This window comes from Furipterus horrens, unplaced genomic scaffold (assembly GCF_987537825.1).
Source record: "Furipterus horrens unplaced genomic scaffold, mFurHor1.1.pri manual_scaffold_2, whole genome shotgun sequence".
In the NCBI taxonomy this organism is placed as follows: domain Eukaryota; kingdom Metazoa; phylum Chordata; class Mammalia; order Chiroptera; family Furipteridae; genus Furipterus; species Furipterus horrens.
The window spans coordinates 42191972-42263592 of record NW_028327172.1 but is presented as its reverse complement, the minus strand read 5'-3'; the positions used below and the strand labels follow the sequence as shown (position 1 = coordinate 42263592).

General features: G+C 43.4%; 3 protein-coding genes and 2 pseudogenes across 5 annotated transcripts; 4 read left to right on the top strand and 1 right to left on the bottom strand.

The window, feature by feature from the left end:
- Positions 1 to 8423: 8423 nt before the first annotated feature.
- Positions 8424 to 9345, top strand: LOC150018277 (olfactory receptor 56B34-like; annotated as a pseudogene).
- A 10516-nt stretch (positions 9346 to 19861) lies between these two features.
- Positions 19862 to 20793, top strand: OR52W1 (olfactory receptor family 52 subfamily W member 1; annotated as a pseudogene).
- Positions 20794 to 25697: 4904 nt separating this feature from the next.
- CUNH11orf42 (chromosome unknown C11orf42 homolog) lies at positions 25698 to 31053 on the top strand. The gene is made up of 3 exons (XM_090267689.1): positions 25698 to 25769; positions 29872 to 30667; positions 30923 to 31053. The coding sequence occupies exons 1-3, from the start codon at positions 25698 to 25700 to the stop codon at positions 31051 to 31053; spliced, it is 999 nt and encodes a 332-aa protein (XP_090123815.1).
- Positions 31054 to 31386: 333 nt separating this feature from the next.
- FHIP1B (FHF complex subunit HOOK interacting protein 1B) lies at positions 31387 to 58446 on the bottom strand. Of its 3 annotated transcripts, none has more exons than XM_090264512.1 (12): positions 58347 to 58446; positions 46634 to 46962; positions 45864 to 46502; positions 45350 to 45508; positions 45082 to 45168; positions 44706 to 44873; positions 38788 to 38867; positions 38431 to 38594; positions 37260 to 38039; positions 34592 to 34770; positions 34271 to 34433; positions 31387 to 31920 (listed from the first exon to the last, which is right to left on the bottom strand). In XM_090264512.1, the coding sequence occupies exons 2-12, from the start codon at positions 46769 to 46771 to the stop codon at positions 31559 to 31561; spliced, it is 2919 nt and encodes a 972-aa protein (XP_090120638.1). In that variant the 5' UTR covers positions 46772 to 46962; positions 58347 to 58446; the 3' UTR covers positions 31387 to 31558. The 3 variants fall into 3 exon arrangements, with proteins under 3 accessions (XP_090120638.1, XP_090120645.1, XP_090120651.1); XM_090264519.1 differs by lacking the exon at positions 58347 to 58446 and adding an exon at positions 52011 to 52076; XM_090264525.1 differs by lacking the exon at positions 31387 to 31920 and having other exon boundaries at positions 34359 to 34433; positions 34569 to 34770.
- Positions 58447 to 62389: 3943 nt separating this feature from the next.
- On the top strand, positions 62390 to 67484 carry CNGA4 (cyclic nucleotide gated channel subunit alpha 4). The gene is made up of 6 exons (XM_090267688.1): positions 62390 to 62451; positions 62586 to 62687; positions 62891 to 62997; positions 63315 to 63960; positions 64722 to 65071; positions 66887 to 67484. The coding sequence occupies exons 1-6, from the start codon at positions 62390 to 62392 to the stop codon at positions 67345 to 67347; spliced, it is 1728 nt and encodes a 575-aa protein (XP_090123814.1). The 3' UTR covers positions 67348 to 67484.
- The last annotated feature ends 4137 nt before the right edge of the window (positions 67485 to 71621 follow it).

Here is a 71621-nt window from a genome sequence, read left to right as displayed (position 1 = left end):
ACAATCCAGATGAATGAAAAAAAAAAAAAAAAAAAGAGCCAGAATAGTAGAGAAAGGGCAAGGAGCAATGCTAAGTGGGAGAGGACACACACAGTTGGTCAGGACACAGTTCTGAAGCAGATTTCCTGGGTTAATTCTGCAGTTCATCCCTGACTAGTTGGATAATCTTGGGCAAGTTACTCTGCTCCTGCATGCACCTGTCTTTTAATTTGTAAGATGTGCATAACAACAAAGTTTACAAGGTAATTAAGAGGACTAAATGAGTCTATTCATATAAATTTCTATTTTTAAAAGAGTAGGTTATTATTTTTGCTATTATTATTATTTATAAACCTGTTTGACCATCATCCTATTGTATTTTTTCCCATAGGAAAAAACACCTCAATGAATATTTAGCAACATTTAAATCTTACTCTTCATACAAATATGACCAAAGGGAATTATTTTCCTAAAAATAAAGAAGAGGGAAATGGATGAGAGAAGTGCCCAAAATGACAAAAATAACTTAGTAACAAATATCTCAGATGGACCTTGTGTCTCAGACCCAAGACCTAAGAACTTTGGGTGGTGCATCAGGCAGGTCCACCAATAATGAACTTAGCTTGGATCAGAACTACCTTAAAGCCTTCTCTCAGATGCTTTGAAAACACCCGTCTGTCAGCAGTAACAAGGAGAGAGTATCTCCATATTTACAGACTCCCCAGGGAATGGTGAAGCAATGGGAGTCATAGCTTCAGCTCTAGAACCAAGGAGAGCTGGGAATCATAGGGAAGATTTGGTCCAGGCTAAGGAGAAATGGAGTCACTTCTTCAATTCTTCTGCTTCTTCTTTTTCTTCCTAGTGTTTTTTCTGCTTGTGAATGCCATCCCTATGTTTTGGTTATGGCCATTCCCTCTTTAGGGTAATGCCCTTTATGTCTTTATACAACCTTAATTTTGGAAGATTCTCCTGATATCATAACAACATATTAAAGTATCCACAACCCATATCAAATGTAATTGTTAGGTAACTACATAGGAGTGGAATCAATTAGTTTTCTGTGTGTAGTTGTATTTTTAGACATTTATTTAAACAAGTATTATTATCATTTTGCCATTTTCCTTAGGTGTGTGCCTGTGATCTCATGTTTTTCACCACTTTTAGGTTCTACAAATGCACAGGCTCTGTGTACTGAAGCCATTTTCCTAATGGGTAAAATATACCCCCGCCCCAAGCTTTAAGGGTGGCCTCTGTTTGCAACACAATATATGGAAGGATTTGTTGTGAAATGTAACATAAAAAATAGCAAATTTTGTAAATGGTTAACCTCTTAATAAATTGGAGGAAATTCATATTTGTATCTCTAATAACCTTACTCTTGCTTACATGTATTTAAGGCCAGCATGTAAAATGGTTTCATAATCTAAAACCAGGCTTTTCTACACTGCGGAGGCACTGAGATACCCTTAATTTGCTGACACACCTTTAATAGATTCACTTTTTTAATGAATAACGTTTCAAGAAAAATTTTCACTTACCCATTTGTTTCACCCCCTCTAAACATTTCGGGGATTTTGTCAAAATTTGAGTAAGCATATGGTGGTGTGTCATGTGGAAATATCATTTGTATATTTTTATAATCCGATGGCAGAACATGATAGAGAACCTCAGCTTCAAGGCACAACCACTCTTTCTCCCAATCTTTATACCAGCTCTACAAAATGGAAGACAAAAAAAGGAGAGTTTTTCCAGTTTAGGCACACCTGATATTCAGATTACCAAGAGAAAGTTTTCTCAAGAGTCCCGTTTTGGGACTCGGGAGTTCACAGCACTAAACACAGTCTGTCCCATTGTAGGTACTTAAGAAATATTTGAACAAATAAACCATGAACTTAGTAAAGTAACCTTTTACTGGTAGATTTGTTTGTTGCATGAAGGTGGTGATCAAAACCTGAGCTATTTTCATGAATAGCCCCCACTGATAGCTCCTGTCTTGGTAGAGTCAGATTCTGACTGCTCTTTTAACTGTGTTCAAACATTTTACTTAGAAGTCTCTCTTCCCCCACATTCTCCTGGTGCTTTTCCTGACCCATCTCTGCATCTTTATCTCTATCTCTAGCCAGTGTCATCCCCCTAGCATCACTGGTCTCTCCCCCTGTGTCCATCCTCCTCACCCTGTTCTCTGTTATGCTGCAATTCCTCTCTCATCCTTTGTCTCACTGTCCCCTAGTCTTTCTCCCTCATATCCATTACCTCTCTCCCAGCTTTAATCTTTGCCCTTTACACAGACTTCTAAATACACACACACACACTCCTGCCAACCCCTCCCCCAGCCACCATCAATGCTCAAACTCACCTACTACATCACAGAATCAGCTGAAGGATTCAGGAAGTGGTGGAGAAAGGCTAAAAACTTTTGCTTATTCTGAGAGAAGAGGAATGAGAAGAAAAAAGACTGGACTGATCATGTTGGCATGGGGCATGTCACTATTCTTCCCCATACATGGAGCTTATATTTAGAGACAGAGAAGCTAACATGCTTTCTTCTCCTGGAAGGAGGTGCCAGAGTTACCCCTGGGATGACTGAGCACTGAACCAAAGGAGAAATGAAAACCCTTCCTCTAATGCCAAGAGGGAGCATGAACTCTAGAGGTAATTAGTAGCTTCAGATAAAATGCACATAAAGCATTTGAAAACACAGCATAAGAGGGGTGACAGAAATTCTAGCAATAAAATTATGGCATAATAATAGCTAACATTTGTTGAGCCTTTACATCTCTGTCACTGTGTAAGGTTTTAACATAAACTTTCTCATTTAATTCTCAGAACTACCCAATGAGGTAAGGCACTATTAATCTTTTTAGGTGAGAAAATAGAAGTCTAGAGAGACTAAGTAGCTAATAAGGACAGAAGACAAAAACCCTCAGGTGAACATGTAAAAGTGTTCAAACTCAATCCAGAAACACTGATTAAGGGAGATGGGAAGGATCATTTCAAAGCAACTCCGAAGGCTCAATCATTCAACATAACTTCAAGAATAAAAAAGGGATTGAGTAAATGAAAGGTTGATTAAAATTTTTATACCATTAAAAACAAATTTTACTTTGTATGAGCACTTAATTAAAGTACTCTAACAATGTTGGAAGGAGAGTAATTCTTCCCAACTCACTTGTAACTTTTAAAGCAAAGTTTCCCCATTCATAAAATACACTTATTCTTTCTCCATCTTGATCAATCTGTGCCTATTGAGTATGATATAGTGGTAGTTGTGTCATTCCTGCAACTTTATTCATAAATCTTCACTATTTTGATATTTCAAATCTCAAATCTTATAATCCCCTTCTACTATTCCATTTGTACCTTCCTCCAGCCTTTTCCTTCTTGAATTTTAAAATTTGAATTTTTCCCTGTCCTAGCCTGGTTTTCATTCCTCACTCTTAGTATTCTTTCTCCCTCTATCATCTCAAAATCACTTTCTTTCCTCCAGACATCTCTTAAGTTTCTCTTTCTTTGCTTTTACCTCTTACTCCTTTCCCACTTATATTAATCTTAGCTCATAGGTTGTTGACAATGCTTTGGTGAAACTATTCTCTAATTTGGTTTCAATCTCTTCTTATTCATCTTCCTTATTTGTGTATGTGTTTGTATATGTAAATTTCTGCCTTCTTCCCTCCCTTTTTTATATATGATATGAATTTTACTTTCTTTCTGTCATTACGTTGTCCCTACTCACTACTGTTATTGCTCCTCTTGCTCCCTCTTTTATTTTTTCAGTTATTCAGCTCTTGTTTTTCCTTTCATAAAATAGTCTTAAAATCTTTACATATTTATTAAAACTGGCTCATTTGCAGTTGATACTATCCTAATTCCAAAACCAAGTCAAGACATAACAATAAAGGAAACTACAGGCCAATATTGCTGATGAATATAGATGCTGAAATCCTCAAGAAAATATTGGCAAACCAGATCCAGCAGCATACACCACAATCAAATGGGATTCATCCCAGGGATGCAAAGGTGGTTTAATATTCACAAATCAATAAACATAATACACCACATAAACAAAATAAAATACAAAACCACATGATCATATAAATAGATGCTGAAAAACCATTTGATAAAGTACAACACCCATTTATGATGAAGACACTCAGCAAACTGAGAATAGAGGGAGCATACTTCAACATAATGAAGGCTGTATACAAGAAACTTGCAACCAACATCATACTCAGTGGGCTAAAACTGAAAGCTTTCCCCCTAAGATCAGGAACAAGATGAGAATGTTCACTCTCTCCATTTCTATTCAACATAGTTTTGGAAGTTCTAGGCACAGAAATCAAACAAGAAAAAGAAATAAAAGGCATCCAAATTGGAAAAGAGGAAGTAAAACTGTCATTATTTGTAGATGACATGATAGTGTACATAGAAAACCCTATAGACTACACAAAAAAACTACTTGACCTAATATGTTAATTTGGCAAAATAGTAGGGTACAAAGTCAATATTCAGAAATCAAAGACATTTCTGTACACCAACAATAAAATATCAGAGACAGAAACTAGAAAAAAATCCCACTTACTATAGCAACAAGAAAAATAAAGTACTTAGGAACAAACTTAACCAAGGATGTAAAAGCCCTGTACTTGGAAAACTACAGGATGCTGAAGAAAGAAATTAAGGAAGATACAAATAAATGGAAGCATATACCATGTTCATGGGTGGGAAGAATTAACATCATTAAAATGTTCATATTTTCCAAAGCAATTTATAGATTCAATGTAATCCTTATTAAAATACCAGTGACATATTTCACAGACCTAGGACAAATACTTCAAAAATTTATATGGAACCAAAAAAGACCCTGAATAGCCTTGACAATCTTGAGAAAGAGGAACAAAGTAGAAGGAATCACAATACCTGATATCAAACTATATACTACAAGTCCACTGTAATCAGAACACTCTGGTCCTGGCACAAGAACAAACATATAGATCAATGGAACAGAATAGAGAGCCCAGAAATAAACCCAAGTCTATATGGTCAATTAATATTTGACAAAGGGGGAAGGAGCATAAAATGGAGTGAAAATAGCCTCTTCACAAATGGTGTTGGGAGAACTGGACAGGGACATGCAAAAGAATTAAACTAGACCACCAACTTACACCATACACCAGAATAAACTCAAGATGGATCAAAGACTTAAATGTAAGCCATGACACCATAAAAGTCCTAAAGGAAAACATAGGCAGTAAAATTTTTAAATATTCCATGTAGCAATATTTTTACCTGAGGCAGTCTGCCTCTAACACCCTGGCTCAGTGTAAACTTTCTGTCTAGCAGAGGTTTCAGGATCGTGGATGAGAAAGAACAAAATTACCCAGACACTGTCTTTTGTCTGGGAAGAGGAGAGGTGGAAAATCTCTCAAGAGAAGAGCCCTGAATATTCTCTCCTAGTCTCTTTTATTGAGGAGGATATTCAGGAGATACAAGGTCAGGAATCATAACTCACTAATCAGCTTCAAATTTTGGGGTTACAGTTAATAATTACTGATTACAGATAACAATGTAAGGAACACAGTGAGCATTCTGGTTCAGGGTCTGTTAGACATCCTGGCATCATACTGACACTAGGTGCAAGGCTTCATACATTATTTCAATCATTTGATGCTATGCACTGTCTGTAGTTAACTAAGAGATAAGAAAAACATAGCAAGCTTTAAAGTATAATATGCATTTTTTTAAATCTAATTCTCACAGGAACTCTCTGAGTAGCCTTCCAGTCATACCTGCCTCTGGCCTTCCCAGTTTTCCGGTCAAGTCTTACACATCTCTTAAGGGCCTGGCTCACAGCTGGGCAACAGTTCCCAAAACCACACAAAGCAGTCCCCTACAGTTGCCAATATATCTCCTAAGTAAAGGGACATAAAAGAAAGAATAAACAAATGAGACTACATCAAACTAAGGAATTTCTGCTCAGTAAAAGAGAACATCAGCAAGATGTAAAGAGAACCAACCATAGGGTAAAACATACCTCCAAATGATACTTCAGACAAGGGCTTGGTCTCCAAAATATATATGACTGAACACCAAAAAGACAGACGATCCAATTAAAAATGGGCAAAAGACATGAACAGACATTTCTCCAAGGAGGACATACAGAGGGTCCATAGGCACATGAAAGAATGCTCAACATCACTAGCCATCAGAGAGATGCAAATTAAAACCACAATGAGATACCACCTCACACCAGTCAGAATGGCCATCATCAACAAATCAACAAATAACAAGTACTGGTAAGGATGTGGAGAAAAGGGAACCCTAGTAAACTGTTGGGGGGAATGCAAACTGGTGCAGCCACTAAGGAAAATAGTATGAAATTTCCTCAAAAAACCAAAAATGGAACTGCCTTTTGATCCAGCAATTCCATTGCTAGGATTATACCTGAAGAATCCTGAAACACTAAGTCAGAAGAACCTATGCACCCCTATTTTCATAGTAGCTCTATTTACAATAGCCAAGTGCTGGAAACAGCCTAAATGTCCATCAACAGATGAATGGATCAAAAAAATGGTACCTTTCCACAATGGAATACTATGCAGCAGAAAGAAAAAGGAACTCCTACCTTTTGCAACAACATGGATGGAACTGGAGAGTATTATGCTTAGTGAAATAAGCCAGGCCATGAAAGACAAATACCATATGATCTCACCTAATACAGGAGACTAATGAACAAAATAAACAAAGGAACAAAACAGAACCAGAGGCATGTAAACAAGGAACAGACTTACAGTGACCAGAGGGGAGGGAAGAGGGGGTAAAGGGGGAAAAGAAGGGGTTTAGTCAAGGAACTAGTATGAATGACCCATGGACATGGACAAGGTGGGGATTAACTGTAGGAGAGGGAGGAGGTGGGAAGGGTGGAAGAGAGCAATGGGGGGGAAATGGGAAAACTTTAATAGAAAAACAAACTTTTTTAAGTTCTTAAAATAAAAAAAAATTAATTAAAAGAGAATTCCACTGATCCAGAAATATTTGGCAGAGTAAAGTATTATTCACAAATAAAGGTAACAAAAAGAATTCTCAGATATAGAAGGGTTCCAAACATAAAATGTCCACTCACACTTCTTTGCCCATATACACTTTTTGATTCAAATACTTGAAAATATTCTATAACAACTTAAGAATGAACAAAATCGAGAATGTATGAGTGAAAAAAACCATGTCAATGGGCCAAGAATGAGTGAAGAAATTACCTAAGTGGAAAGAGCTAACTGTATGATAAATGCCTGCTATATTTTCAACCTATACTACACGAAAATCTGAAAGTGGTTCAAAGTTTGTTGGTAATTTTTTCTTATATATTTTATTAATAAAATTGATTATTATAATTTAGTTCCAAGTATATCTTTATGATTATTTTTATAATCAGAAGAGGGAGCAAATGATATTCCTAAAGGGAACTAACTGATTTTTTGGCTATTTTATGGAAAGAGTACTGATATTAATGCAAAAGATTAAAATTTTCCTGTAGCTTTCTAACTTTTTAGTGTTTTCACTATGATTCTTACCTAGACAAAACATTCAACCTCTGTAACCTTAGATGTCAATAACAACACCTGTTTGGTGAAGGTTAAATGAGATATTTTTTGTCAGAAACGAGTTGCCAACCACAGGCACTGATTAAAAGAAAAGAAAAGCATGCTCAGGGTTGTTACTGTGGCTATTTATTGTCTTCCTGAAGATAGCCATTAGTGAAAACAGTTTCTCTGCCCTCTAACTTTACCTCCTAAAAATTTGGATTCTTCATAAGATATATGTTTTCTGCTTTGTGTTTGTGTCCCCCACATATAAAAAAGAAAAAGCCAGTAAATCTTCGATTTTATTCTGCTAAAATTTTTATCATAGTAACTACTTTGCCTTTTCTGTTGTTCTTTTTTAATGAATTTATTGGAGTGACATTGGTTAATAAAATTATACAGGTTTCAGGGGTACAATTGTACAATCTGTATATTGTATTGTGTGTTCACCACCCAAAGTCAGGTTTCCTTCCATCACCATATATCCCCCCTTTATCTTATTTTACTCTCCCCCATCCCCCTTTCCCTCTGGTAATCACCATACTGTGATCTGTGTCCAAGAGTTTGTCTGTTGGTTTGGTTGTTTTGGTTGGGCGGGGGGGGGGGGGGGGGGGGCAGGGGAGACTTGTTTTGTTTTGTTTTGTTTTGTTGGTTGCTTAATCCCTTCACCTTTTTCTGTTCTTCTCATCTGAACTTTTCTTAAGGGTTTCACGTAGGTTGCGGTTACATTGTGTTAAAAGGACTGAGTTATTATGGATGAATATTATACCTCCATCACAAATGTTGACCCTCAGCTGAGCAAATCAAAGCCTATTTTTGTTTCCCCTTAATTTTCAGGTAGATGATGAGAAGAAAACATCCCATGCAATGGATACCACCCTGGATATAATCAATAGTTTAAGGTTTCAAGTGGCTGAGTTCATCCCAATGGGGCTCCCAGGCATTCATGAGTGGAAGCACTGGTTTATCTGCCCCTGGTTCTGATCTACCTCTCAACTCTGGAGCCAACCTTCTCATCTTAATCACCATTCAATAGGATTTGTCCCCACACCAGCCCATGTACTGTTTCCTTGGTATCCTGGCTGTGGTGGGCATTAGCCTGGCCACCACCATCAGGCCCAAGATCCTGGCCATCTTCTGGCTTGATGCCAAAGTCATCAGCCTCCCATAGTGTTTTGTTCAGTTTTATGCTATCAACTCTTTTATGTGCATGGAGTCAAGCATTTTTCTCTGCATGACTGTGGATAGATATGTAGCTATTTACTATCCCCTTCAGTACCCTCCCATAGTCACTGAGACTTTTGTGATCAAAGTCACAATGTCTATGATACTCAGAAGTGTTCTGTTGACTGTTCCACTGTCTCTACTGGCTTCCCAACAATACTCTGCTCCAGAAATGAGATTGACCATTGCCTGTGCTCTAACCTGGGTTTTACCAGTTGGCCTTGGCCTGGGTTATTATTGGGAGTGACATGAGTTTGGTCTTTACTTCCTATGCTTTGATTATTCACTCAGTGATGAGGCTGGACTCTGCTAAAGAAATATCTAAGGCCCTGAACACCTGCAGCTCCCATCTTATCCTCATTCTCTTTTTCTACACAGCCCTTGTTGCAGTATCTGTCACCCACTGGCTAGAAGAAGTTTTCCCTTTATCTCTGTTCTCCTCAATGTGCTGCACAGTGTCATTCCCCCAGCCTTGAACCATATGATGTATGCCCTTAGGATCTAGGAGCTGAGAGTGGGCTTCCAGAGGCTGCTGGGTTTGGATGAGAATGTATCCAGGAAGTGAGCCAACTTTAAATGATAGAATTTTATAATTTGTATTATAGAAAAAGCACAGGGTTTGGAGCACAATGGTCCAGGGCAGTGACTCACATGGCTATAAACAACCATGACCCATTAGGCATGGCAAACAAACTTCGACCATAAATCAAGTTATTAGCACACCCCACATCTCCCTTACCACAGATTGCATCAAACAAATCCAACAGCATCCCAAGAGTGCCTACCAAAAAGAAATCAACCAACCAATGACCAAGATGGCTTGATCTAAGACTGGTTTCTTGCTGACTATAGGTCCCTGGGCTCTTTTACTTATACAATTGGCTTCAGAAAACTTGTAATTGTAAATTCTTTCTCTGCCCCTTTGTGGTGCATATGAATTACCTTCTAACCTTTTGCAAGTTGCACAACCCAAGAAATGTTTTTCTCACGGACCTGGGAACTATCTCCTGAAATGCAAACATTGAAGGAGATACCCCATCTCTCAGTCTCTGTGGAGAGTAGGAACCTAACTTCCTTGAGCGCCAATTACCAAACACAGATGGCCTCATCGCAGAAAAAAACATGTGCAATCTCAGGAATAACTCAATGCGCTTGACACATCTCATTGATCAGCCTCCCATTAAAGTCCTTCAGTACTTTTCCACTAGCTCACCCCAGGGCTTAAACCCATTGCACCTGACACCTTACCTCAGCCCAGGCCAGACTTTTATTTTAGCAAACTTGGGTATCAAGACTTGGTCTGTGTTCTCTTCCCCATTTCTGGCAATGATGTCAGAATAAAATCAACTTCCATTTGCTCATCCTGTTTAATGCAGTTTTTCATTAACACTATATACAACCATCTATGTGAGCAAAACCAACACACAAGTGGCACTAAAGTTAATATGCACAACTCACACCCAAATAGATAGAATAAATTCTAAAAGTTCTTCTCAAGGTAACCTTCTCTATGCCAACTCTCTACTTCAGGATTTCAAAGTCACTCATTCTTTCAGGTCTAGAGATGATGACAAGTACTATTATTAGCCCTAGGTAACTGCGTTATCACTTTAGATCTTTTACTGATCACATCCTTATAAATAGGCCCTTTGTAAATATTTTCTTCTCAGATTACTATAATTTGAGAAATAACCAGTGTTGGCAAGGATGTAGAGAAAGGGAACTCTTGTTCACTTTTGGTGGGAATGTAACTTGATGCAGCCACTATGAAAAACAGTATGAAGGTTCCTAAAAAATTAAAAATAGAACTACCATATGACTAAGAGATTCCACTTCTGGGTATTTATCCAAAGAAAATAAAACACTAATTTAAAGAGATATAGGCACCTCCATGTTCACTGCAGTATTATTTATAATGGCCAAGAAATGAAAACAACCTAAGTGTCCATCAATAGAAAAACAGAAAAAGAAAATGTGAGACATATATATATACATATATATATATATATATATATATATATATATATATATATATATATATATAAATTGGCTCAGTGGATTGAGCGTCGGCCTGCGAGCTAAGTGTCGCTGGTTCGATCTTCCAGTCAGGGCACATCAGAGAAGGAAAACTCTGACTCCAAAAAACCTCCGCTGCCTTGCGGCATACCTCTTCAGGGGAAAGGCTAAGGGAGTAAACCCCGACAGAAAATCCGGAGCCGGTGTCCCTAAGGTGGTTTGACGTTGTAGTCAACACCGGCAACTCCTGCGGCGCACCTGAAGCCAAGCTGTATTGACTCCGTCTTTCCCTTGGACCCTTCAGCTGCGAAGAGAGGGGGGGTCTGCTGCATGGGCAACAGCAGACCCTCCATATCACCCTGCCCAGGCTCTGTAGCTTCAGCTTCACTGGAGAGGACACTCCAGCGTCATCGCAAGATGTCGATTCAACACGGGAGGAGACAGATACCGTGTCACTCCCGAGTCGGACTGCACAGCCATTCTCGGCGGTGCAGATAGACTCTTAAGAAGCTACACCATCGTCTCTCGAGGCGGACGGCTGCCGACGAGTAAGAAATTAATCTGTGAGATTAATTTTTGCTGTCTAATCCAAGTATACGTCATGAGTCTTGGTTAATATTTCTTTGATACTCAGAAAAATTATAAGTAAATATCATTAAATGATTTAAAAACAGAGATTAGATTAAAATAATAATAACCCAACTATATGCTGTTTACAGGAAGTTCACTTCAAATTAAATGACATAAGTAGGTTGAAAATAAAAGGGTGGTAAAAATATATCATGCAAACATTCATGAAAAAAGCAGGAATAGCTACATTAATATCAGCTAAAGTAGACTTCAAAGCAAACAAAACTACTAGTAACAAAAAGACATTATATACTGATAAGAGGATGAATGCACCAGGAACATATAATGATCCTAAGCATGTATACCCCAAACAACAGTCTCAAAACACATGGAGCAAAAACTGAAAGAACTGAAAGGAAAAATAGACAAATCACAACTATAGTTTAGTTCAAGAGCCTTTTCAGTGTTTGAGTTCTAGCTAAGTAACTGATAGAACTACTAGACAGAATATCAGCAAGGATATAGAAGCACTGACCAACACCATCAACCAACAGGATCTGGTTAACATATAGAAGACTTTACCCAACAGTAGAATATACATCTTTTTCCCAAGCACATATGGACAATTACAAAGATAGACCTTATCCTGGATCATAAAATAAACAGCAGCAAAAAAAAATTTTAAGGTTGTATTTATTTATTTATTTTCTTCAGAGAGAGGGGAAGGGAGAGAAACATCATGTTTGAAAGAAACATCTATCAGTTGCCTCTCGCTTGCCCCCAATTTAGGCATATGCCCTGACTGGGAATTGAACCAGCGGCCTTTCAGTTTGCAAGATGACACTCAACCCACTCAGCTGCACTAGTCAGGGCCAAAAAATATTTTTTAAAGCATTAGTCTAATATATATAATTTTAGATATATATACAATTATACACATATAGTTTGGACAAATGCTTGAAAAAACAAAGTACACAGTTTGGTCTTTTTTCTATGTAGCTGACATACAGTAAAAACAGAAATATGGATACCAAAATGTTAAGAATGGGTAGCTCTCTAATTAAGAGGTGATATCAGGAGTGCTGTTTACTTTTCCCTTTTGCTTATTTCTGCGGTCTAATTTTTTCTACAGGAGTATATAACTTGTATTACAAAAATTCTGAAGTTTATGTTTTAGAATCATAAATACATTCAACTGAATTTTATTGTTAATCCAGGCTATTCTTTTAAAGTTCTCTTTTAATGTGTGTGGTGAACAACTTAAGTCAAAGTATGATAGCATAGTTATATTAACTACTGAGTTGTTCACATTATTTGAGTTACTTTCATTACTTTTATACTACTATGCTATCAGAATGGACATTTTTCCAACTTAATATTGTTATTTATTATAGAAACTAGAAAATATTCCCTAGGTCACAAACATGAAAAGTATTAAAGATAAAAGTTTAAAAACACATATTTTGGAGAAGCCGACTTAATTTTTTAATGAAAATAAAACTTGTCACAATGCCATTAACATTTTACTTTAAGCACTATGTAACAGCAAGATTATCATGTTTGAATGTTAAAAAAAAAAAACATTCTTACATCATTGGAATTTATTGGTTTACACAGGAAAAAGTGGGGAAGATAAAACACTGTAAGTAATGGTTGTGACTTTTTTATTGGGATTATGGTGGTCCTATTTTCATTTTATTTAATTTTTCTATATTTCTAAGCATTCCCTTAAAAACTTAAAATATACATTTCTAAGATAATATAAAAAATTATTTAAATGTGTGATGTTTAATTTTATATATCAGTGTGACTGTGCTAAGGGATGCCCAGATAGCTGCTAAAAACATTATTTCTGGGTGCGTCTGTGAGAATATTTCCTAAAGGGGTTAAAATTTGAATCAGTAGACTGACTTAAAAAAGATTTCCCAGAACCGGTCACCGCGCCCGCCGCGTCACAGGACGCGGGCGGGGATTTAAAAACAGGCGGCAGACGTTTTGGCTAGGAGAACGCCACGCGGCTTTGAAAGGAAAGGGAGAACTCCGTGCGGCTTACAAGGGGGCTGGGAACTCGACGCGGTTCTGCATGAAGAGCTGGAGGGCACCACCACACAGGCAAAGCCTCCCTGGTCAGGATCGAACGAGTGGGAGCCGCCGGTAAAGCTGAACTACGCCTGGGAAGTAGGAAGACTGGATCCTCGACTTTCCTAAAACTAGCCTGGTTTGGTAGGGGGAGGCAGAGAACTATGTGTTTGCGGGTGTTTTAAAGAAAATCAGACCGAACGGCAGAAAACCGCCAATAACCTAAATCTATATAACTATTAAATAAACGATTCTTTTCTTTTCACTAAAAAAAAAAAAAAGATTTCCCTCAGCAATATACATAGGCCTCATCCAATCCAGTTAAAGGCATGAATAGAACAAAAAGGCAGAGGAAGGGCAAATTTACTCTCTTTCTGAGTTAAGACATCCATCTTCACCTACCTTCAGACATCAGCACTCTTAGTTCTCAGGCTTTCAGGCTTATGTCAGAACTTATGGCATCAACCCCTGGGTTCTCAGGCCTTTGGACTCAGACTGAATTACACCACTATCTTTCTTGGCTCTCCACAGATCATGGGACTTCTCTACCTCCGTAACCATGTGAGTCAATTTCTATAATAAATTTCATCATAATGGATGATAGAGATGATACATAGATAATAGATAATAGGTTAGATAGATGATAGATAGATATTTTCAATAAATAATGTTGGGAAAATGATATTTACATGGAAAAGAATAAATTTAGACCATTATCTTACATAATACACAAAATCAACTCAAACTAGATTAAAGATTTAAACATAAGACCTGAAAACACAAGGGAAAAGGTCTTGACATTGATCTTAGCAATAAATTTTTGGGTATGACATCAAAAGCACAGGTAACACATGCAAAAATTAACAAGTTGGATTATATCAAACTAAAAGACTTCTGCACAAAAAGGACAATCAACGTAATGAAAAGGTGAAAATATTTGCAAACCATGTATCTGACAAAGGGTTTATATAAAAATATATAAGGAACTCATACAACTCAATAACAATAAAAGAATCAACTTAATTGAAAATGACATGAATAGACATTTTTCCAGTGAAGACATACAAACAACTGACAGGTATTCGAAAAGATGTTCAACATCACTAACCATTAGAGAAGTGCAAATCAAAACCACAATGAGACATCACCCCATACCTGTTAAGATGGTTATTATTTTAAAAACAAAAGATAGCAAATGTTGGCAATTATGTGAAAAAAGGGAACACTGGTACACTGTTGGTAGGAATGTAAATTGGTACAGCCATTATGAAAACTTTATGGAAGTTCCCCATAAAGTTAAAATTAGAACTACCACATGATCTAGCAATCCCACTTCTGGATATTGATCCAGAGAAATTGAAATTAGTATCTCAAAGCGATATCTACATTCCCATATTTGTTATTCACAATACACAAGATGTGGAAACATTCTAAATGTTCATCAATAGATGAAAGGACAAAGAAAATGTGGTATATACATACAAGGGAATATTATTGAGCCTTACAAAGGAAGAAAATACTTCCATTTGCAACACGGATGGTTATTATGCTAAGTGAAATAAGCAAACACAGAAAGACAAGCACTGCATGATCTCACTTATATGTGGAATCTAAAATAATCAAATTCATCCCTGACTGGCGTGGCTCGTTGGTTGGGCTTTGTCGTGTAAAGCAAAAGGTCAGCAATTCAATTCCCAGTCAGGGCACATGCCTGGGTTGCAGACCAGTCCCCATTTGGAGCACATACAAGAGGCAACTGATCAATATTACTGTCTCACACCAATATTTCTCTCCCTTTCTTTCTCCCTCCCTTCCCCTCTTCTCTAAAAATAAGTAAATAAAATACTTTAAAAATAAATAACCAAACCCATAGTGGTTGCCAATGGCAGAGGGAGAGATGAATGGGGAGGAAACAGTCGAAGGACACAAAGTTTCAGTTATGCAAAATAAATAATTCTGGAGATCTGCTATTCAGTGTAGTGCCTATTGCTACTGTCTTGTATATTTAAAATTTGCTAAGAGTATCAATCTTCTGTTAAATGTTTTTATCCCTAAAAAACAATAATAACAATAATATTAATAATAAAGAGGATAAGAGGAATCTTGGGGAAGAGATTGATATGTTTATGACCTCAATCGTGGTGATGATTTCATGAGTATATACTTATACCCAAACTCATTGAGTTGTATACATTAAACACACTTTTTGTTGTGTCAGTCACACCTCAATAAAGTAGTAATAAAAATACAATATAATTTACAATAACATCCAAATAATGAAATACTTATATATACTTAAAACAGGCATATAATCTATATGCTGAATATTACAAATGCTAGTAAAAAAATCAAAGAAGACCTAAACAAATGGAGAGATGTACTGTGTTCATGGATTGAAAAACGAAACACATTAAAGATAACATTTCTCCCCAAATTGATCTATAAATTTAAAGTAATCCTATCAAAATCCCAACAAGAGTACGTATGGTCAAAGATGGAGTCAGTACAAAGAACTCACCTGGATGCAGAAGAGGAAAAGAGTAAGAGTAGACAACATTATAAAGAGTTCATAAAAACTAGATTTAACCTAATTCAGACCCCCACCAGAACCTGATTTCTACTAGGTCCCATTATAATAGAGAGGGAGAATAGTTTCTCTCCCAATTCTACTCCTCAGTGCCAGAACATCCACTATCCTAGTGATTATGGACTCCCAATGCCCCAGAGCACTAGGAACATTAAGGACATTCGGGGAAGCCTCAGATGGAGGGGAAGTGAAGCTAGAAGACCTAGACAGAAAGGAGCGGTGGGTTTCATGACTTCTTCCACATCTCCATAGGATAGTATCACCTGATCTTACCTTGGGATTATAGAGTTCATGTGCCCCTCCAGAAACTGAGGGTAGATGAAGCCTGGATTACTGGTGCTACTGGTCACAAGTGGGTCTCATACTGACCTGAGAACCGTGACCTGGCAATTGAGAGTTTACCTGAGGATGTTTCTAGAAGAGAATTCAGTGTCAGGTGGCACCACTAGGACCCAAGATTTGCTGATCTGTGATCTATTGTGTAAACGGATAATCTGCTCTTACATGTTGTTGTTCACTGGTCATTGTAAGCAGAAAACCATAGACCCACATGAACACAAGTTGGCATCTTGGAACCCTATTCTATGGCAGGTCTTGTTTGTAACTGCATTAGTCAAAGCAGTGAGAAAATCAAGGTCAGTTCCCAGACAGAGCCCTCTCCTATCCTATTTCCCATTCTAGTCCAGGAGCAACAGAGAGGTCCAGTGAGCCCTTCCTCCTTCTCGCACTCCACCTCCACTCCCCACAAAGGGATGGTACCCACCTCTGGGGAGCAGGCTCTGCATAAAGCCCCCAAAGGTCACAGGTGTATTGTCAGATAATCTCTTCTAATGGCCAATGTCACAGGGAAAGACAAGGTAACCCCCAATATGTGTTCAGAAACCTCCTATAACATTGGACTGGGGGCTGGGAGACCAACAGAAGAACTTCCTTAGAAACAAAGTCAATGATATCCCCCAGTACATCCTGAGTTATTAGAGTGGGAAACACAGAACACAACAGATTTGCAGGAACTTAATTCAGTTTTGTTGTGCTTCAACGTATCTGTGATTTATCTTATGGACAACCTTTGTACAAACAGTGCCCATACGTCAGCCAAAATCTTTTTAGTGTTCTCTTCAAGTCGTTTGAATGTATGGCATTTGAGGGCACTTTTTCACAAACCTCTCCTTCATGGCTCTCAACTTACTGCTCTCACCTCCCAGGAGTTCCTGTCCTCCTTCAATGGATGAGAGCTCACCATCTACTGACAAATAATTGCAACTCTTTCTAAATCTCCCCATTCAGCAATCCTAGAACCACCTGCCAATCTGTTTCCTGTACTCCTCCTAGAAAACTCATGTGCTAAATCTCCCTGGAGATGTTTGATGTAGTGGCTAGGTGCAGGGATATTAGAGCCAGGCTGAGCTATTTTCCTACCTGCTAATTACTTGCTGTGTGACCTTGAATGCATTACTTCATTTCTTTGTGCCTTAGTTCTTTGTGCAAAGATGGGGGAAATATTGTAACTACTGCAAATGTGTGTTGTGAGAATAGGAGTTGGAGCACTGCCTGCACATAGGACACTCCAGAGGACTGTAAGCATTATTGTCATTCAGAGGAAACTTCCCTAACTCCCCCAGGAAGGGGGAGAGGCTTTCTCGGCACTCCCACCATATCTGGTACTGGCCTGAGTTCTCTGACAACTGTGGTGATCACTGTGTCCTCTAGACTATGAACTCCTGGAGGGCAACAGGGTCTTGTTATTGCCATTGGATGCTCACAACATGGGACAGGGACAGGCACAAAAGAGATTCAATCAGTCCTGCCGTAAGACTGGTTTTGAAGTGCAGGTTTGTTCCAACCAATTGATGTATTAGAGAACTGAGCATAATGTAAACTTATTTGCTTATGTGTGCATCCATCTGTGAGAAACGAGGTGAACGTGGAAAACTGCACCCACCTGAACCTAACTGCATAGGAAAATGCAACAAGCACACATGCCCACGTGCATTCATCAACTGCCTCAGTTTACCACTTGTGTTATGAACCACACCCATCCACATCTGGTGTTACAGCATTCCACTTGTTTCAAATTAGTCTCTCTACCTCTTCACAGTAATTCACAAGCTACTTCCAACACTCACTTCCACAGGGAAAACTCCAGGTCTTTCTCAAGGTGAAGTGTCATATTTATTGGTACATTTATGTACCTTCTAATCAATTAACATGTGCTACCATTTTTATTAGGTTCCTATTTTTTGTAAATGTTGCTAACGTTTTTGAGTGCTATGTCCCTCCTCCTACTTTTCCTGTAAGCTGTTTTTATTGCATTGTCTTGCATAGTGTGGTGATCTTTAGAATATATTTTGTTATAGCAGAATCATACTCAGTAAACTTGTGGTTGATGGCAACTAATTCTTTCTCATCTCCATGGATACCTCAGGTGCCTGAAACTGTAGGAGATCCTGTCAGTCAGTAAACTCTGTTTGAGCCAGCCAGCACTTCTGTCCCATAATTAAAAACGATAAATATTTATTCATGGACAACTACATGCCAGGCATTGTTATGAGCAGTGGAGATACTGGGAATAATCAGAAGCACTGCCTCTAACTCTTTCAGTCTAGTGGGGAAAAGAAAGACAAGTAATTACAATAGAGGGGATGGTATTGTAGAATGAAGCATGGTTTTCTCTCCAGCAAAGACTGCCAAAGGAAGTGTTTTTCTCTTTCCCAGATCTTTCCACTCCCTTAAGTCAGTCTCTTTCTTTGTTGCTCCATCTCCTCCTCCTTACTCTACTTCCAGAGTTACCAAGCCTGTCAGCACTGAGCAAAGACAGTACAGGGAAGAGTTAATGTGGCACAGGTGGGAGTGGTAAGGGCCCTGAAGGAAACAGGTAGAACTGCCACATAAAGGGCCCTATAGGCAGGGTCAAGGCAAAGAGAAGCTGCCAACACACTGTGTTCAGGATCTTTCCCCAGTCAAGTCTTCTGCTAGTGTTTTCTTCCTCCATTTATTCATTAAACAGTTCTAACAAGCTTCTGCCATGGGCTAGATTCCGGGAGGAATCGATTCGACCCACCCTGCCTCCTCCTGCATCAGAGATGTTTCTTCCTCGTGTGGCTGCTGTTCTGGGTTGAGTGCCATTTCCTCCCTCTCTGCAACCACTCCCTCTGGCACACCAGGATGAGACTCTAGTGAAACTCCCTTCTGGATTGTAAAGGAAAAGAGAGAACTTCCTTTCCTGCTACCATCTCTCTCTTTCTACATTGCTTCCCAGGCCCTACTTCAACTCTCCGGCTGGCGACCAAGTTCACAATTTCAGCATCAAGTTAAAGAAGACATGAGCACCCAAAAAACCTACCTGTTTTCTCCTGTCACACCAGGCTTCCAGCTTCACTCCAGATTCCATCTACCTCCTCTTCCATTTCTCCCTTTCTTCTCTCCCCCTTTCTTCTTACAGGGTTAGTACCCAGAACGTTAAAGCTAAGCAACACTTAAGCCCCACCCCCACTGTAGAGAAGACGAAGCTGACGCCCAGTTTTGTCTAAGGATACACGGTCAGGGACAGAACCAGTCTGAGGCCTGATCCCCACCCAGCACTGGCTTTCTCCCCATCATGGGCTTTCAAGTGTAGAGGGTTCTCCCAGCCAGCTAGGGTTATGACCTTGATTATCCATTCAAGACCCCAACTAAAGACTATAATCATGTGTTCCTCCCAGCCCTGTACTACCCTTCATATGCTCTATGGATATGTCTGCACCACTGTGACATCCCAAAATCCCTCCCTTTGTCCTTCCTCTGTCAGGAGTCATGCACCCATGAGCCCTAAATATTTGAGTCCCCCAGGATGGCAGAAGCTCCACAGCCCAAGTCCACCTCCCCACGCCCAGTCTTCTTCCTACTGACTGGCATTCTAGGGCTCGGGGCTACCCAGGCCTGGCTGACGCTGGTCTTTGGACCCATGTTTCTGCTGTCCCTGTTGGGCAATGGAGCAATGCTGGCAGAGGTGCAGGTAGATTCCACACTGCACCAGCCCATGTTTCTACTCCTGGCTGCACTGGCAGCCATACCTGGGCTCAGCCACATCAATAGGCCCAGCATTGCTGGCTGTGCTGTGGCTTGGGCCCCACCCTGTGCCATATGCTGCCTGCCTGGTCCAGATGTTGTTTGTTCATGTGCTGACTGCCATGGACTCTGGTGTACTGCTGGCCATGGCCTGTGATCATGCTGTGGCAGTAGGGCGTCCACTGCACTATCTTATTCTGGCCACCAAAGCTCATGTGGGCTATGCAGCTCTGGCACTGGCACTGAAAAAGGTGGCTATTGTTGTGCCTTTCCCTCTGCTGGTGGTACAATTTGAACACTTCTGAGCCAAGACCATAGACCGTGCCTACTGTGCACACATGGTGGTGGTGGAGCCAGTGGTGGATAACACAAAGGCCAACAACTTACATGGGTTGGTGCTCTCACTGGCCATTTAGGGTGTTGATATTCTGGGCATCACTGGCTCTTATGGGCTCATTGCCCACACAGTGCTGCAGGTGCCTACCAAGGCACATGTAGTTCCCGCAACTGAGTCATCCTGGCTTTCTACATGCCTGGTCTTTTCTCCTACCTCATACATCACTTTGGTCGTCAAGTGTCCCAAAGCCCATGCACATCCTTCTCTCTAACATCTATTTGCTGCTGCTACCTGCCCTCAACCCTCTCATCTACGGGGCCCGCACCAAACTGATCAGGGACCGGCTCCTGGAAACTTTCACATTCAGAAAATTCTAGTTCTAATGGACAGTGAAAACTATGGAGCCAGGAGGTGGAGCTGGTGGGACAGAATCCGGAGACTAGAGGTATAGATTATGTCACGGGTCCCATTACCTGCATGACTGATCACTCAACAGATATTTGCTGTGAAGCCCCTACTGTGTGTACCACTAGAATATGTAGTTTGGCCTAGCCACATATCCTGCTTAGGGGGTAGCAGGAGGCAAGGGGTTATGTGTTGCCATGCAGGGAAAATAAGATAGGAATTATCATGGGATCAGAGTACACAATATTTAACTTAAAGAAAATCCCCCTCCATGCCTCTCCCCATCGTTTTAATCTAAGTCTGCCCATATTCCCACACAAAAGCTCCTCTACAGACCCTGAATCTAGGGCTCGGGGAAGAGAAACACTGCCTCTGAAGACTAGTACTTGTCTGCGATCACAGCCCTCTCTGTTCCTGGAGCCAGATTGTTTCAGCCAGTCCTTAGGAAAGGAGTCATACAGGCTTACTCCCCTACCCTCTGAGAATCTGGATAATGTGTCCTGGGGTCCCCATTTCACCAGAACACTGTTCTTTAAGACATTCCCAGTTCAGAGAATCCTCTTGGTCTCGTGCATAATCACTATCTCCCCTACCCCCACTCCACTACCAAAGTCTTACGAGTTAATGGCTAGAAGTTCTCTCCCTGTGCTGTACCTGCAGGGGTCAGGAGTCCAACTGAAATAAATTTTGATATCCCAGAAAATCACTGAAATCATGTCACCTGCTTGCCTGAGGTCCAGGGTCACTATGGTCTCTTACCAACCTGCCTTTTGTGGATCCTCAGCCAAAAATATAGAATTCCCAAATAAAATACTCATCAGCAGCCCTATTTGTCCTGGCCAACATAATCAGAAGTACACAATGTTGGTGCAATATGATGAAATAGGAGTATTTCACATGGCTTTGGCTGCCAACGAATAGATATTAACAGGAAGCGTCATGGCGTTGCCCAACAGGGGATTCACTTCCCACTCCACATTGGGAGGAAAATTGCACAAAAGATCTTTCACCCCCAGCATGGAGCCCAGAATGAGTATAATCTCAGACATAAGGCAGGGAGCCAGTTATGAGGTCACAGAAGGCAGCAGGCTGCACAAGCAGACCCAGGTGCTCAGGAAAACTATCATAACCACCAGCATGGGAGTTAGCCATGAAGACCTGCAGCCATGTGCAACCCCGACCACTGAGCAAACAGCTGTACCACATGCCATGGGATATACCACACAGGAGCTGCAGAGCTGAAAAAGCAGGTGAATGCCATCTACAGGGTCACATGGGGTTTCATCAGGTCCTCGCTTCAAGAATCTATGATTTTTCAGAGACACTGTCACACTGAAACCTCGTGGAGGAGGAAGAAATTATGCTTTTCCTCAACCCAAGTATAAGCTCAGTATTCTCATGAAGTTCTGAGAGTTAAAAAGTCCTCCAGACGATTTTTGTGAATAATTGTGACAGAATTCTAATCGTAATCAGTCACAGGTCTTTAAGATGTCCATATCCTTCTCTTAAGGGTTCCTCTTCAATAAATCTATCCTGATAAAATAATTAGAGATGTAAACAAAGATGTATGCAATAAGATATTTATTATAAAAAATATGACAGTCCTTTGTCACACATACACACACACAACACACCCCCGATTATTTTACCCTGCCCCCCACCGCCCAGTGCATGAAAAGGGAAATCATAGGCAGCCAATGTTCATAAGCAATGAATTCTGTCACCCTTCCAGCACAGAAAGCCTCTCTTCTAAGGCACTTTCACCCCCTGGTTGTGCATAGCTCCCCAAGGCAGCTAATTCCAAAGCTGTGTGTCACTCATGGTAAAAACTTTCTTCCTTATAACCCAAATACCCACCCCCTTGAACACTGGTAGTTTGTTTTGGATTGAGATTGTGTACCTACCACATGATGTGTCTAGATGGCTTTACCAGCACTCTCGTGTTCCTCACAACCACCTGAGAACAATTATGAGCCCATAACCCCTTATCTGCAATTCCAAAATTTAAAAACCTATGAAGAAACAAGTTTTTTCATAACTTTGGCCCAAAACTTCGCCTGAACTATTCACAATTGTATTTACCTTTATAATGTGACTATTCATATTTAGCTGCAGAAATACTGATGTGTTTGATTATAGGGCCCTGCCCTGAATCTCACTGGGGTACGTCTCTGTACCTCTGCATCTGTTTCCTCCCTGCACTGTCGGTCAGTTTTGCTCCATGTCTGTGTCTCTTACTTACATAAGGGCACTTAGTCCCTTTCTAAAACCTAAAAAATTCTGAATTACAAAACACATCTATCCCTAAAGTTCTCAAATAAGAGATCAGAAACGTATACAATTATCCGTGCAGCCTGAGAGAAGTGAAGAGGCATGTTAGGGTTCTTAAACACTCTAAAGTCTTTGCTATCCATACTTCTCTATCTTGTCCTCAAGGTTGCCTGCTGAGAACTTCATGTTCTCTGGATAATCAGTCCCTACCAGTTGGTTGCCTTCATGCTCTCCACTCTGGTCACCCCATATGCTATAAATGATGTGTCTTTTCCCCAAGGAAGCCCCCAGAACATGCCACCCTGGAGGAAAACCCCATAAGATCAATATGACACACAAAGCCCAGGCTTGGGGCTCATCAACTCCACCCAGAACTCTGCTGTCATCTGTTTTCCTTCAGCAACTTTCAGTCTCAGACTATGAGCCAAAAGGAAAGACAGACTTGTTTAATGTCAGGACTGGGCAATGTGGAATTTAGGGAGCCTAGAGAATCATGGTAATCAGGTAGCAAAAGACAAAGGTATGTACGGGCTTCTGGGTGCAGAGTTCATCAGTACTCAATTTCTCCTCAGCCTCCCCTATGAACAAAAATCTGAAAGAGATCCTCAACTGATTTCACCAACAGTCCATCATCCCTGCACCTACCTCGACCAGGCCCTTCCCCTTCTGGAACCTCGTCAACATATGGCTGTGCACCATTCTCTGCCTGATTATCAATAACTCTCATTGTCTCTGTACCTCTGCATCTCTGTCTCCTTCCACTGTCAGTTTTGCCCCATGTCTGTGTCTCTTGTCCTTGTGTATCTCGCTCCCTCTACCTCTGCCTACCTCATTCAGAATTCCTTTCTGCAGGGAACAGAGGTACTAACCATCCAATACCAGATGGCTTCTCCCTTGTCAACCATATTTAAAAATGTGCAAATGGGGTATTCAGAGGAAGATTTGGTTTCACTTGTCTCAACAGGAAACTTGAGGTTTCTGATTTGGTCTGTTGTAGCTCTTTTCTCATCCTGCCCATTTCCTCTTCACTCCACAACTTGGCATGCATGCACCCCTCCCATCACACATTCAGGCAAGCAGAAGGAACATGGTTTCTCCCTTCACCAAAAGGAACTACTTACTGCTTAATAGTGAAAGATGGAATCGGGTAGACTTGCACTAATTTATTTAACCACTTGGAGCCTGTTCATTCACTTGTAAAATGGGGAAATAATAGTACCTACTTCAAAAGGTTACTAAAAGGATTAACTAAGATAATGCACTTGAAATGTTTGGCACAGCCCCTAACACATAAGAGTGCAACATATATTTGATATTAATTCCTCGCCTGGAGCATAGGCGTATGTCCACTGTCATCCCTTTGCTCAGCTCCCTGGCAGCCACACCCTTAGCTCTGTCTAGGGAGACCCGCCCACTTACATCTCTTTTAGGAAACTTTTCTTGGCAACACTCTCTCCTACCAATGTAGGACCCTTTCCTGTGCCCCATACTGGGCCAGCTCAGTTAATGACCGACTTGTGGGATAGCTCCACATACTGAGTCAGGACAAGGGAGACCCCACACACGAGGCATCTTCCTGGGCACACGGGATATTCTGCAGGGGGACTCTATAGAGAACTCTTTGGATAGATAAGTCAGTGGAAGAGTAGCTACTAGAAAGTTTCTCTAAAGTGGTTCTTCTTGGGAAAAGCCACTCTTCTTTTCCAGCAAAAGAGCAGGTTGAGATCTCTAGACAAAGATACAAGGGGAAATCAAACATAGATTTGGACTGTAGTGGAAGAGTACCTACTAGGACAGGGAATGGAACACAAAGAATTCCCATAAATTTAAATGGGTAATTCTGGCTTCCCAAAAGTTCTCTCCAGTTACTAAGGCAACTGTACTCCAATTAGATTCTTATCCTCCACAATATCACTGTTCAGCATGGCACCCTCCTACACATCCACCTGGTTTTCACTGCAACTGTAAACGACTTGTTAATAATGGGCTTCAACCCAGGCTACACATTAAAATCACCTGAGGAGCTTTTAGAAATCCTGATGCCCGGGCACACCCCAGACCAATTGAATCAGAATTTCTGGGGCTAGGATCCAGGTATCAGTAATTTTTAAAGCTCTCAGGTCATTCCAAAGTATGTTCTCTACTTGATTCTCAATTTAAGTCCTGATCTATACTTCTCCCATGTGCTTCAAGACCCCAATGCAACCTCACAAATAAGTCATCTGCAGGTGACAAGACAGCATATTAAATTATTTCAAGGAGGCTGCTGAAGGAAGGAGAGAACTGATCCTGTTTCCTTAAAGAACTATACACACCCACACACAGACATATACACTGGCAGATGTACAAAGGCAATCTAACAGGTACCTGCATTCTCCTCCCCTAAAGCAGAGCAGACAGGTGACTCAAGAGAATGGACTCTGGCTGTGAGAACAGTGAGGTTAGGAAACTGACTGCCCTCTCCCCACCCAGGCCCCATCACCCAGCAGGATCTCTATGACCTCATGCTATAGTAGGTCAGAGCCTAAGGCCAGGACTCACCTCCCTGGGTGGCTTAGGGTTCCTGCAGCAGCCACTGCCTTGCCTAACCCCTCCATATCCCACCATGTTGGCTGGTACCCCCCACCTGTTAACACTGGATGAAGCCGATGCCACATGGACCCTCATCAAAGATAAAGTAGGTAAAGTAAGAGGGCTAAAGAGGAAGTAACAAAGTGTGGCCTGGATGGGTCTGAGTAGCTTATGAGTACAAAAGCCTGACAACAGTAATAACTAGCACAAACTGTCCAACTGAATCATAATTATGAAAGCAGCAAAAAAGGTTCCTTGAATAGCTATGAGAGCAGAGAGGAGAAGCACTAAGTCAGGAGCAGGACTTAGGAGGTCAGGAAGGCTTCCTGAAGAAAGTGACATTCTAATTGGGCAAGTAGGAGTTATTCACACGCCGAGGGAAGAGGAATACCTGGCACATACATAGTGCTTAATAAACACCTGAATGAGTTATGAACAGCGGGTAGGTGAGTGAACAATGTACTAATTAAAGGCAGAGCATATGCGAAGATAGAAAAGGAAAAAGGAAAAATGAGGATTTATGAACTGCAAATGGTCCACTAAAGGATTAGTGGTTAAAAATAAAGTCAAAGAGGTCATGAAAGGCCTTTTAAGCTTCCTAAAGAATTGAAATTTATCTTTGACCTCTTCATAGATATTCTGTCCACAGAATGAGAAATTTGGGTTTTCAGTCAAATACATAGATTTCAAGGAGCAGGCAGATCTCAACTGTGTCTAAGTTGAAAGTTGCCAAAAAATTCCACCAAATCTAGACCACAAATTCTGAGATGAGAATTTAGCTATCAGGTTCCGTGATCTGAAGGAGAGTGAATTCAAAGCACCTGTAGAAGGCCGAGGACCACGTTTATAACAACCATACTCAAAGAAGCCTTAAGGGCACATGCTCTCATTCAAAATGGACTAGCTGCTACTCACCACAAAGGTCAGCTTCCCAGGGAAGCAGAAACATGAGAGCCAACGTCCTCCCAAGTATTAAGAGTAAAAAGTTAGTCTTGAACTAGATCAATCAAAATTAGGGTGAAAGTAAATGGAATCTTTCACTATTAGAAAGCTATACCATCTCTGAGTATCAGAAAAATTTCCAATCCTACTTAAATAGAAAACCATCAGGAAAGTCAGGGTAGAGACATGGAGGATAAAATCCCTTGCAGTGGGACAAATTCTAGGAGTAGGGTTTCCTCTCTCCAGGACTGCTAAGTTCATTGGGCACTTTGTAGAACATCTGGCTAAACAGAATGTGCCTTAAGAGCTAACCATTCAGCCAAGGTACATCCAGGAAGATAACCATCCACCATCACTCTCCTGCGCTGCCCCTGGGAGAGCTAAATTTGCAAGCTTCTAAGTTCCACAGAACTTCCACCTAGAAGTAAAACTGCAGTGGGAACAGGTAGTAATCCCAAATGGTGATTCTACCAAGAACACAGTCACCCTAGAACAGAATTAAGCACCTTATTATTCCTATTTGAGGATAACCACTTTGGCCCTCAGGGGTAAGAAAAAGGACCTAATAAACCTCCATGGCAAATTCATGTCTATATTCTGAGAGTCTCCAGCTAATTCAGGGACTCACCTTTTAGCAGAAACCTGGACCATAACAGCCAGGTATTTAACCCTTTGAGTGCCAATGTCGCTGAGTGACGCTGACAAGTTTTCCCAAAAGTGCCAGCTTCGCTCCCAGCAACTCTTTTTTCGATGGCTATAAATGTAAGTAACAATGGAATAATTCATATTTTATGTTTTGTTCTCTTTTTTTGTACCTCAGGTTATATATTGATATAACTTTTTCTCATGTTGATCCAAATTTCGAATTTTTATGCTTGTTCAAATACTGACATGTTGTTATAATTTTTACATACAGTTTAAACGGTCCTTTTAATTTCATCTATCTTTGCAATAATCATCAAAACTCTATGCAGTGTGCATAAGGAAGCTTTTGATAATGGACATTTTCATTGCTTCACAGTACAGCATTAGCATTTTGTTTACAAACTTTTTCACTGTTGATATCTATTGATACATGTCTCCAGTGTGAATGCCATTTGTGTTCATTTTTTTGTATGTTATGAAGTTTTTATTTTCAAAACTTCATGAATATTTGGCATACTTCTTATTATCTATGTTGCTGTTTTCAAATTATAATCATAGGTTTTATATTATGCCATATATTATACGTCAAAAGCCATACTGAAGGAAAGAATTTATTTTTTCTAAAATAATTATAATAATTTTAATGCAATAAATTTTTTGCTAAATTGCGTCAAAGAACACTGCTTACAAAAGAAGAGTGTATTTACTATATGTTGTGAAATTTTCAGCAAATTATTATGAATAATGTTTTATAGACATTTTTCATAAACTCTGCATTTCTCGTCAAAATAGCCTGGCATTTCTCACACAAATTTTAGCAATTACCCATGGCACTCAAAGGGCTAAATGTCACACCCTATCAGAGGAACTCTTCTGGAGAAACTCTAGGGTGTTTCTTAAGTTAGGCTTGGTAACTACTCTTTCACTCTCGTGGGGCAGAGCATTCTATACAGAAATACCAACCCACCAGTGTTTGCTCTCACCACTGAAAACCTAACTGGCATTTCTCAGAGCCTTGTTTTTCTGCCTGATATCTCTACCCAAAAAGTAAGTGTTCCATGACTCAGTGTGAAAGGAGAAGAAATGTTGGGTAATTCTTCCATGTAGAATTTCCACGAAGAAAGAGCACCAGTTATTTCCTTAGCTAGGTGACAAAAGACAGCAGTCCTCAAGCTATAGTCTTCAAACTGCCTCAGCTTGTTAAACGTAGACACAAGTTAGCTGCCCGCCTCTTACACTAGGGGGCAGCACTGCCAAAGTAACTATGTAGCAAAAAGCCAGTCAGCCTTAAGAGACCATTGGTGAATTCGACAGGAAGGACAGCCAAATAATGCCATCAGTAGGGGCACAGATGTGGATTTGGGGGGCTAGGGGAGAGTAGAACACACAGCATTTAAAGAATAAGGTCTAACATGAAAGACACCCGAAGAAGGAATTTTGTATGCTCCCTAGCAGAACTTGGAGCCAGAAGTCTCTGCCAACAATATCCTGGTTATCATACCTAACTACAATTACTAGAGAGGATCTTACAGGGTTTCCCAATTGGTCATGAAGTTGAACTTCCCAGAACTGAGTTACCAAACCCAAAAAGGACAAAACCAAGATGAACTGGAATCCCTAAACGCACACTGGAACTAGCATTACAAAGACGAGGCTTCAAATACCTGAAAGAACTACCCCCTGCAGCTAGAGCAGAAGGTGTACATTAAGGGATGGTAGACAGTGTAAGAATGGATCTTCCAAAACAATTTTTGTATACGCATTCTTGGTTAATGACATCACCCATCTATCCAATCACCTAAGAATAATCTTTGAGTTTTCCTTTTCCCACACTCCTTAAGAGACCAATTTCTAATTCTAAAACCTAAATATCTTCCCCCATTATTTTAGTTGAGGGGCTCACCATGTCTTTCCTGGAATATTACAACACTCTTAACTGATTTCTCTCTCTTATTTTATGCCATCCTATTCAAAATTAGCTTTTTAAAATGCCTATCTGATCCTGCCCCTAACCAGAGCCCTTCAAGTGGCTTCCCTTGTCCTCACAAAAAAAATTCCCATCACTTAGCATACACACAGGCCTTTCATAATCAAGTCCCTGTGTGCTTGTCCCTCCTCACACCTTACATTTACACAATATAAAATTACGTGTTCCTGAATGTGCCCATCTGAGTTCGTAAGCTCTGGGTTTTTTCATGGACTGTTCCCTTTTCCTGGATTGACCATTCTCCTACTTGGCTCAAGTATTAGCACATAGAAACCTTCTTTGGTCCCCTTCTGTCAAAGACAAAAGCTGTTAAATCACTTCAATCTACTCCACATCTTGCTCTTTTTACTTAGCTGACTACTGTTGACATTTCTGTCTCCTTTATTAGACTGAACTATATTAGAACAAGGACAAAGCTTCATTCTTTTTATGCATTCCCTGTATCTAGCAGAGTTTGGCACATAAACATGCAACGTTTTGCTACAGGATAGAACTGTGAAGCAGGCAGGAAGTATGATAGTCTAAGCACATTGTAGAGATGTAATTAAATAGTAACAGTGGAAGAGTCAATCTAGAAGAGGATACCAGGTTAACTCCCAACCCTAATCCAGGCCCATAAACTGGTCACCTGCAGGTTATCCAAGAGCGCTTTGGGCCCAATGTAGTGGCAGTACCTTTCCTGTCGGATGCAGCCTGTTATGATCTATTGGGTGTGCTAGTGAAGCAGTCCCGCCCAGGCCACACCCTCCTGGCTTTGACGAGTCGACAGGGCCGGCGTGCACTGCAACCAGTGGGACCACTACCAAACCTCCTGGAACAGGCAGGGTCTGAGTGTGCCTTTGCCCACTGCACTCGGGAATACTCACCAAACAGTGGAGCAGAGTTAGCCTATGAAGAAATGCGACTCCTAAATGGGCAGCCCTGCCAGATCCACCTACATATGGGTGGCCTACGAAAGAAGGTAGCCTTCATGTTGCTGCCACCAGGGCAGGTGAGTCTACAGAAGACTCTTCCTTGGCTCCGAAGCACCCACAGCATCTATGTCATCTACCAGGTCTTCTCCTGTTCCTGGATGCAGCTGGCGCTATGGCCTATAGGCCATGAGCCCCAGATGCTCCGGTCACAACGATCACTGCCTATTGCCTTCTCGTGCCTCAAGTTTTCACTGCAGCCCAAGGGAGTGCTGGGACCACAAAAAACCCTGGCCAAAGACCCACTGCTCCGTGGGACCAACTGGGTCAGACCCAACTTCAACATCATGCCATCCCTGGTGCCATCAGTCCCTGACAATATCTCCGAAGCTGCTGATGTGTCCCCACCTGTCCAAGTCCCATCTACACCACCTCCTCAGGAAGGGCCAGAGGGCAGACTCACCAGAGTCTCCTACAAGGGCCGAAACCCATTCCGAAGGGGGCCCCAGATGCTGTCAGGTACTACTGGGGAAAATGAAGATGAAAGGGATGGGAGAAGGTGCTGGGAGAGGCCATGGGGAGTATAGCCTAGGAATGTGTGGGACACCAATACCCCTGGTGAGGCAGATGGAGTGAGGGAGCCAGGGGACAGTTGAGATGGGAGCATGGTCTTCGTGTGGGGGTGGGCACAGCACAGAGAACCAGAGGGAGGGAACCAGGGAGGCAAAAATACCAGGGCATGAGTCAAGCTGTGACTACCCTCAACCCTGGCAGAAAACTGGCTCTTCAGCCCCCGCAGCCCCCCACCAGGAGCCCAGGGTGGGGGCCCTGGGGATCCCGACCGGCACTCCATGTCCCTGCCCCTGCTGCAGGGTCTGTCCTCAGAGTTCAACAGCGACGACTGAAGCTGCAGCAAGAGATGCAGGGGGCAATGCCCCCGAGATCTGGCATAGGGATACTGGTCCCCAATAAACATCAGCTGCTGCTCCCCAAAACCATCCTGGACCTCTGCTTCTTCTTCCTTCTGGGGCTTACACAAGGGTGAGAGTCCCTACTTTTCCCCCAGGCTTCATGTCCCCTCACCCTCTAAGGGAGTAAGGAATATCTTGAAACCTTGGCATCAATGTTCTCACCAGAAAGAAAATATCCCTGACCACCTCCCCATCTATGTACAATCTCTTTGAGGCCCAGCCCCACAGAAAAGGGTGGGAAAGAATGAACACAGTGGGAAAGAAGAATGAACACAGAATAGAGATTTCCCTTTTATACATATTGCAACAAGTTCTCCATAAAACATTCATCTGAAATAAATTAAAAAGTCCTCTTGCCACTCCCTCCAAACATAAAAAGGAGCCTGCACCCTGGCCCCAATCCAGGCCACTCAAGGCCCTGATTGTGCATGGAAGAAAGTTAAGGATTGAGGGGCCCAAAGTCTGAGATAGGAAGGACAGTTCCCTCCTCTGAAGTATCCAACAAGAAAGGCGAGGTGACAGCATGGGCCTGGGAGATGGCAGCCAGCTCCTTGAGAAACTCAGGGAAAATGACCGCACAGTAGACAGCATTCTTGACTCGCAGAGCCTCACCTTGGCGCTCAGTGGCCCCGCCCCGGGGGGCCAGAACCGGAGTTGAAGCCCCAGGGGAGCTCCCACCTAGGCCAAGTCCCGTGCCATCTCTCCCAGGCTGATGAACCAACTGTGCCGCCTGCCGGGCCCTGGTTGGACTGTGTGCATGCCGCAGAAGCAACTCCCCCAAGGACGGCCTCCGGCTCTTCACTGTAAATAAACAGGGGCATCGTGAAGGTGTGGAATTCAGGTAAACTCCCCATTGATCTAAAAGACAAAATTTCCCCACCCCCTAGGTACAAGGACTTCTTGACTACCCAGCCTTCTTCCCTCCATCCAGCATTCCCTCCCAGCAAACCATCATCCTCAGTCTTTCCAGTAAGTCAACACCTCAGGCACCAAGATCCCTTCCTTTTCCATGCCCCTTCACCCTGAGGGATTCTTCTACCTCTCCTCTTTCTAATCACTATTCTACTATAACCAAGCTATTTCTCCTCAGTCCATAACATGCCTTTACTTGATGCTTTCTATCACTCTCCTGAACTAGAGTCAACCACTTCCACCTTTGCCCTATCTGTATCACCTGACCCACATCCTCTGCTCCTTCATTACCCACAGAGGCTATATATGTAATCATACAATCCAGGACTTTATCATTTGTCATCCTCTACTGCGTCTCCAAGACCTGCTCTCCTATGCCATTTAACTTCTAGCAAAGCCACCTTCCCACTGGTTGTGGCCAGACAACTCCATGTCAGCTTGGACTCAAATGAGCCACTTAAAATATTGACCTCTCTCCTCGTAATTCTGTCTAGATTCCTGGCTCTGGATCTGCATCCATATCTAGGCTCTACACTCTAAGAATCTAGTCTCTAGATCATGATATGGTCCCCATCCTCTCCCTCTAACACTGACTACAGAATGATGCTACTCAAGTCTATTAAATGTGGCATTCAAAACCCTTCAAAACCAGGCTCATACTCCTTCAACCTCTTCTCAAAATTCTCTAGATCCCATCCCGCTTTTGAATCCACACCTATCTGTTTTTCCTGGAATCCTCCAAGCTCTTGCCATGCTTCTATAATCCCCTCTGCCTTAATTTTGCTCTCCCTACTATTTTCATTCTTGGCTTAATTTCACTATCCCTACCTCTCCAAGAAATCTCCTCTGATTTGTCCTCCACTGATTTCCCATTCTACTGCCCTAATCATATGGTATTAAGTTGTTTACATGTCATCTACCTCATACACTAATCTCTGAGCTTAAGGTCTTGGACTCTCTCATTTACCTTTGTATCCCTGGACACTTCACAGAAGACAGAACCAAGATGTGGAAGCAAGAACTATTCACAGTACTAGACCATCAGGAAATCAGGCTAAGGAACTTCACTGGGTCTTCACAGCTATATAATAGTCCTTCTGGTACTCTCTTACCAGCCCATACACTTTTTTCCTTAAGCCCTATCCTACATCTGCTCTCTTGGTCTCGGCATATTATTTTGCCTACTACATTGATTAACAAAGGACAACTTCAATTCCCTAACCTTCCCTTCCACGCCTCACAACTCCTTTGGTACATATCACGTCCTTTGACTCAGGAGGAAAAAAATCTTTTCCTCTCCAAAGTTAATCCTTTCCTGCTGCTCTAAATCATACCACCTTTGAGACCTTGCTTCCTTGGTTGTAACAATCCTCTAGTCTCTAGACTATCAGCTCTTTGAAGGTAGAGATCTCATCTTGTACCACCCTGAGTCCCCTGTACCAAAGAATACATAGCACATATGGCAAGTGCTCAGATATTTGTGGTTGAAAGATCTAGATTTAAAATTTCATGGTCATATATAACTCATCCATACTCTTTGTACCCCACAACCACTCACCAAATTCCGCCAACAGTTCCGTCCCATTTCCACCTTATCAAATTCTTCCTATTTCTACTGTTCTAATTCAAGCCTTAAAGGTCACACCCTGACGGCTCTACATTTTCTCTTGAGTTTCAATTCACCTAGCACATGAATATACTTATCTCTCCACTCCCAGATCTAAGAAACTCCAATGGTTTCTCACCGCCTAAAAGAGCACAACTTCTGCCCAGCCCAACTTCTGCTCTGGAAACCTTCTGCTCTGGTCAGATCTTTCCAGTCTTACTACCAACTAACAGTTCTACCACCTCCCAAATCTCCTAACCAACTAAATACCTCATGCTGTCCCCTAACCAAAGGAATAAGGCCTTCCTACTCCTCTGCCAAACCAAGTCCTACCCATCTCTCAAGGTCCATGTCAAATGCCATGTCCTTTACAAAGCTGTAACAATAGCTAACCTAGACACTACTCTGTCCCCTTGCCTGTGTCCAACTACTGGAGCACTTCTTGCTGATACTGCTGATTTAGCTCTTAGTGGATAGAAGTATATCATCATCTGACCAGAGCCTTGGAACAAACACCAAGACTCAAGCTCCCAGTTCCCAGAGCAAAGCTTCACCCTTAACAAGGGTTCAGTTAACCTAGGCTGATTAGTTGTGTAGGGATGGTCAGGAGAGGGGTGGTGGGGTAGGCCTCACCTAGAGGATCAGAGCGGCGAGGAGCAGGTCCAGATGCAGGGCCCTCAGCCCAGTCCAACTTGCCACGAGCAATGAGGTACTTCTTGGCTTTGGAGAGCAGTGCTGGGAAGTCCTCCTGGGAGGCTGCAAAGCTCTCAATTTTATTCTTCACAGAGCCCAACACCTAGGAAGCACAGCTTCATGACATTTCTGGGTAGCTCTGGATGGACATAGTCCTTTCTTGCCCCACTGAGCCTATTCCCAGCTCCCCAGGGTCACTCCAGCTGTGGGCCTAGCCCACCATGGAGCCTGGACGCACCCATGCATGCATGCATCGCACACCTGCAGCAGGGACTTGACACTGGGCTGGAAGACCATGTTGGTGTTGAGCAGGAAAGAGCGGAGCAGGGGCTGGGGGTGACAGGCCAGCTGGGCCACCAGCCCTGTCAGCAGGAAGTTGACATAGACGGAGTTCTGCAGCATGTTCTCGAGTTTGGCAAAGAGCACAGCCATGAAGGGGCCTGGGGGAGGTGGGCACAAGGATATAAGGCCTGAACACAATGCACATCACAGGCATTCCTCCCAAAAACAAGAGACGCCCCCCCCCACACACACACACTAGATAAAAATTATTTGTAGGTCAGTCTCTGGGTATATTTAAATATGCTATGACCACTTATTCTGGAGAAGATAAAATGGCAAGCACCACAAGTACCCACAAGAGTCTAGATATTAACTACATACACTTGAGCTGAAGAGCCAGATCATATAGGCTCTGGAGTTAGACAGACCTGATTTTAAATTTCAGCTTTACCCTTTACTAGTTATTGGATGAACCTAAATTCTCTAAGCATAGTTTCCTACTTGGTGAAATAAGAAAATATACCTACCTTATAAAGTTACTAAGAGAATGAAAGAGAGACTAACATAAAGCATTTAACCCAAATTCTGGCAAATTATAAGTATTCAATAATAACTATAAGCTACATAATATTTCTCAGTTTAAAAAAAAAAAGCTTCATCCAAGAGGCACAACAGAGGAAAGAACAAGTGAGAAAGTGATTAGGACCAAAAGAGGGATCAGGTTACACACAAAACAAGAGGTCAAGCACAAAGCAGGGAGAAAGTACAGCAAAGGCAAAGAAGGTGACTATGTGGGCCATTTTAAAGTCAGGAGAGAAATCTTTAAAAGAATCAAAGAAGAAATCAACTCTTTTCAGGAGCTGGGAATCAAGGTGGAAAAGAATCTGTAGGAATAAAAGAGCTTAGTTCAGAGTCAGAGAAAACCAATTCAGGGCAGACCCTCTGGTGGGGAAGAGGATAACAGAAAGGATTAGAGCAGTCCGCTGGGCGAACTAGCCTCAAAAAGGGCCAGAGCCCCAGCACTAGCACTCCAGACCATCACAGTCTGTCTGATCAGGGATTTATAGGGGGAAGTACCTAAGAACTGCACTATGAATTGGGACAGGAGAATAATGAAGAGCAAGCGGCAGTAAATCCTGGGAAAGATTCTAGAACATTCTCCAATCCAGATGTACACAACTAGCCTTAGCTCCAAAACAACTCTAGCTTAACAGGGTCCTAAGATACTTCATAACTTTGTCCTTCTGTTCGTCTCATTTCCTAGCACTTTTCTAACAGTAAATTCAAAAAGCTCAGATGAGTTTACGAAGAAGTAAAAGGACAGAGCTTCAATTAATGCTTCAAGAATGTGGTAAAACCTGCACACCATGTTCTAGTGGTACTAAGCAGGAAGGAGCAAAGTAAACTCTAAATAAATAAATGAAAAGATGTATTTTCTGTAGTCTGCAAGAGGGAGTCATCCTGACTCCAGAGCAGAATCCCTGATGCTGTGCAAGCAGGATGGCAGCTTATCCCAGGCCCGGTCAGAACATGTACTGATCAAGGCATGACAACTTGACTACAAACAACCAGAGGTAGGTAGCTGCCTTAGTCAACTACTGTCTGCCATTCACTCAAGAGACGATAATCCTAGTAAAAAGCTACCAGGTGCTGAGATCTTGCAATGTACCAGCATCACAGTAAGTGATTTACATGCATCAATGGCACAGATGGGATCTTAATTCAAGGTGGATCTAGTTCAAAGCACTACATTCCTTTCCAGAGGTGATATTTTTGTTCATTTTTCTTCCCCCTCACATAGGGTGTGTAGTAAGAATAAGAACCAGCTGAGGGCTGGGCTGAATAGAACTGGCTCTCAAACAAAAACAAAGAGGAGTTAGCCAGGCCACTCAGGTCAAGTTTAGCTCCCAAAGCTTCCTGAAGAGACCAAAAGACCTCAGCTGATGAGCTCAGGGCTATACTTTGTCATTTGCCCTAAAGAGGTATTTCGCTCTATCTGCTTCCTTCCTTACTATTAACCGTAAGTCCTTAAATAATTTTTACTGGAGAGTCATGGCAACCAACAAAGTACAAGGATAGGGAACAAAAAAAATTTGAAACTGAGTCCTTCTGTGAAGAAGATGGGAGAAAGGAGGCCAGGGCTGAGAAGGGGAAGAACACCAGAAGAGCTGATCCTGGGCCACCGAAGAGCTGACAGGAGAGCTAAAACCCAGCCAGGTAACTGATGGGAACAGCATGGAACAACATGGTTTACAGACAGGTGCCTCATACACAGGTAAGCAGGTATGTCTTCCACATGGTTCAGATATATTGCTGTGATTCACAAGGAAACACCAAACAGAGAATAACCTGATCACAAGTCCCAGGAAATGGCCAGCCAGAGTGGGGAAGAGGAGAAACATGCACATAAAATAGACATACAAGGCTCAAACATATTCAAAACAGCACAAGCATGGAAGACGTATACAGAGACACAAAGACACAAGTATGACATGATATGTATCTAGAAGGAACCCAAGCAAAATGGATGAGGAGCTAGGCAAGTGCACAGAAATGACATGGCCAAGAAGTCTCAGAAACCAACACCAACAACATTGAAAACATGCAAAGAGTGCATAAAGGAAAAAGCCTAGGGTAGGTAGCTTACCAGTGAAGGGCTGGCTTGGCAGCTGGTTGAGAGTCCGCAAAGGGCTGCTGAGGAAGGGGCCAGGGGGCTCAGGGGGACAGGTGAAGCTCTCGTAGGCCTCCTCCTCCTCAAGAGGTAGTGGAGGCTCTAGGGGAGGCTCTGAGACAGCCCCCCCATTGCTCAATGCCACCTCCAGATCCCGGAGCTCCTGCCCAAAGCCCTCTAGTCCTGCCATGCCCTCAGTGGTGCCCTCTAGCAGTTCCCCAGCTCCCTCCTGTGGCACCCGACGAACTTTCTTGGCCCCCTCAGGCCATGGTCCTGGCATCCCATTGAGCTGAGGAGGAGGTAGGTGGCCAGGGCCCTCCCCTGTACCCCCAGCCAGTCCCCGGCTCCCCAACTCCTCCTCCTCCCCTTCCCCAACATTGTCCCTGTCCTCCTCAGGCAGTAGGCTGCGTTTCTTAGTCCGGGAGCCAACAGGACTGGGCTCAGGAGGGGGCCGCTCGCCGTCATAGGGAGCAGACCAGGTGCGGCAGGCTCGGACATAGCGGTCCACGCCACGGCGCGCCTCACGCAGATACTCCAGGTAATTGTCTTCCAGCTCACCAGGCTCCTCTGCAGGGCTGGGCCGTCGACCAGGGCTGGAGGCTGGGGACGCAGCAAGCCCTGGTGAGCGAGGGGTTGGGGCTGGGGACTCAGTGCCACCTAAGCTCTGCTGTCGCAGGAAAAGGGACAGACGAGATGGTGTGGCAGGTCGGGATACTGTCACCACAGAAGAGGAGTCAACACTTGGGCTTCCAGGGCCTGTAGATGGGAGAAAAGCGTAAGTGGAATCAAAGAAACAGAGGTCCAGGAAAAGGGATAAGACACCTAGGGAAACTGAGAGAGAAGGCAATAAGGCAGCAGAAACAGGCTCTCCACCCTCCAAACGAAGCTTTTCCTCATCCACCGCCACCAAAGAAACTATGGAAACAGGAAGAATACTGGACTAGAGAGGAACAACTTTGCTCAGAAGCTAAATTTCTTTGGCAGAATTAAGGATCCACCCCACAAGACCCCTCGTGATTTCTGCAAAGATGGAATGCCACTCAGGGCCACCTTCTTCCCTCTACCCCTCCCTTTCTATTAGGCTCCCTCAGAGTCCAAGCCATACCCGTGGTATCCTCCCTTCTCCCTGACTCTCTGCTAGGCCCACCTCGTGCCCACGAAGCATGCTCTGGACGGGGTGGGCTGGGGGCCCGGTGCCGACAACAGCGTGGGATTAGGGAGAGAAATTTGTCTGCTGCTCGTCCATATAGATCCACATCACGCACAGCTGGTTTCTGGCTCAGCATCACATGGTTACATGGGACAAGATACCTGGGAAAGATGGCAGAAAAGGGACACAGGGTAGATCAGGAAGGAAGGACGGGGTCTGGGAGAACATCAGGCCAATGGAACTGGCTCCAATAGGAAACACAAGAACAAACCCAATATAACCCTACTGCCCTAGCAATCATAAGACCCTGAAGGTTCAGGATCGGCCATCCCTCAGCCCTGCCCTGATGGGTACCTGAGAACCAGCTGCAGCAGGACATCCTCACAGCTGAGGTTCAGTAGGGTCCTGAAGAGACTCAGAGAGACCATGCAGAGCTGGGGGAGCAGGGGGGCAGAGGAGGAAAGGAGTCACCATAAGAGCTCTCTACCCTCCAAGATGTTTTTACCAAATGGGAAACCCCCCAGCCCTAGGCCCAACCCCAACCACTCCTAGAGGAACAGTGTACACAAGGCCTGGCACATAATAGTCATTCAATAAATGATCACTGATGTTTGTGGGCAAGACTTCACTATGAACCACGTGTAAAATTCAATATATTTCTACAGACCATACACATCAGCAGACTCTCTGGCTGTATATACCAGTCAACAGATTCCAGCAAGACTTAAACGGAATGAACATCCAAGAAGAGAGATCCTAGGAAATACGAGGACTGAATAAATGACTAACAGGAGACGACAGCAACATAACTGGCGACAGCCTGTCAGCAGAGACTGTAGAAGCACAGTAAGGGAATGCCTACCAACAAGGAAACAGAGGGAACCTGGAAGAATACCAGCTGGGAAGTGGGTGGGGCTGTGAACAGCAGTCTGAGTCACCTCACCAACACCAGTGTTCTCTCTCTGAAGGTATGATAAAGGAAGCTGAAGGGCAGCTGACAGGAAAAGGAAAAAAATAGGTGGGTCCAAAGCAGGTAAAACTTTTTGTTTTAGAAAAGGAAGAAGGGGGTTAGCCTCTGGATGGGCCAAGAGAACAGACAGCAAGCTCTCCCTCACTCTTCTGAATCCCCATAGCACTTTCTGTAACTTTCCTTATGGCAAGTATGTTAGACACCTTGAGTTCCCTGAAGACAACTTTGGGGTCCTAGTCTACACCTGCACAGTCTAGGTGCTCAACATTTACTAACCGAGAATGAAAAGCCAGCCAGAGTGGAGAACAGACGAGACAGCAGCTCACATTGTGGACAGCGCGGATGTTTAGGGTTGTCCTAAATGACCATTTAACCAGCACTGAAAACATGCAGACTCACTGAAAGGCTGTATGATAGGAAGGAGAATGCCCCGCCTGCCCCAACCCCTGCAGAGGTCCAGAACCTGTAAATATTTTACCTAACATGGCAGAAGGGATCTTGCAGATATGATTGAGGTTATGGAATTTGACATAGGAAGGTATTGGTTTATCAAGGTGGGCCCAATCAAATCACATGAGCCCTTAAAAGCTGGGTCAAAAAAAGGAAGCAATTTGAAGCATGAGAGGAACTCAATCCACCACTGATGGTTTTGAAGACAGAAGAAGGGGCCATAAACCAAGAATCAGTTGGCCTCTAGAAGCTGGAAATGGTCCTCAGTGGACTGCCAGCAAGAAAACAGGACTCTCAGTCCTATAACTACAATAAAATTCTACCAAAAACCCGAATGAGCAAGGAAACGGATCTTCTCCTAGACCTCCAAAAAGGAAAACAGTCCCACCAACACTGATTTTAGCCCGGAGAGTTCATGTCAGACATATGACCTACAGAACTGTAAGATAATAAATTTGTATTGTTTTAAATCACTATGTTTATGGCACTCTATTGTTAAAGCAATAGGAAACTAATACAAATAGTCAGGCACACAGGCTGGCTAGTCAGTATGGTTTACTTTAAGCCACAAAAGAGGCTACAGAAGTTACAAAGTCAGGTCAACATAATCAAGCTTAAAAAGACAAAACAGTGGAAAGGAAAGCATTTGCATGATCAACACAGGCATCCTGAAATCAGAAGAGATCTGGTTCCTCCAAGAAGCAGGAACCAAGAAGAAATACCCCAAGAACCTAAAAGGTTCCTGAGACCAGAGGACCAAATGCAAGACTCATAGGAATATATGCTAAAGACAGGGAGGGAGAATCAAAGAAGTTAGGATAAGATTAAGACAAAAGCAAGATGGATAGAGGCTAGTACAGAAAAAAGAAAAATTGACCCCAAGAAGGAAATCAACCATCCTGAAACACAGCAGGCATTCCTTGAGATCAAACAGATATAAGACCATGGTCTGACATCAGCAGAGTAAGAAACAAATTTTTTTTATATCTTTGTAAAATTCTAGCCTTGACATGTATTCCAATAATTCTTAACCAAAACATGTATCATAATTACTTTTTGGAACATTTAAAAATATATACATGTCATAGGCCTACTCTCAAAGATTATAACTTAGAATCTATTGTAGTTACTATCACTTTCAAATTTGAAAGTGTACAGCTTGATTCAGAAACACTGGTCTAGGGACTTCCGGCCAAGATGGAGGCGTAGACAAGACATGCTGCGTCTCCCTCCACAGCTAAGAAGGAATACAACTACCTCAAAACTAGAAACAACCAGAAGTTCCAGAAAATCAAAGTTCATGAAAGTCCAGCAAACAAGGATATAAAGAAGAAATACTCATCCAGGCAGACCCCGCCCCCGCATACAGCACCACAACGTGGTGAAACAGGTCGCCTGTTACTGACGAATACCTAAGGCTCCGCCCCTTACAACATAGTAGGAGCAACAGCTCTCCCTGGAACACGGAAGCAAACAAACACAGGAGACTTCCAGCTAAGATGGAGGCCTAGACTGACCCGCTCCGTCTCCCCCCACAACTAAGAAGGAATACAACTACCGCAAAACCAGCAATAACCAGAAGTTCCAGAAAATAAATGGAAGTCCAACATATGAAGTTATAAAGAAGTGGTGCTCATCCAGACAGGTAGGAGGGACAAAGCTGGGGAGGAGAGGTCAAGCCGTGCTGGCAGCGGCAGCAGCAGTGACGGCAACAGGACAGCGGTAAGCACAGACACCCATATTTAAGGGGAGGCGAGAAGCGCCTGGGGAGCATCCCCGACTGCAGACCAGACCTGTCAGCTTGCGATTCCAAAGCCAGGGAAAGCAGACCCCCCACTGCCTTGGACTGTGAGGCCCGGTGGGGGTGGGACAGAGAAGGAGGTCCCCGGTCTCTCAGCAGAGACTGAATGGCAGGAATCCATCCTGGACCTCCACCCCCGCAGAAAACGCCCGGTTGTGACGAGTGCACAGGGCTCCGCCCCCTATAGCATAGGAGGTGTGATACTCTGCCCAGGAAGCAAAGGTAAACACAAAACTGTTCAGGATGGCACAGATCATGATAGAGATCCCAGTGACGCAGCTGACCAGACAGCAAATTTCTAATCTAACTAAGCAGCAGACAGGAAACCTTTCTGAGGCACAGTTCAGAGCTTTGCTTATAAAAGTGCTTACAGACCTAACAGCAGATCTTAAACAAGACAGGGAAGGAATGAAGGCTAGCCCTGCTGAAATGAACAAAAACACATACGAAACTAGTGGTGAGGGAAAGAAAACCAGGGATCAAATCAACAAATCGGAACATAGGAAAGGAACAAACAGTCAACCAGTGCAGAAAGAGAAAACGAGAAGTGAGGAAAATGAGAGGCTCAGAAACCTATGGGACAGCTATAAGCGGGCCAACATCCGAATCATAGGGTTGCCAGAAGGTGAAGAAGAACTAGAAATGGTGGAGGGGAGCAGAGGGAAGGGAAATTGGCACAAATGTAATATTTTAATCAATAAAACACATTAAATCTGAAAAAAAAAAAAAAAAAAAAGAACTAGAAATGGAAAAATTATGTGAAAAAATAATGAAGCGCGACTTCCCTAACTTGGGGAAGGAAATAGACTTACAGGTCCAGGAAGCACAGAATTCCAAAACAACTGGACCCAGGAGAACCACACCAAGACACATTATAATCAAAATGTCAAAAATTAAGGATAAAGAGAGAATCTTAAAAGCAGCAAGAGAGAAGAAGACAATTACATACAAAGGGGTCCCAATAACACTGTCAGCTGATTTCTCAAAAGAAACTCTGCAGGCAAGAAGGGACTGGCAAGAAATATTCAAAGGAATGAAAAGCAAATACCTACAACCACGATTACTCTATCCAGCGAAGCTGTCATTCAGAATAGAAGGGCAGAGAAAGTGCTTCCAGAACAAAGTAAAACTGAAGGAGTTCATCAGATCCAAACCACTGTTACATGAAATGTTAAAGGGACTTGTTTAGGAGAAAGAGGATCAAAACTATGAACATTAAAATGAAAAGTGTATTACAACAACCAACAACAGAAGCTAGGGAACCAAAACAAGGCAGACTAAGTAGACAACAAGAGTGTGAAAAGAATTATAGGTATGGGGAACATTATAGGGGGAGGTCAGCAGGGAGGGGGAAGTGGGGAAAGGGAGGGAGATGGTACAGGAATTAAGAAGCATAGTAGGAGGTAGTGGAGTAGACAGGAAGATGTTGAGAAGAAATATATGCACAACCACTGGGCATGGACTAAGGGGGGGGGACAACTGGAGGGAGGGATGTCACTGGGTGAAGGGGAACAAAGGGAAAAGAAATTGGGACAACTGTAACAGCATAATCAATAAAACATATTAAAAAAATCATTACTACACTGAAAAAAAGAAAAGAAATAATGGTCTAATCAGAATGAGACTAGAATATCTCGTACATACCCTACTTTAGCTACTCAGAAACCTCACTTATACAAAACCTGTCTATCTGGGAACCTCACCCACCTAGAACCTACTAAGTACCTCAATTATGTAGAATAGTTTTCTAGAATCCTTAGTGACCCAAGAACTTCTGTTTTAAACACAAGGACCCATGGAACTCCAATTATTTGTAAAAAAGGAGGAAACAAAAATGGTTCTAGAGCCAAAATACTGTAATGCCATAAAGTCCATGGCTAACCTAATACTTTATTCCCCCAGAAAGACTTCAGGTCTTTACTACATGGAAACTATTTACTCCTATTTTATATACATTTCTGTTAGTTAAAATTCAAACTTCTTACCATGGTCTACAAGGCCATGCATGATCTGAACCCTACTTACTTCTCTACTTTCATCTCATTCCCTTCCCCCTCTACTCACTACACCTGCTGTCACACTGGTCTTCCATTTTCTCAAATATACTAAGCTCTTCCCCATTTGTTGTCCTTTGCATGTTGCTTCATCTGCCTAGACTGTTCTTCCATTTGCTCTTTAATAAGCTTTCTCCCTCATGACCTTAAGTCTAGGCTCAATGTCACTCCTCAGAGGTTTTTCTTTGTTTTACCATGCTTGGTTTTTCATTACAATGACCACAATTTTCAATTATTTTAGTAACGTGTTTGCTAATAAACAAATTTGTGTTGTTTGTGATAATCTGTTATTACAGCAGTGGGAAACTAATACAAATAGGCACACAGACTGGCTAGTCAGTATGACTTACTTTAAGCTACAAGAGAATACAGAAATTACGAAGTCAGGCCAACATAATCAAGCTATACAAGAAGCTTCATGAAGTCATCAACCATGTTTACCATTATATATTCACTACCAGTGAACAGTATGACACACTGTGAACATTCAACACAAATATTCAAAAGGAAGGAATGTAAGTAGGTAGGTGGGTAGGTGCCTCAAGTTATAGCAGTTCAAATGTAGTAAATCCAAAGGGGAAAAAGGTAAGCATACCGGCAGCAACTGGGTCACCTATCAAAGCAGACACAAAACCCAAAAAAGTGATCTTGAGTCACCCAAAACAGGCCACAGAGCACTACATGGATAAAAAGAACCTTGTGTCAATGCTACATCACAAGTAGCACAATGGCAAAACTTCTCTATGACCGTGATGAGCAGCCAGTTATCCAGAAAAGGAAATTGTGTTCTACAGTCACGTATTACAAAAGCAGGGGAGTAGATTAAAATCTGTACCCAAATGGCTAAATGTTAAATAACTAGAAAGTAAATACTGTCAACTTTAAAGTGATTGCTGGAGACAAAGACCAAAGAAGGGCAGTAACACTCTTCTAGAACAAAGGTCAGAGACAGAAGATGGCTCATCCGACTAAGCCAGGACAGAGGTAGGGGCCATACCCGGGAGTTGCTGCCAATACGGGCAACGAGGGTGTCAAGGATGGTGTGGGTGTCATGCCGGTGTAAGAGCAGGAATCGCAGGAAGGTACGGAGCAAGGCAGGCTCTGAGATACTCCGTAGGAAAAGTTCCAGATAGGCAGTACTGGCGATCATCTCCTCCACAGAGGTCTGGACGAAGGGAAGGGAAAGAGTGGAAATTTAGGGCTTCCCTGAACACGTTCTGAGTCGTTTTCCCCGAGTTTTGAGGAGAAACCAGGAGCAGACAGGGACAAAAGGAAGGAGTACCTAGCCCACTGTCTCCCACATTGGTCTTGACACTGAAGTTGCCACCGATCAGCCTAAGCCCCTATTCTGTCTTACTACCCATGACTCTCACCTTGTGCAGGGCAGGGCCCATGACAGGTACAAGGAACCCATTATGGATATAATCAACCAGCTGCTTCTGTACCAGAGGGTGAGCCACCTATACGGGTGCAAGAAAGAGAAGGGAGGATTGTGAGAGGAACAACTGTCTGAAAGAAAGTAGAATGGTACAATACAAGTAGGCACTCTACCCCCAAAATGACATAATAGCAGAACTCCAGAGATGCACCCCTCCCATACCATATCTCCAGGGCCAGACCTCCTGGGAACCCCAGTCCCACCTGAATGACTGCATTGCAGAACTCTAGGGAACTCATGAAGAGCGCAAGGGCTGGCACTCCCAACCAGTCCTCCCGTCGCAGACAGTGCCAGTCATCCCCTGGAACTTCAATTTTTCGGGGCAGCGAGGAGTACAGAGCACTCAGCCCTGTGGCCAGCACCTGGAGGCCACCCCCAAGGACAGGTTATTGAAGGCTCAGACAATATAAAAAAGGAGAATAGGGGAGCTACCAAATTAATTTTGATTGGAGTAGGAGAAAGAGTTTTTGCCAAAGCAGGTATTTAATAACCCAATGTTTCAGGATATCATCTAGGAACATTGGCCCACAAAGAGCCTTAGTATTTGCCCTATCCACCTAAGCCCATGTTTCATCCCCACCCCAACTCCAGGCAGTTTTCAAACCCATGGGGCTAGTTCCTGAGGAGAAAGCCCTGATACACAGACCCTCTTCACCTCCTATCCAGTGCCCGTATACCACACCCTGCCCCCCTCCCCCCATTCCAGGAGGTGCTGACCGGGCAGAAGTAAGAGTGATCTGCGATGTAGCGGCCCACGGTGGAGCACCCAGCTGACAGGGCCATAAGCAGGAGTAGGGCATCACGGGCCTGCTGGCCCAGGGTACCCTCTCGATGGACGAAGGGAACAAGGAGAGAAAAGAGGAGGAGACGGGGGGCAGCTCCAGGCTCAGAAGGTGGCTGCAGGAAGAACTCAAGCAATGAAGGCTCCCGGGCCAGACAAACACAGAGCTGGCTAAGAAGTAGCACCAGGCCTTCATCCAGTGCTGGGCTACTGGGCACAGGGCGGCCACAGGCATCCAGCAAGGTCAGCAGAGCCTCACGAACTGGACCATGGCGCAACAGTGGCTGGCGAGCTTCGCTCACCAGCATCTCAAATAGTTTCAGTTGCTCAGCCCGCCGTTCTTCAACCCCATCCCCAAGCTCATCCCATTGAAGCTGCCATGCCAACACACGAGTTAACAGATCCTCGCGCAGAGCAAACTCCAGAAGGGGCCCAGGGACAGTGGGGGCCGAAGGGACTGCACGGTCCTCTGCCAGTAGCGTCAACATCTGGTAAGTATGGTTGCGCACAGCACTGAGATCATCTGAACCCCCAGGAGCTGCCCGAGGGCCTTGTCGCTCCAGGATTCGCACCACCTGGGGACACAGGACAGAAGAAAGAAGGAATCTAAGATGACTAGGGTGACTGACTGGGACACTGAGAGAACACAGAGGTTAGGGAACTCAGGAAGCCAGTAGACTAGGCTTTTTGGCATATAGTCTCCTACCTGGGACCAGTGATTCTTGAAGACCATAAGACAAGTCTCAGGGTCAGCCATGACAGGGGCCTGCAGACTGGCCCCTTGAGGTACACGGTGCCCAGAGCCCCGGGAGGCCAGTCTGCTCAGCCAGTTCATCCTCTCCATGAGAAAGGCTGGGCAAGGCCAGCGGCCAGAGTACCACACTCTGAGACTTTGCCAGCTGGAGGCTTTCTCCACCTGTGTTTCTAGTCAGCTTCATCCGGTCTGTAGGAGCCAGTAGCCGACCATGGAGCCAGAAGATACACCAGGCTGGAGTGGCAAACCTAGAGGTTACTGACCAGTCCAGACTTGCAAATCTAATTCAAAAAGAGAGAATGGAAGAGATCAATAGTAGTCTACCACTTTCTACTAACCAACAGAAAGAACTCAGAAGCACCATTTCATTGAAAACTACACATACACACACAAACACTCTCTCTCTCTCAACAGCTTCAACGTAACATGTCTAAAACATAACTCATTTTTACCACTAAGCCTAAATCCCTTTCAGCATTCTCTATCTCCATACATTTCAACATTCACCTACATGCTCAGGCCAAAACCCTGGATACCATCCTCATTTCTTTTCCTTACCTCCAATATCCAGTTCAGCAGCAAACTCCATCATGTCTACCCTCAAAACATGTCTCACCATTACAACAGCTTCCAATCTGGCATCCATGCTTCTCGTCTTGCCCCCTGAGAGTCTATTCTTCACACAGCAACCAGAGAGATATTTTTAAAACCTAAATTATATATCTCCTCTGCTGAATACCCTCCAATGGCTTCCTATCACACTAGTAATTATCCAAATCCCTTACCTTGGCCTAAAGGGCCCCATATAATCTTATCTGTGTAACTTCCTACCATCCTCCTCCTCCTCCTCCTCCTCGCTCATACTTTACTCATACAGGCCTTTGTGAATACTTCCCTGTTTCCTCTGCCTGGAATGCTCTTCTGATCTTCACGTTATTCCCATCACTCAGTTCTTTTCAAATGCCATCTCCTAAGAGAGGCCTTAGTCAACAATTCTATCTAAATAGTACATCTTCCCACCTTCACTCTAGCTTACTAATGCTATTTTCTTCTTAGCAGTTTTCAATGCCTGGAATTACTTACTTGTCTATCTTCCCCACTATAATGTAAGCTCATAGAGGGCATGGTTTATCTGTTTTATTTACTGTTGTGCCTAAAGACTCTACTTGTTGAATGTATGAATACTTAAGTGAATGAGTGAATGAACGAACAAACAAATGAACAAATAAACAATCAAAAAACCCAGTCTTGACCTAACTCCAGCTCTCTTGTACTGCTGAGGAAATTTTGTTCTGCCTACCATAGTTCCCTCCTCAGAAACCTGCCCAGTGGAAATGGGCAAATAGACCCTTAACTGTCTGAATGCTTTTAAAAACTGGAAATGCAGAACCAATAAAAGAGCAGAACAATGGACACACTCTCATAAACATACATATTCCCCACTCCTGTCAGGTATCAACACTCACTCCTAGGGACAGAACGAGACACCCTCACTAAAGAAAGGGGAAAAGTACCAAAATAGCCGTTGGCTCACAGTTCCTTCTTCTTCACACCCACCACACCCCCCCAGCAGTATTGTCTCTCAAAAGTAAAAACTTCAGAGGAAAGGTGTGGTTCAGCTGTCCTTCCTCTTTCTACGCAACAAGGGCTAAAGAAACTCAGGGACCTGGCAACAGCCCCACACTGCCTTCCCCTTCAACCCAGATGCTCTCTCTCATTATTACCAGCTCTCAACTAAAGAAATGTAGCAACAGCTTTGCTTAAGGAAACCTTCTATGGGACAGGAGACAGTCTTATAAAGGGTGGGACTGACCCTAAAAAGAAGACAAGACTCACTCAGTGATTAACTCAGCATACGTCCACACTGATAAAGTACTGAGCACTTTGCTACATAAGCACTATTAAGTACAAAGATGGATAAAAGCTGCTGGGAAGCTTAAGAAAAACTCCAGTAAATATTATAAACAGAGGTATTTACAAAAGTGTCATGGAGGCATGAAAGAAAGCAACTAATTCTGCCTGGGAAGTTATAGGAGGATTTCAGAAAGGTGATATCTGACTTAAATCTTTAATAGGCACTGGTCACAAAGAGAGCAGAGGGAAAGGACTTGTTCATATTAAAAACAGTACGTACAAAAATACAGCACTAGGAAAGAGCATGACAAATCTGAAAAACAACTGCAAATTTGGTGTGGTTTACAATCTATCTAGAGTATTGAGTTGAAGGGTAAATATGGGTGAAGGATATAATATCATTGAATATCATGCTAAGGAGTTTGGTTTTATCTATGGAGACAAAGGAAGTTTTTAAACAAGGAAATAAAAAGATCAAATTTGCCTTTAAAAATATGTCAAATTAGCAGTACAAGGTGGAGCAGAGAGATAGATGGCAGTGGACAATGAATAAGAATCTGTTTCAATAATCTGCTTTTAAAAAAAGCATGCTATAAACTAAGGTAGTAGGGGCAAGATTAGAAAAGAAAAGGTAAATCTGGGATGTACCTCTATCTGAGCATGTCCCATACTGAAATTATTTACATCTATAATATCTCTGCCATTAATAGCAAGCTCCTTAACAAAGTGGCCATATCATTCATTCTTCTTTGAAATTCAGTGGCAACACAATGCCTGGCATTCAAAAATGCCTGGGGAACTGAATGATGATTTTAAAATAATTATAACAGCTAAAATATATTGAGTACTTCCCATGGGCCAGGCTCTATTCTAAGCACTATATATAGTACCTCATTTAAACCTCACAGAAACACTAGAAGTACTATTATCTCCGTTTTACACATGAGGAAGTCTAGAAAGGTTAAATAAACTGTCAAAGCTAACCAGCTAGTATATGCAAGACTGGGATGTACATGCAGAAAATCTGCCTCCAGTTTTAACTTAACTCATGAAATAAAAGCAACAAGACATGGTAAATGAATGGAGGATAAGAGAAGACTAAGTAAAAGATAATGCCATTAACAGACTAGGAACACAAAAGGAATAGCATTTTAGAAAGGAGAATGGGTACACTTTTAGACATGTTAAGTTTTGACACACATATAGAATATTCATGATATCCAGAAAGAAAGTAAAAATATTATATTTGAAGTCAAAAGTGAAATCAAGACTAGAAGTATAAATGCAAGAGTCAACAGCTTGGTAGATGAAGCTATGGAAGTGGATGGAATCACCCAAAGAGGTCAGCAGATCATTTAAAGAGCTAACGGTGACATCCTTGGGAAAACCAGGATTTAGGAGAGCAAAGGAAGTGGACTCTTTTAAAAGAAAACTGTGAAGGTAGCCAGAAATGAAAAGAGAAATCCAAGAAATAGTGGTTATCTAGAAGTCAAAGGGAAAATCGTTTCAAGAAACTGGAGGTTGCCCATAGTGTATAGTCTACAGAGATTAAGCAGAATGATCATTGACAATGGTCAGTTAGTTTTAGCAATCAAGTTTTAGATAAACTGAGGAAAGTAACTGGCTAAAGAATGACTATGAGCCAAAGACGAGTAAGATGCAATTTCAGGAAATTCAGTAATATAAGAAAGGATGAAAACGGAGCAACAGTTTAAAGAAGCTAGGAGGGGTAATGAGAAGTCGAGAGAAAGCGTTTTTACTGTTTGGTTTGGTTTGGTTTTAGGATGGGGAGCCTCAAAGATATATGTCAAGTGAGTAAAAGAAATCTGAAGAAAATAAGAGGTTATGGGTAAATAAGATGGGAATAACTGACAAAAAATAAGGCACAGGACTAGTCGGAGAAAAAGAGGTATATTGCTTTCTCTAAGAAAGGAGGTCAACAGAAATAAATGAAGGATGGGTGCCACTTCAGATAAATCCAAAATCTGAAAGAGGGAAGCAAATACCTACCACTACCACCCCCAGCCAACCTTCCCTCTAACATTCACCCAAGACAGTGGGGTGGGTGAGAAGAGAAGGGGTGAGAAGGTGACAGAGCCACAGAATGGAAGCTCCGTCTTTCACACATGGTTTCCTATAAACCATCAAAAACAGTCACTCAGACTAGTAACTATCAGCTGCAGGAACACATCAGAAAAGGTACTTACCCATCCACCCAAATACTTACAGTCTAAGTAGGCATGGGATGGAGAAGGCAAAGCCAACAGCTGAGAATCTCAGTAAGAAGTCTCCTGTTACTAGCCTTACTAGCCCCCTCACTGTTATTAGCGCTGAGATACTGGATCATCCCTGTTGGAGTCTTTAAACTCTGCCCCTATCTCTGTAAATATCATCCCTTTATTAAAGTTTCCCAAACCCGATTTGTGCTGTTACCTGCAAAGACCCTGACTGAGACAAGAGTATTATTGTTTACAGACCACTTTCTCAATCACATCCAATTGAGGACTGAAAACAATGGACACCCTAAAGTCAAGCAAGAGAAACACGAAGTAGGTAAAGCATGAGTTCTGGAGTCCCTCAAACAAAAGCTTGAATCTCAATCCACCATTTTCCAGCTATGTGACCTTAAATAAACACTTCACACACTAGAGCCTCAGTTTTCTCATCTATAAATTTCTGATAAAATAAGTATTGTTACTGTTTTAGGAATTAAATAAGATAACCTGTGTAGCACTCCAGGCGTAAAAGCAGGTACTCTATAAACGACATCTACCTTTCCCCACTTCCCACTCCTGATCCTGTCTGACCTAGGTGCCCTCACCTCTGACTGAGAGGAAAGATCTAACCTGCCCTAACATGTCCTTCCCTCACCTGCTCACACTCATATCCCAGTCAGCTGAAGACAGGCCAAGCATCCAGTCTCAGCAAAGTAAGGCATTAGCATGTCCAAAACTCAACTGCCTCCAGCTTCTAGAACTCAATTCCAAATACTACCAAACCTACACTGCAATGTACCTGGTGCTCACTTTTGTCCCACTGCCTGACCAACAAAAAGCACTGCTCACAGACCCTAGGGGGTCTAGCCTCCAGTACCTTTCCTCACCTCCACCCCCTCTCTTTACAAAGCCCTCAAGAACAAGAGTCAGGCTGTAATCAGTGTCTCAGAACCTAAAAGCCAACGCTTAACCTGGCCCCTGTTCACATACTGCAGAAACAAAAAATCCTGGTTTGGTGTCCCTCATCACCTAGTTTGACTTCCGAACTCCCTGTTAACCCTGCAAAGTTCAGAACAAGACATAAAATATTATGGAATCACCACCCTATTACTGTCTCTCTTCCTCCCATAGCAAAGGCTAGAAAAAAGTAGATCCCTGCCCCCCTTTTACAGATTTACCTTCAGGCTCCAGTCGCAGGGAATAAAGGGGAAGAAGAGATGATCTTTCAGACCCACAGAAAGCCAAGATTAGACACTCACCTTAGAGCCCAAAATACAGCCTTACAGGCACACTCAGCAAGTATTCACCAACCTCAGAACAGTAAGCACAGAGCAGGAAGTGGCTCAGTCTCACTTCTGAACCTTTGCCCTGGGAGAGGCAAAGAGAAAAAGGGAACTGGGGGCAGGGAGACACCTGCCAATACCTACAGCAGATAGAAAGGGGCCAGAATGACCTTCTAAGAACAGGTCAGTAAAATCCTAAGGCGTCTCTTCCTAGACAAGATTACTGACAATGATATAAGAGGCTGTTACCCTACATAGTGAAAGCAGAAAGACTGGATTAAAAACTCTTAGGAATACAAAGGCAGGGGGAGGAACTACCTCAAAGAAGCCTACCAACCTTAAGCTCAGCTTACATCTTGCCTATCTCTCAGCCAACATGTGTAAGACAAATGGGCTATCAGTGTACAGTTCCAGCTCACTATCACACCTCGCCCCAGTATCACCTCTGCTTCTTACAGGGAATCCTCTCATCTACTCCAGCATAGCCCCTGTAACTCACAACATGAATCACAACAGTGAATCCTCGTGTCACACATAATTATCTCTACTCCTGTTGGGTGAGGGTGACAAAGATGTCAAAAAGGATGTGAGGCTGAACTAGATCTTAAAGATGACGGAAGTTCACTGGACAGAGAAGAAAAAACATTCCTAGTAAAGGAAGCAGTTATTACAAAGATTTCAAGGCACACAAAAAAAGTAACAAGTTTGTTAAGGAACTATGAACAATTTATTCAAGCAAGAACAGAGGAGGGCGTGGCAAGAGATGAGGCTGGAGAGGTGGGATGAGGTCAAATAATGCCACATTAAAAAATATGGATGTCAAGCCTAAAGGAAACATACTTGGGCTCAGATTGTTACCAGAAAGCCCTGAGGAACTGGGAATGACTTTCAAAGGTAATAAAAGCCCGTGAGATAAAAGGCCTGGTACCATGGTTGGTTGTGCGGTCCACAGCAATCTTTCCAGGGAAGGAACGAAGGTTGTCTTCCTGAAAGATGGCTAGAAGGGACCTTAAGGCACAAGGAAAGACCAGAAAGACTTGGAAAAAACAGGTGTGTACAGGCAAGGATGAATGCCGGATATGTGGCACAGCTTCTGTGCCCTGAAGAACAGACTGAAGGTCACCCCAAATATTCCTTGGGTAAGTTCCAGCAAAGCAGAACTAAAGATCATAAGTGATCATTTGCTGCTCTTGTTATGTTTATGCAAACGAACAGGATAAATTAAAAATGGACTTAATGTAGTCCCTTTAAAGACAAGGAGGGTAACCTTAGGGAGAAAAATTATTATTCAAGGAAAATCACAATGATCAGTAGTAGAGTATAAAACAGGGCAACTAACCGTCTTAAAAGTTTCTTCTCCAGATTTAGAGACTTGTTTGAGGGTTCTGTTACATAAATTAACACGTGTTTTTTGTTTTCAAAGGACATAAGCCAATGATCGCATTACCTGAGTGATTATCTGTACGCATAAGCCTCACTTAATCCTCTCTGCAGCGCTGCCTGCTGAGACTCAACGGTTTGGCTGAACTAAATGGCTGGGTTGGGGAAGAATGGGGTGGTCTGTGGGCTTCACTTTAAAACGGGTTTCTCTTTTCTATCCTAATGGCTTGGACAGAAAAGGCCCAGTGGTCTGAGAGGGGGAAAAACCTAAACTATTTACCTCAGCCCAAACTAAGTATAATGGGCAAAAGGGTTTTGGACAGGTAAGATGTGCCTAGCACACCTTCTTACAAAGAAGCTTTTTTTTTTCCCTAATATGGAACATTGAAAAATTAATCCCTGCCTTTTGTCATCTAGTAGTTATGGATTGAATGATGTCTTTTAACCCTTTTCGCCAAATCTGTTGCCCCCAGAACACAACAAGGACACCAGCCTGTTAAACCAAGCACGCCGTTGACCGGAGACAGCCAACTGACCTGGAGTCTGCACGATCCTTCCCCATGTGGGAAGGCCACCCTCCCCTCCACACCCCCACTCTTATTAGGGATTTCTGGACCCAAGGGTAGGTAGGACGACGACCATGTCCAGCTTGAAGCAGCTAGAGGAGCTTGAGACCTTCGCCCATTGTCCTTTACAAGATTACAAAGGGTCCTAATATTTGAGGGGGGGGGATAGTTAATTTTTACGAACCAGGGGTATGGACTTGGGGGGGATTGCTGGGGGAGGGGGGTGCTGGGTGGAGGGGAACAAGGGGGAGAAAATTGGAACTGTTTTAACAATATAATCAATAAAAAACATTAAAAAAATATATAAAATAAAATAAAATAAAATATGGATGTGGTCCTACAGAACACAAAGAGCCAAAAGTTTTCAAACTGAGAAGTTATGTTACCGAGTGGGAGTCCCCAAAAATCCCCAGAGCCTGCAGGTTGGGGGATGGGGAAAAGGGAACAGCTTTTAAGATGCCTTTGCATGACTGTGGCTAATAGCTAGTGTCTTAGTTACGCAAATGGTTTTGGTTCTTCCAAGGTCCCAAGGAGATGGGAGGGGTTCTGACTATGGAATGGTGCTGAAAGAGCATACAGAACCTGCACAAGGTTCTGTGAATGGTCAGAATTGGTTGCCACACCCACTGCATCACAGGACGCACTCAGGGATTTAAAAATAGGTGGCAGACATTTTGGAAAGGGAGAGAGGAGAGGAGATCCATAGTTTGCAAGGAGGGCAGAGAAGGAACTCCATGCAGTTTTGAAAAGAACTCCATGCTGCTCTGAAACGGAGAATACCATATGGCTTCGAAAGGGCAAAGCACATGTTTTCCTGGACTGTTACACAGAGGCTGATGACATCAGACCCCAGAACCTGAAGGACAGAGCTGACAGATAAGGGATGGGGAACTTCTGGGCATGTTTTTTGGCTCACAGCCTTTTGGAGAGCAAGGGAAGTACTGGGTCCCATGGGAGAACAGGGCTCTGAGCTCAAGTGCTCACTGCCTTCCCCAGGTAGGAATACTGTAAATAAAGACCTGTTTTCCTCAACACTAGTTACTGGGTTTTATACCAAGGCACCATGTGAAAGAACCGCCCTTCACTCTGTAACAGTTTTGGTGACCCAGATGGGAATAATGGAACCTGTAGCCAGGTTCCCTCTGTAAGAGTTACATGATCAGATTTGTATTTTCAGAAAGATCATTCCAGGGATGAATGAGAAAAAGAAATTTTTGAAGGCAGGAGATTGTTGGGGGAAAAAAGAAGTACATATGAGAGATGAGGAAGAAAACTAAAGCTTTAACAATGACATTGTAGCAATGGAAATAAAGAGATATAACAGAAAAGTAAATGCCTCAAGATTCTAGTGCCTGATTAAATGCAAGGAGCGAAGGTACAGAAAGAATAGAAGATGACACCGAAGTCCTTGCCTGGATTGAGATGGAGCCTAAGTGGCAAAAGCAGGCTTTCAGAGCAAAGACAATGAGTTCTGTTTTAGGTATGTTAAATTTGAGATACATCTGCAGATATATAGTAGATCACTGAATATATATATAATTGGAACACAGGGAGAGACTGAGACTAGATACAGAGAAGTAATCACCTCATTATAACATATTTTCATATTTTAAATTATTTTTTTCATGTGTCTATCTTTCCCAACCAGATTGAGAATTCCTTAAGACCACAGAGGACCATGTCTCATTTATTTTATCTCATAAAATGTGAGCATCACAAGGGCAGACTGTATGTTAACGAAGTAGTTGCTGAATAAAATGAATTAATATATGAACGCATAAATTTGTTCTCCCAGCACTTGGGAGGATGCCTGGCACTAGCAGATGTGGAATAAATCGTTACACACAACATGTTTCTATCTCTACATCATCATCCTCATCTGTTTCATCTTCTCAAATCTACCACAGAGCTATATATTATACTTAATGTACTATTCAACAAAGAGTTATTCAATAGAGTTCAGTACAGCAAACAATAAGCTTATTAAACTCAATGATTTCTCTAAAATAACCAAGAATTTGGAATAGTCCCAAAGAACCCTATGACATGTGACTTGACTCATCCTATCACTATCATGACATGATCCAGGTATTACGTATACCTGTTCTTATGTCACTGCCACAATATTAAGCAGTACCATCATCCCTAGTCACCCTCACACTACTTTTCATCTTTTACAAACAGAACAAGTGCAAATCATAAAAAGTGCTTCTTGCCACTATAAAGTCTTCCACGTCATTACAACCATTCCTATACATCATGTGCCTTTTATTCCACATCACCTACACTTGCTATTACAAATTTTCTTTCTCCAAGTCACTCTCAGTCTCAGGAGACCAAATTTTGGATTCAGCTTTGGCACTTTATCATTATGTGGCTTCTGGCTTCTGAATTTGATCCTTCATCTATAAAATAAGAATTTCTGTCCTTGCCTATTTCACAAGGTATCTATGTAAATCTGAGATTGCTTTACAAAGCATAATGCTGTTCAGAGATAGTATTTAGAATTACTGTATAAAGACATGTTTCCTCATCATAATACAACCACCACATCATCATCACTCTAAATTTCTGAAGTTTATTAACCAGTAGAAATATCCTTTAAATATTAAAATATAGGACTGTTAAATTTTGGCAAATAAGATCATTTTTTAAAACCCACCATCTAGTATCACCATTATTTCATTAGTGGGAGAACACTTGAACACCAAAACAGAAATAATCTCAAAATAAATTTTTTTAAGAAAAACTCATGTTTCATATGTTGTCTTTCTCTCCTTCCACCTTGGATGGATGAAAACTTTAACATGGACTGGAAAAATCCTTGGCCCAGTGTTTAGAAAGCACTGGTCGTACCGTTATGATACATATAAGTTCTATAGGGTTCTGACTGTCATCAGGTTGCCAAGGGTTCCACCAGCATGAAAACCTGTTTGGCCTCCAGACAGAAGCAATGAAAACATACCATGGAACAGAACAGTAGTTGGTTCTGATGCTGAGACTGGAACAGAATGGGAAATTGGGCTGCCCCCAATTCTCAGAAAAGGGTCTGGATAGGAGAGGTCTAGCTCTTCCTGATCTTAAGGAAGGTGTCTAGGCTTTGTGGCAGACTGCCAGCAGAGAGAAAAATTTATTGGTGTGAAACTGGCTATTATCACTGAGTGCAAACCCAGGTTTTCAGAACTTTCAAAATTTTCATGTGCATGTGGGTTGCAGGAAAATAGGGACCTGTAAATGCTAATAAAGTGATCCCAGTACCAGTTCACAGTGCAAGTGATGAATTGCAAAGGTAATGGACAGAACTTCTGGGGGTAATAGAAATGGTCAGTATCTTGAAAGTGGTGTCACAGTTATAAACATGTCAAAACTCATCAAACATGTACATTTTAAATAAGAACAGTTTACTGTACATAAGTTCACCTTAGTTTTTGTTTGTTTGTTTTTTAATTTACCTGTAAGAATATGAGAGCAAAGCCTTCCTATTTGGGAATCTAAATATAGTATTGTATGTAACAAATCATGTGACTTCCATGAAAGTAGAATTAGCAACAGAACGTGGTTAATCCAATATATATGACAACCATCAAAGCCCCACAGCTCAGCAGAGGTGAGGAGCAGCAGAAAAGTAAGGGTGCCTAGAAGCAGGTGCAGAGAAAACAAAAACCTCCAGTCCCAAGAAGGAACCTGAGGGAATGGGGGTCCCAGTGATTATTCTGTTGAAAACTAAGCCTCAAAAATGATTTCATAGTTACTCTCGTCCACGATGCCTTTTTTTTTTTGTCCCCCAAAATATGTAGGACCCATGGGAGCAGAAGTGCCAAGCGCACAACACTTCCACCCAAGCTGTTCTACTCAGTCTACTACTACGACTGGTCTCAATGGCCACGGCAGCCCACTGAAGGAGGCTTCAGCACCACGCTCTCACCCTTATCCAAGTCTCGGAACCCTCAGTCCTTCCCCCGATGCCCAGTCCTCAACTCCCTCGCCAATTCACCACCAGCCTGCACGCTCCCGCCTTGGCCCTTTCCTCTCCCCAACCCTGCACGGGCCTTACCCCTACCCTCGGATCCCGGGGCTGTCCCTCACCCCCGCCCACAGCACCCCAGCCCCTCCTGTTCACAAGTCCCTTCCACTCGGCCCCTTGGAAAGCACCGTAGCCCCTCATACAAGCCAGCTCCTTACTTGCCCACGCACCCCTAGGCTCTTGTCCTGCTCTCCCTACCTGAGACACTCACGCTCGGCCCCTCATCACATGCCAGCCCCTCACCCTGTCCCCTCACAACCTGGACAGCCACCAAACCTGGGGCTATGTGCCCCAGTCCCTTATCCCCTCGCGAGTTCTCGGAGCCCTCCGGCCCATACTCACCGTTCACTCACTGAACCCCGACCCTGACCAGGCCCGACTGCCGCGGAACCGATAGGTGAGTTCAGGCCGCCGCCATCGCTTCTCAGGCGCACCAGCCGCGCCCCGCCCCGCGCCCCACGCAATCCGCACCCCCGCGCAATACACGTAACCGCCCAGAGACGCACTACTGGGCAATGGCGTGCCAGCTCATTGGCTGGACCCGGCCACAGCCGGAGCGTCTTTGCCTGTTTCCCGGCAACGGCCGAGCGCAGAGGCGGGGTCGCCGACGGCCTTACGAGAGCGGAGTACCGCCTTTTCCCCCAGATCCCGCCTCCTCGTGCTATATACCCCGCCCCTCAGGAGGACTCCGTCGTGTCACAGGGGAAGACCTCCGGGGAGGTGGAGGCCCACGGGCTAGAGGCGGAGTTTGGGAAGGAAATGTTGAACCTGAAAGCAGAAGGAGGGATCTAAGAAGGGACGCGACTTTAAGAACCCGGGAAAAACCAGAGAGCGGAAGGTTAAGAGAGAAATAGGGCAGTAAGAGACTAGCACGAAGGGAAAGGGCCATGGGTCTTAGGCGGTGCTTGGAGTGGAAGGGTGGGCATAGAGGGGGCGGGGCTATCACGAAAGGTTAGATCTGAGTGGAGGTATCAGTAGGTGGGCGGGGCCTGTGGAAAAGCGGGGCCCTAGAGAAGGCTACTGCTAATGTTTAGGTCAGCTTTGCTCCAACTGTGCGCATGGCTTGGGTAGTAGCTGGGCTGTGACCTTTCCTCTTAGCTAGTCAACACCAGCTTCCCCGTGATCCCTTGGGCACTGGCTTACTCAGTCACTCAGGATCGCGGAATAAACACCTGCATGTCAGGAGGAACTTCAGATCGATTAATACCGGCCTAGGCCCTCCAGCACTTCAGTCCTTTAACCAGATAATTGCAACATAATGTAGTAAGTGCCATAGAGGAAGAGCACCTAGCATGATTTTTGTGCAGAGGCTGAGGGGAAAAAAAAGGCGCAGGGCGAAGGGCTTGGGAAGCCTTCCAGGAGTCTTGTGAAACAAGCCAGAGTAAAATAAACTGAGATAAATGTTTCAGATGAGGTCTGTAGTTTAGTTGAAAGTATTGTATCAATGTGAATTCCTTGGTTTTGATCATTGTACTCTAGTTAGATAAGATGATTACAGGAACGTGGGTAAGGAGTTTACAAGAACTTTCTGTACCGTTTTTGTAACTTTTCTGTAACCCTAAAATTGGTTGAAAATAAAAAGTATATTAAAAGAAATGGAAGTTTCAATTCAAAGTATCAGCACATACCTAGGCAAGGAAGAATGGACATGTCAGGGGTGCTCTGGGAATTACAATCAATAACAGCATGTCTGGAGCCTAGGGAACATGTAAAGGAAAGACTGAGATGAAGCTGAAGAAGATACAGACAGAGATCAGGTACTAGAGAGCTTTATAGGCCATGTTAAGGAGTTTAGATTTTATCCTTGGTATAATAGGAACTGTAAAAGAATTTTATTAATGGTCAGATTGGTAATGTCAAAATTAGAGTAGTAAGGATGCAGAGAAATGGACATTAGGACATTAAAAGGTAAGTCACCAGGACTTGATGATTGGATGAATATGAATGGAAAATAAAAGGAAGGACTAAAAACTGGTACTTAATTTATATAAATTTAAACACAGCCTAAACAAAATTGTGGTATTAGAAATCAGTATAGTGATTACTCTTGGAAAAGCATTGACTGGAAGTAGCGTGGGGCTCTTGATATGAGTGCTGGTTCACGTTTGTGAAATTCATCAAACTGTATATTTAGGAAATGTGTACTTTTCTATATGTTTATTCATTCTGATTATTATCCTGTGTAACAAACCATCACAAACTCAGTGGTGTAAAACAATGGCCATTTTGTTATACCCAGATATTCTGGGAATTCAAACAAGACACAGCAGGAATGGCATGTCTGTGCCATGGTATCTAGAAAGCTCAAACTCCAAGGGGTGAATTGAAGCTAGTGACTGGAACCATCTGGAGGCTTCTTCATTCACATGCCTGATACCTAGGCTGGGACAACTCTAAGGCTGAGCTCGGTTTGGACTATCAAACAAAGTACAGACACATGACTGCTCCTTGTGGCTTGCACCTCTCACAAGCAGGCAGCTAGTTTCCAAGAGGAGTCATCCTGAAAGGGAGCTTCCAAACGTTCCAAAAGAACAAGGATTTGTGACTGTTTTTCAAAACCACCAAAATGTCATATAATAATAACAAATAGTGGTGCTAGGTGTTCTTTCTGAAAGTCCAGAGATAGGGATTATAAGAGAAAAAGGCGATGAAAGAAGATAATAAGCTCAGTTATAGATCCAGTGAATGGGAGGTGACTGTGGGACATCCAGCAGGGACATCCAGTGAGCAGTTAATGGTATAGATAGGTCTGCAGCTAAGAGAGAGTTCTTGGAAGTCATTAGGTGGTAAAGGAAATCCTATGGGTGACAGAGATTAGCTTGAGAGAGTTGGGAGGGTGGAAAAAGGCCTAGGACAGATTCCTAAAAAACACCAACACAAGAAATGGCAGAGAGGCTTGTGGGAGAAACTAAGAAGAAATAAAACCAAGAAATTATGCTGTCACAGAAGCCACGGGAAAAGAGGATTTCAAAAAAACTAAAAATGATGGGGATTATAGATGTTTCTTCCAAGAAATACTTCAAAAACGCAAATCTGATCACATTACTAAACTGTAGAGGACACTTCACAGGTTCCCCGTTGCCTTTAGATAAAATCCTAGGTTTATAATGGGCCTCACAAAGCCCTCCCTAAGCTATCCTCTGTTCACCATTCAGCCTCATCCCTCACTACTAGCCCCTCAAGTTTTCTACAAAAACCAACTGATGTTTCCTCAGTCACTCACGCTTTTTGAAGTCTCTGTGCCTTTGCACACTCTGCACTTTGCTTCTAGTGTTCTTCATCCTTCCATCTCTATACCTAACTCCTATTTATTCTGCAGCACCCAGTTTCAGTTCGGAACCTCCCTATGTACTGTAATAGCCCTCTGAGAACCCACCTAATAGAGTAACCATCAGAGAGACAGATGCATAATTACCTACCTACCCAACTATTTCCCCTACCAGACTGAGTTTCTAGAAGGTAAGGAGTGTTTCTCATTCATCATTTATGCCCAATACTTAGTATAATATTGGTCTGACGCATATTAGGTGTTCTCATTATGACTTGTTGACTGAAAAAGATGATAATAGTGAAAGAGACATCAAGTTGAGGGAGAAGTTTTAGGTGTTTGTTTGTTTGTTTGTTTTGGTATGGGAGACAATTTAAGCATATTCACAGAAAGGGAAATGAAAGAGTTGGAGGATCTAGAACACACATGAAATAGCTGCTGGGGTCTGGTACTAGAGGTAACAAAAAAGGGATGGGGCAAAACACCACAGGATGGCCCCTATCACACTCGTCCAGCAGGAATTAGGTAAGGTGGGTCTGGCTGTAAGATAGGGTACATACAGAAAATGAAAACAGAGCTCACATCTGGTGTGACAGGCATTTGTCCCTGGAGACTAATTCAGTATCTAACACAAATGAGCCATTCAGTAAATAGTTGTTAAATAAACAAATAATGAGGCCCAAACAAGGAACTTGCACAAAGTAAAGGAGAACGGATGCCTGAGTCTACACTGTCACCAAGGTCTTCTGACTAGAAGTCTCCTATGTAATCCAGCTTGCTGGAATGGGGTAGGTAGAGACAAGGCCCAACCTTATCTCTATGGTATGCACCCCCACCTTCTCCAGGGACCTCATTAGAGATGTTTAGCTAAGGAGGTGTAAACCCAGGCCCTGGGAGACAGGGCAGGACTCTGGAGCCACACTGCCTCCACCCCTTCAGTAGAGCTGGCCCTGGTTGTGTTGCTAAGAGCTTCACAAGCTGAAGACAGAGGAGTCGCAGCTGGACACTAAGGGCTGCCTCTTCCAGGTAGGCAGGCAGACACTAGCCCCCACCTTCTGAAGCTGCCTATCAGCAGAGGCCCTGGATATCTCACACCCAGGCACCAGGCTGCAGAACCATGAGCCAGGACAACAAAGTGAAGACGACAGAATCCAGCCCCCCTGCCCCATCCAAAGCCAGGTGAGAGATCTTGGTCTACTGTGTCAGATCTGTCTGCCTCACTAGATGGAGTCTGATTCCTCTTGGTGTCTTCAGTTACAACCTCAACACTGAATGGTGAATAAACGAAACACGAGTTCCCCTCTTGCCCACAGGAAAACGCTGCCTGTCCTGGACCCATCTGGGGATTATTACTACTGGTGGCTGAACACAATGGTTTTCCCAGTAATGTATAACCTCATCATCATCGTGTGCAGGTTTGGCCAGACGCAGAAAGCTGAAAGAAGGGCTTTAGCAGAGAGGAGGGAAAAAGAGTGAGGGGCAGGTGAGGGGCGGGGCCTCGAGGAGGGGCGGGGCCTAAGCGAGGGCCCAGTGGGAAGTGCTCAGTGGCTTGGGGAAACCACCTCATAACACACACAAAGGGTGCCCTAAGCCAATCCTTTCTGTCTCCACCACGCAGAGTCTGCTTTCCCGACTTGCAGCATGGTTATTTGGTGGCCTGGTTAGTGCTGGACTACACGAGTGACCTGCTGTACCTCCTGGACATCGTGGTGCACTTCCACACCGGTCAGTGAGTCCCAGGATTGACCCTTTGTTCCAAGTTCCCTTCCTAAAGAGATCCTCTTAGTACCAAGAAAGTAATCCCCTTCTTATAGCACTTTCACATTCCTCTATGCATGACAATATCCCTTATCCATACCAGAAACCCTGGAGCAGGAATATAGCTGCCCCACCTTCCCCTGTGTCTGTCTCCCTGTCCTACCCTGGCCTGCCCACCCTCGCCCTTATTACTAGAAAAAGCCAGTGCCCAGACTCACCCCCCATACCTGACCCCATCACAGCATACACCTGACCCTATGCCCTCCTTCTCTTTCTCCCACCAGGATTCTTGGAACAGGGCATCCTGGTGGTGGACAAGGGTAGGATTTCAAGTCGCTACATTCGCACCTGGCGCTTTTGCTTAGACCTGGCTTCCCTGGTGCCCACAGATGTTGCTTACGTGCAGCTGGGCCCACACTCACCCACACTAAGGCTGAACCGCTTTCTGCGTGTACCCCGCCTCTTTGAAGCCTTTGACCGCACTGAGACCCGCACAGCTTACCCTAATGCTTTTCGCATCGCCAAGCTGATGCTCTACATTTTTGTGGTTATCCACTGGAACAGCTGTCTCTACTTTGCCCTGTCCCAATACCTGGGCTTTGGGCGTGACGGCTGGGTGTACCCAGACCCTGCACAACCTGGCTTTGAACGCCTAAGGCGCCAGTACCTCTATAGCTTTTACTTCTCCACACTGATCCTGACTACCGTGGGCGATACACCGCTGCCAGAGCGGGAGGAGGAGTACCTCTTCATGGTGGGCGACTTCCTGCTGGCCGTCATGGGTTTCGCCACCATCATGGGTAGCATGAGTTCTGTTATCTATAACATGAACACTGCAGATGCAGCTTTCTACCCTGACCATGCTCTGGTGAAGAAGTACATGAAGCTGCAGCACGTCAACCGCCGGCTGGAGCGGCGAGTTATTGACTGGTGAGGATGCTGGGGATCCAAACCAGGACAGGGAGAGGTGTACTGGATAAAATCAGAGGCAGGTTCTTAAATGTCTGGCGGGCCAGGAAGGCAATCAGGATGTGGCATTCACTGGGGTTTCTAGGGCAATGGTTGGGAGGATACCTCATTGGGTGGGACTTGGAAAAGGATGTCATCCACTAACTGGATCTGGACTTGGGGGGCGGCAGTGTCAGACTAATGAACGGAATTTATGTACAAGGAAAGACAAGCTAGGTAATGGAAACTGCCACTGCCTGGTATGGCTCAGAAGGCCCTGGAAGACATAAGGGAGAAGAGCAATAGCCCCCTGGGGATCGTTGACTATGTCATGGTAGTCCACACTGTGGGCTGAGCAACAGGGAGTGTCACCAACTAAAGCAAAAGATTCTAGAGAAGATGCGGCTTGGTGATTGAACTGTTTATCAGTTGGATGGTACAAGATGTCAGTGATTGGTGGGTGGGGTAGAAACTGACAGGAGGTAAAGTGTGTCTTATTCATTGTATGCTGGTGGGTGCTTCCAGGCCCTGGGTGAGGGAGAAAAGGTCAAAACATACCTGTGACCAACAAAGGAGATTGTGGACTGAAGATAATCGTGGATAAATTGTCAAGTATTCCCATGGCCCCTGTGAGATCTCAGTGTAGTTTGGCTCTTGGTTGAAGCTGAACTGATCCCTGAAGGAAGGGATGGAGGGTGGCACATAGGAGGCTAGTGAGAAATTGGTGCTTCCCTTGTCTCCAGGTACCAGCACCTGAGGATCAACAAGAAGATGACCAATGAGGTGGCCATCTTACAGCACTTGCCAGAGCGGTTGCGAGCAGAAGTGGCTGTGTCTGTGCACCTGTCTACTTTGAGCCGGGTGCAGATCTTCCAGAACTGTGAGGCCAGCCTGCTGGAGGAGCTGGTACTGAAGCTGCAGCCCCAGACCTACTCACCAGGCGAATATGTCTGCCGCAAGGGGGACATTGGCCGAGAGATGTACATCATCCGTGAGGGTCAGCTGGCTGTGGTGGCAGATGATGGTGTCACACAGTATGCTGTGCTTGGTGCAGGGCTTTACTTCGGGGAGATCAGCATCATCAACATCAAAGGTGGGCACCCCAGCATTTGTTTTTGGGACAGGGATAGGGAAAGAAGATGAGAATAGAAGAACCCAGTCCTGAAACCAGGTAATACTTCAGAGCCTGCAGATTAAGGACATGTGGTCTTTGCTTGAATTACTAGAGGGCTCAGGACAGAATTAGGACATAGAGCGTCTATTCCCTGAGGAGAAGCTGAGCCAAGATCAGTGAGTATAGTGGGTCCTTGGAAGAGGGAGTACACCTACTCTGTGGATGTTGACCTCAGGCACCAACGACCAGTGGAAAGCAGCAAAGATAAGGATAATAACACTAATAGTACTTATTGCATGCTTACTACATGCCCTGTTTAAAGCACATGTACCAACTCATTAAATTATCATAGCAACTCTAAGGTAGGTATAATTATCTGCATTTTAAAGGTAAGGAAGTTAGAGCAGAGAGATTAAGGAACTTGTCCAAGGTCACACAGGTAATAAGTGCACATATTTGGGGTCAGTACAAGGAACAACTTTCTCACAGCTAAATAAAAAAGAAGAAATTTCCCCCCCTTTTTTTACTTTATTTTTATTTATTTTTATTACAGATGTCCCCATTTTCTGTCCCTTTGCCCACCCTCCCCCTCCCCACCCTTGTCCCCCTTCTTTTTGGCCATCACCAACCACACTATTTTCTGTATCTATGGGATTAGTCAAAGAAATTCCCACTTATTGAATATCAACCCCAGCCAGGGCCACATACTGTACATTGCCTCATTTATTCCTCTCATCAGCCTGTGCAGTAGGAGTTGTTATGCCTAATCACAGGCAGACTCTGACACCATGGGAGATGGGAGATAGAAGATGGAAGTTTGGAGAACCTGAAAAGGGAGTGAGCACTGTCACTGACTGAAGCCAGATGCTGTCTCAGCCTGGGGATCCCATTTTTCAGTTGCCCAGAAGGCCTCATGTCTGTCCTCTGAAGGCCCCCTCAAGCACTGCATCCTGTATGCAGTCACTTCCTTTTTTTGGCCTCACCTATCCAATAGGGATGATATTAAAAACCCAAAAAGTCATTTGTGAGGATTAAATGAGTTATATTGGTTAGGCACCCAGAGTAATGCCTGCATTTAGCTCTCTTGCCTCTTCTAGCTCTGCAACTTTGCATTATTTGGCCTAACCTATTTTCCCATCCACCCACCCCCCACCAGTATCTTCCAATGCTAATGATGCCACCACAGCTCTCTTGCTTAGAACATTTCAGTAGTTTCCCACTGCCCTCACCATAAGGTCTGAATGCCTCATCATGACTTACAAGACCTGGCATGAACTGGCTGTCCCTTCCTCTTTCCACTGTCCTCACACCCTGCTCTTCGGCACTCTGGGCTGCTTTCTGTTTTCTGCTCCAACCTATCTCTTTCCTACCTCTATCTCTCTATTCATGTTCCTCCCTCTGTGTAGCTCCAACCGCCCCTTCCCTTGTTAGCTCCCCTTCAATCAGGCATCACTTCTTCCAGGATTCCCTAAATTCGCTGCCTTACAGTTAGGGGCTCTTTGCCTGTCTTCCCACAGAACCAGATGCATATGTCCACACTGCACCAGCTATACTGTTATGCAACTATCCAATTAAATGTCTGTCTCTTCTAGACTGTGACTTCTTGGAAGCAGGTCACTAATACCCTCCCAGCACAGGGTTTAGTCCCCAGTAAATTAATGAGTGAAAGAATTACTGGAACAGAAAGAGAGGCTCAGAAGTACAAATATGGGGGTAGGGGTCCTTGTTCAGGAGTGAAATGTCCCCTCACACTCACCCTAATTATCCTCCCATCTGTCTGCCAATGTGCCACAGGGAATATGTCTGGGAACCGCCGCACAGCCAACATCAAGAGTCTAGGTTATTCGGACCTGTTTTGCCTGAGCAAGGAAGACCTTAGGGAAGTGTTGAGCGAGTATCCACAGGCCCAGGCTGTCATGGAGGAAAAGGGCCGTGATATTCTGCTCAAAATGAACAAGCTGGACGTAAATGCCGAGGCAGCTGAGATTGCCCTACAGGAGGCCACAGAGTCCCGGTTGCAAGGCCTCGACCAACAACTGGATGACCTACAGACCAAGTTCGCTCGCCTCCTGGCTGAGCTGGAGTCCAGCGCACTCAAGATAGCTTATCGCATCGAACGGCTGGAGTGGCAGACTCGAGAGTGGCCAATGCCTGAGGAACTGGCTGAGGCTGATGATGAAGGCGAGCCTGAGAAGGACACTTTTAAGGATGGGGAGGGCAGGGCTGGCCAGGAGGGACTTCCAGGCCCAGAGTGATCCTAGCCTATCCCTAGGATCCCCACCTCCGAGTGATTTGAGCTATAGGAAAGCTTGCCTGCAGAAACTTTGCCATCCTTTCTGCTAGGCTACAGAGGTGGGAGTGAACTGGATTCCAGATGCCCACCTGGAGATGCAGGAGTATAGCACACATTCACCAACACACACACACACACACACTACAGTTACACACACATACACTGGCCCCAGGACTGTGCATTCCATATAATATGCTCTGGAGTTCCCATTCTCAGAGCATGCATGTTTTCTCACAAACATAGATATGTTTTATACCCACATGATATATATATGTATTCAGCCATGCACCTCAAAAACACACATATACTGAGAACCATACACCAATAGACACACAAATGCCCACCACAGGTGTGCACACACTTGTAAATACACAAAAGCACACCCAGAGCCCTCTTGTTCCAAGATATCCTTTGAATGCCCCCCACAGGGGGTCACAAGTGTACCCTGCAAGTTACACTTGAATAAAGTTATTTGCCTCTTCACTAAGCATTTACAGGACTGATGGGAAAAGGCTATTGGCTTTAATAGTGGGCAAGATGACTTCTCTCTGAATTCCAAGTCACAGGGGTGAGGGGAACAGGCTGTAGCTTGTGGGTTGGATTCAAAGGGGGCGGGGTACCTGTTGGATTGAGAATCAGTACTGAGCCAAGGCGAAGCAGGCTTATACACCACATTGCTGTAGTGTGTACATGTTTCCATAGGGATATTCACATACATGCACTGACCACTATATCTCATAGCAGCGTGTATATCCTCAATCTTGTGAGCTTTGTGGGATTTGATCTAGCTTAGTGGGCCAGAGCACATATTTCTGCTCCTTCTTCCTTCCTCTGACCCTGCCCTGGAGCTTGGCATCAGGGCTACCCTGCATTCAGGACTGATTCCAAGGAGAGACTAGTTCCCAGTACTATTCACCTGACCCTCTTATCATGCCAGTTGTTGGAGCTGGCATTGATGTTGGCAGATATACACGCCTAATTCTCTATACAGTGTTCCGACACATAGAGTAAAGAATAGAGACTAGATAGAGTGGAATATCATGGTTTGGGGATAACTGGAGATGAATGTTTGGAGGGTTTTGTCGTATTTGGAAGATCTGCAGGTTTGGGGCAGAGAAGGTGTTGTGGGGTCTGTGGGGAGGAGTCTGAGGTCATCTTTGAATCACATTCACCCTAGTCACAACCTGAGCTCCTCTAGGGCCTGGCCAGTCTTTGTGTCTGACCTGTGCCAGTTGGTATTTTCACATCTGCCTGGGACTTAATTTATCAATATGCCTGAGTAATGACACAGAGTGGTCAATGCCATTGAATGAAGAATTTATTACTTACAGTTCCCATGAGGAGTGGGCACATTGCACCATTCAGGACCACACAGGGAAGAGCCAAGTTTGATCAGGAGACAGGAGGAGTGAGGGGAAATCATGGGCAAAACACCTTTATTACTACAACAGTGAAGGTGCTAGGTGGGAATATCTCCTATTAGGCAGAAAGCAATGCACAGATTGTGGGGGTTGTGGTTGGAGGGTTCATAATATGATTTTCAAGCACTTGTAAAAGCTGAACTAGGGAGGAGATGTAAACCACTTTGGCCATTCGTTTGGCCCATGATTTTAAGATACCAAATTATCGACTACCAAATATCAAGAATGATTATTACAGGGGGTACAAGAGGGTGTAGAGTGGAGTACTCAGTGCTGGGAGAGCAGGATGTGTGGAGAGCATCAGCTGATGTGTGGTCCTGGGGACAGCTCCCAGAGATGTTGGTGTCTTCAAAGCTGACCAACCCTTTGGATATGATGGATGCAGGTGACACAGATGTATTTGGACATGAAGGACTCAGAACAACACTTTCTCAAATAGTCATAAACCCTGAGGCTCTGACTAAAGTCAAGGTGTCAGAAGAGCTGATGAGAGGCATTGCACATTAAATTATTTAAAAATATGTGGTTATTTTGTGATATCTTTCTCACAAAATATGAGCTCCATAGGGCTGGCACTGAGTCTGTCTTGTCCATCTATGGATCCTCAGGGCCAAAATTGTTACTGGCACATGGTAGTTACCCAAGTATACATTTGGCAACCAAAAAGAGGAGAGTTGAAGTGTATAGAAACCCAATGTTGGAGAAAGATTTTGTCAATTTCTTAAGAGGTTTTCCTACCATCTCAGCCCTCAATTCACATTGAGCTAGAATGGGGTGGGTATGTTACGAAGGTCATTTTGGTGGTGAATTTAGGGAGCTGAGAATAAGCTTTCACTGACATACTATAATGTGCACACCTGTCCTCTGCATTCACCAATGCTGCTGCCTCAGAGCAGTGCTCCCTAGGTAGAGTGCCAGCTTGAATAAGATGCATTATCAGCATAACCCCCATTGACTGTCCAATATAAATTCCTCAGAGACTTTTGCAAGACACTAAGTTGCTGGGAAAACAGAATGGAAAGAAAGCCACAAAACACAAATAAAATTAAATCCTCCATAGGTTGGTGATTAAAAGCTTTGATGAGAATTGTTGATTTAGAGAATCAAGAAAATGACCAAATTTTTACATACTAATATGGAATCACTCATAACTGCTATACATACATTATCTCATTTGGTTCTTTGAAAAATATTAGGAAATTTAAATTATTATTATGCCCATTTTTCCATATAAGAAAACTGAAGCCCATAGAGCAATTAAAAATATTACATAACAATTTGTCGTCGAGCCATTTTATTCTAGGTCCTGGTCTAAGTGCATTGTCTCAATCCTTACAATTATATGAGAAAAATGCTACTATTACCCCATTTTTAAATGAAAGCACAGCTCGGGGTGTTTAAATACCTTCCCCAGTATCACAGGGATTTTAAAATGCCTTGGGATGAAATGTAGGTCTGTTTTGCTGTCTCTTTTAGGAAGATAAGGAAAAGGATTGCTTCAGCTGGAGGCCAGGGCAGGCAAGCTGTCTTCCTTTTTGAGAATGACTGTTATAGACAGTAACCAGTGGTAACCAGGGAGAAGGAGCCAGTCAAGCAGAGCAAAATTTGTGAATCACCAGCAAGCCTGCCCAGTGTGCTGCAGGGTGACCTCAGGGCTGCAGCCAAAGACAAGGGAACACCCACTGTTCTAGAGAAAAGCTGCCAGTTCCTGCTCTCCTGACTGCATTCACGCAGTTGTGGGAGGAGGGCAAGTGTTTTGGAGTCAGTGCTAGATTCCTACAGAGGTGTCAAGAGCTGTCCAGCGGGACTCCTACTGAGAGCCCAGCTGCTTTTGGCTTAGCTCTTTTCCCTCCCACAGGACCTAGAATCTCACCCATATTTCTCCTTGGGTCACAAACCTCAGGACACCTCAGCCTAGCTAAGAATTAGGATAGACACTCTCTTCATTGTTCCTAATTAGCTACTCCCCCACAGGAGTTTCTTTGGCCCTCCCCACTTTATCCTTTTCTTTCTAAAGGTTTGGCTGCTAGCCTTCCCTCCCCCAAGACAGATAAAAATAAAGGATCAAGCCTGAAGGAAATCTGATTCATAAGGAGAAAGGCTAGTCAACTGAAGGAAATATCTGGTGCAAATATGAGGAGCCAGGAGCAGGAAGCAGGTGGGATGGATTCTAGCTTGGGGCTGACGCAAGGGTTTGACTTGAAGCTTGGATTAGAGATGGATAGTCAAGCTGGGTTAGAACTGGGGTCACAGTGATGGCTCAAGTCAGGGTGAATATTAAGTTGGCCTAAAAGCACTACAGACAGGGAAGAGTTTAGAATCAATGAGGTGCTTGGGGCCAATCAGAATCAGATTTTTGTTCTGAAATATCACTAGCTGGGGGATTCTCAGCCTCCTACAAAATCTTTCAGTGCTGTTGAAAGAAATGGTTGGAGAATTAAAATACAAATAAGATAATGAATGTAAACTGCTTATAACTGCCTGGCAGATAGAAATTGCTTAATAGGGAATGGTAGCTATGACCATTATTTCTATCCCTCTAGCAGCAGATCGGCACAGGTTGTCTGGCCCTGCTTGACCCTGGGCCTCTGGGCAGCTCTGGCAACACCATAACTGGCCAGCAGAGGGTGCAAGGGTTCCCCTTCTCCTCTTCTTCCAGCCAACTCCCAAGCCTCAGGATTGTATTGCCTTGTAAAGTTGTGAGAATTATCCAGGGAAAAATGGAAACTTAAGGCAGAAATTGTGTCTCAACTTGTTCAGATTTTAAAGAAAGACTAAAATGCAGCAGTGGTGGTGCTGAGAGACCTTACAGAGG

Bases quoted from the DNA above. Each gene is read 5' to 3' on its own strand.
- CUNH11orf42 (XM_090267689.1), top strand. From the start codon at position 25,698: ATGTTGGCTGGTACCCCCCACCTGTTAACACTGGATGAAGCCGATGCC. The intron at 25,770-29,871 runs GTAGGTAAAGTA...GGTCACCTGCAG, and splicing joins GGACCCTCATCAAAGATAAA to GTTATCCAAGAGCGCTTTGG. The intron at 30,668-30,922 runs GTACTACTGGGG...CAACCCTGGCAG, and splicing joins GGGGCCCCAGATGCTGTCAG to AAAACTGGCTCTTCAGCCCC.
- FHIP1B (XM_090264512.1), bottom strand. From the start codon at position 46,771: ATGGAGAGGATGAACTGGCTGAGCAGACTGGCCTCCCGGGGCTCTGGG. The intron at 34,434-34,591 runs GTGTGCGATGCA...TGTGCTTCCTAG, and splicing joins GTGTCAAGTCCCTGCTGCAG to GTGTTGGGCTCTGTGAAGAA. The intron at 31,921-34,270 runs GTGAGGCCTACC...GTTTATTTACAG, and splicing joins TCGCCGCTCTGATCCTCTAG to TGAAGAGCCGGAGGCCGTCC.
- CNGA4 (XM_090267688.1), top strand. From the start codon at position 62,390: ATGAGCCAGGACAACAAAGTGAAGACGACAGAATCCAGCCCCCCTGCC. The intron at 62,998-63,314 runs GTCAGTGAGTCC...TTCTCCCACCAG, and splicing joins CGTGGTGCACTTCCACACCG to GATTCTTGGAACAGGGCATC. The intron at 65,072-66,886 runs GTGGGCACCCCA...AATGTGCCACAG, and splicing joins CAGCATCATCAACATCAAAG to GGAATATGTCTGGGAACCGC.